At 39.4% G+C, this 59,210-nt stretch overlaps 2 protein-coding genes across 3 annotated transcripts; both read left to right on the forward strand.

The window, feature by feature from the left end:
* Positions 1 to 11,431: 11,431 nt before the first annotated feature.
* On the forward strand, positions 11,432 to 42,414 carry LOC148422320 (tetraspanin-18B-like). Its single transcript, XM_088416234.1, has 9 exons — positions 11,432 to 11,724; positions 33,678 to 33,756; positions 38,634 to 38,732; positions 39,174 to 39,368; positions 40,193 to 40,267; positions 40,374 to 40,472; positions 40,614 to 40,787; positions 41,316 to 41,399; positions 41,630 to 42,414. Exons 2-9 carry the CDS (start codon positions 33,754 to 33,756, stop codon positions 41,681 to 41,683), a joined length of 783 nt encoding a protein of 260 aa, XP_088272360.1. The 5' UTR covers positions 11,432 to 11,724; positions 33,678 to 33,753; the 3' UTR covers positions 41,684 to 42,414.
* Positions 42,415 to 45,428: 3,014 nt separating this feature from the next.
* LOC148422321 (tetraspanin-18-like) lies at positions 45,429 to 54,849 on the forward strand. 2 transcript variants are annotated; one of them, XM_088417535.1, is made up of 11 exons: positions 45,429 to 45,575; positions 45,773 to 45,807; positions 48,018 to 48,143; positions 48,459 to 48,557; positions 49,459 to 49,653; positions 51,200 to 51,274; positions 51,371 to 51,469; positions 51,619 to 51,750; positions 52,500 to 52,583; positions 53,614 to 53,711; positions 53,814 to 54,849. In XM_088417535.1, the coding sequence occupies exons 1-10, from the start codon at positions 45,518 to 45,520 to the stop codon at positions 53,668 to 53,670; spliced, it is 960 nt and encodes a 319-aa protein (XP_088273661.1). In that variant the 5' UTR covers positions 45,429 to 45,517; the 3' UTR covers positions 53,671 to 53,711; positions 53,814 to 54,849. The 2 variants fall into 2 exon arrangements, with proteins under 2 accessions (XP_088273661.1, XP_088273660.1); XM_088417534.1 differs by having other exon boundaries at positions 53,614 to 54,849.
* The last annotated feature ends 4,361 nt before the right edge of the window (positions 54,850 to 59,210 follow it).

Below are 59,210 nucleotides of genomic sequence, written 5' to 3' on the forward strand. Positions count from 1 at the left end.
TATCTATCCTCCCCCTCATAACTATCGGAGCTCCAAAGGCAGTGTCATCATGTCAAAACTCTGACAGATTTTTTTTTTCTCTGCCCCAGAAACTATTTTGTGTTTGTGTTTTTGACAGCAGGGGGATCAAGTGTGTGTGGCTGCTTGTTAAAGTTAAAACATGTTGGACCTCATATATGTTTTTGTGTGTGTGTGGAATGTGTTTGCTTGTTAGTGGTTTTCTCATGTTGAATATTCATTCATTGTATAGAAATCCCCTATCCCCAACTTTGGTTTGTGAGCCCATTATTTCAGACTTTTTTTTATTGTTCTCCTTGTGTTTATTTTGGGTGCACTTTCACTGTTTACCATAAAGGCAGCATTCTATTTTTTTTGACAGTGTAAATTTGAAAGAAGGATGAAAACCAGAAGTACTTCATTGCTTTTGCTCACCTCAATATATATTATCTGTGTTGAGATGCATTTGAACTATTTTGAAAATGTGTTTAAAGACCGTAAAGAAAGTAAGTGCTATTAAAAAAACACGACAAGCGAGTATTCATGAGGATCGTCTTTGACTGAAATAATTCTACCAGTCCACAACTATACAAACTAGGAGTGGGGGGAATATTGCTTGCTTGTATCCTTCTGAAGCAGAAAGGACACTTTATCATCTTGGCTCAGCCTGATCGACCATATTGAATAGAATAAAGTAGAATCCCTTTATTGTCATTGTACAGCTGGTATACGAAAATACATCGCTCGTTTTGAAAAACACTTTTCTCTTTCATGCCAATTTTGCCTAAGTTGCGCTTGTGCGGCGAGGGAGGGTTGAAGTGCTTCCCCGGTCCATTGCTAAATTCTGTCGTCATGGCGACTGAAAGGATGCAGCAGTTGGAGTGCATTTTCTTGGAAAATAAGACCGGGCAGAGTATTATGCATTCACCTCCTTACTATTAATGGATATCAATATTTATAAGCTAGTTGTGCTGCCACTGAAGGAGGTGAAGAAGTGACCCGCAGTGAGTGGAGACATGAGCTGATGAAGTGCTCCGCAACATTTGTCATTATGTAGGTGAACCCTTGTGTAGCGCAGCTGCATTCTTGCAGAATTCACTGCAATGCAAAGTGGCAATTCAGGCTTTAACCAGAATCTTTTCCTGTTAATATACGAGGAACATACTAGAGGTTGTCTTGTTCTGCGTTTCTTTTTTTTTTTTCCTTTTATCGTTCGACTCCACTGGGCTACGAGATCAACTTGAGTGTGATGTTTAAATTCAATTTTTTTTTAATTCTCTTCGTGTCCACATTAGTCTTTGCCACTTTGTTCTTCTCTTTGCGCACTATCTTGACTACGTAACGATTATTTTTGCTAAAAGTGTAAAATAGATGTGCCTTTGTATCCCGAGGGCTTCTTACGCGAGAAGATTAAATCATGAATAAACTCATGGAATCGACAAGGAGTGAAAAGGGAAAAAAAAAACATTTTTTTTTCCTATTTCATTTGCATACTTTCTCCATCTTTCCTTCAGGCTTTTTCTTTTGCGGCTGGTGTGACTCACCTCCCGTGACTGCCTCACAATCCATCCATATCCATAATGGCTCATTTAAATGGCTTGATAATCCGTTAGTACTGTGAATTGACCATTAGATAGATAAAGATTCTCAGGGAGAGAGATGAATTCAATATGGCCTTTATGCCTCATCTTCAGAAATGTAGTTTTCACTTTAACCGAAAAGCAGTTAGAGGGAAAAATTGCCACGCTAAAAGCAAATCATTAGCTGCTTTGAGTAGCTTGTGGTTGTTCTTCGATTATATAGGATGTGACCTTTTTACACTGGCCCCCACATAACCTTCTGAACATTGTGCAGCAGCTTGGTTCTCCCAAGGGGCTTTTCCAGCACAAGAAAAAGCCCACAATCATATTGAGCGGAGGGGGGAAAAGAACAATTACAGTCGGTTCAAACAACATCCGATTCCCCTGACTGTTATATTTTTTAATGTTCACGTTTCAAGTGATATTTCTTCCCAAAGTGAAAATATCAGAAGCGAGCATCGTTGTGTTTGTAAAGAAGATTCTAAACTCATCATACTATGCTAGTGTACCTAATGGAACAACCATCAAGTGTACAATATGTGACAATATATAATAGTGCGCACGATCCAAAACAGTTGAGAATGCTAATGGGAGTTGAAGGATGATTAAAAACTGCACTCATATCATTTTTCACCTTTACTTAATGACTGATGTCTTATGAGTCTTATTCACTCAACAAATTGTGGTTGTAATTTGTTGCACTTTGTACTGCGCTGTGTTTTACATGCCCTGCATGCCAGGAGCAGACAGGCGGCATAGAGTTTTCATTATTAACCAAGGTCCTAAGGCGCTCCGGAGCGTCCTCCTTAGTGCTAATTAGCAATGCACACGCCTATGAGATAAACAATTCCATAAACACGTTGAAGAAGGTGCAGAGATCCAAAATTTCGGAATAAGTCGAAACAACTAAAAGTGACATGGGGTTACTTGTAACGTTACCTGTTGAAGTTCGGTACATCATGTTGCATTGCTGCTCAATATTTGCAATGATACGCTAATTTCAATCATGTGATAAAATATCAGATCTTACAAACAATCTTCATTACATGGATGGCTGGAAAGATGGATGAATGAGGGGATGGATGAATGGATAAATGCTGGCTATATTTTAATGGCAGAGGGTGAATGATGGATGGATGGATGGATGGATGGATGGATGGATAGTTAGTTAGTTAGTTAGTTAGTTAGTCAGTAGGCATGGACCGATAAAAGTAATGACAATATATCATGATTCTGAAAGTCACATTGATTTAAAACAGTCCAAATCTGAGAAAACTGGTATGTTGTTTTTTTTTTTCCCCCCTCTCACGCCATTTTGCTATTAATGACTACACATAGTAGTTGAAGTTGTTGTTTTTTTTCCCTCCCACAACATTGACATTTTATTATTAATTAATACACATAGTCGTTGAATGACTGATTTGAAATAAACTATCACTCGACGGGAGTTCATTTAAAATAATTTTTCAAAATATTGTGAATTTACATTTATTTTTTTTATTATTGTGCATGGTAAATGATTGTTATTGTAACAATTGCCATATTATGTGTTTTGTTTAAAAATAAAGCCTTAATAATCTAGAAAAATGGCTACCCCCCCAAAAAAATTATATAAATATTTTAGAGCTGTATTTTCAACACCTTGATATTTTTGCTCAAGGTTATCTTACCGCCAGATTCTCATATTGTCTCATGCTTAATATGTAGATAGATATTTCACAGTACTTTAGTATTTGAGCAGTATCATGCATCTACAAAAAGTCCCAAGTAGTATTGCCATGGCAATTTTATAATTAAACATTTCTGTGATGTGTTTTCCACAAATTGACTAAAACCCTCTGTCCTTAAGTCATACTTATGCTGTGTCACGGATGACATTTAACGTCAAACACTGTTTCCTTATAACGATGATCATCTGACGAAAAAAAAAAAAGTGGTGGTTGGGAGAAGAAAAAGAATGTTGTCTCTGACACAGCAGTTGAATGAATGAATGAGTGAACAGGGACTAAAAGTGTCCCGGGCTGCATAATGACCATGCCTGAGTTAACCAAATTTGCGTAGTCTAATGCTGCAGTTTTCTAACAGGTGTCAGCCTGGGATTGACGTCCAGCGCCATCTTGTTACTTGAACCAACTTTCTCTGCAAACTCCCGCTTGGATACCCCCACTTCCTTAGCAACAGCATGACACGGTCTCCATATATGCGCGTTTAATGTTGACGGGCACTGCAGGGCGCAGCTGCTCATGCTGCACTGTTATCCTTTTTCTCATTACTGTTAGTGTGTGGTGTGAGATCGGCTGGGCCAAAGGCGAACCACCAGGGACTCCAATCCGCGTGTGCACACTGTGGCCAGTAATGAGAGCATACCCGCTTCTCTGGAGACACCTGTCCAATATCGTGAGAAAAAAAATCACAGTAAACATTGAGAGGAGTTTCATCTGAGAAGCGAGCACAACCAACTAAGCTTTTTTTCCCCAACACGTTTGCACAAGAACACAAGTGCCGTCATCCTCGCGCTGACAAGCCCACAAAGACGGCAATACCTCGAAATCTTAACCCAAGACAAAACACTGCAGGATCATGGTGTTCAGACCGTCACACCTTGACGTATTTGTTGGAAGTTGGCATGCATGAATCCTCCTTCAGAGACGGTGAACCTGTTGACAGTTGAGTGATCAATGTCAGGAAATGTCAGAAATTCTCTGTATGTAAAGAAATTCTCTTTGAATCCACATTATTTGTTTTTGTACTAAATCAAGTGTATTAAGTCATCTTATCACCATGTTTGCCATTTAGAATGCATATTCAATCGTTGCTATCAAAGACATTGCAAGTAGGACTTGGACATGAATCAAATGAATGAATTCAATTGATAAATGACAATTTGAGAAAAAAAAATAATGAAATTGTGAAATTGAGGCTATGCATAATTGGCAATGCTAAACATTCATATGAAATTAAATACCCAAGGTGCCTAGTGTTATTTATACGCATATATTTAACTGTGGAAAGTTTAAAATATCATATTATGGGTCCTTTAAATTATGCTGATTTTATTGCTCATTTCAACATCTGGAAGTGGTCATCGTCAAGGATTACTGAAATTTTTTGGCGCTATCACCCAGGTCTAATTACAAGCGTTTATTATTTCAATACATCTTCAACATCTAATGCAATGCAATATAAAAGCTGCACAAAGTCCATCAGTACTCACACTTTTGATTGACTCTTTGAAAAAAAGTGTCCATTGAACAATGTTTATTATTGGGATAGTATTTTCTATTATTTCGTTTGCATTAATCAGTTTAGTTTTTTTTTTTTTTTTTTTTTTTACTGGGTTTAATTAGATGGTGCAGTTATACCCAATGAAATGTAAACATCATTAGAGCATGAACGATTACAAACACTATGGTGCATGTAAGGTGTATTTATAAGCCTCAGAAATATCCGTTTAAAAAGAAATGCACTGTTCCAGTGGTTAGCTGCATGTCTTAGCAAAAGTTGTATGGAGTTTGCATGATCTCCTCATGCTTGGATGGGGTTCAAAAACATGGATCTGAGGTTCATTGGACACATCTCAATACATTGTCATGTAATATCTCTCCTTTGTATGACAGCGATTACTGTATCATCCACTTTGATTCTCTGCAGTTAAACCCCAAATGATTCTTAGTAAATGACCTAAATGTTTAGTTAGTGGTATTGTTTGTCTGTGTTATTAAAGCTTGCTTCTAGGTCCAAAGTCAGCTTTATGAAGTCTATACACATGTCTTAGTTCGATAAAGGTCTTATTCGCATGCTTTCATAAGTGAGTGACGCATAATCAATGGCTGATGACCTGGGCCTCAGTGTAGGAGGCCTTGATGGTTACTCAGTGGCGCTGCGTGATGGATTGGACTGGGCTATCTTGAGTAGCAGAAGCACTCTTGTGTCATCATGTGCAGACAAGGACAAGGAGGACACGGTGAAGAATGTGATTGTGAAGTGTTCTGCCTGCAATCAGCCTGCACTCATCTGCGGCTCTAAAAGAATACCAGAAATCATCTTTATCACCATTACTTTTACACTTTGTTCACTGAGAGCAATTTTTAGGGATTCCGGGCCTTGCCCGAAAACACCGTAGCCCAGGATTGAAGACAAAGTGCGAGAAGTGAAATGATTTGTCTTTTGCTGAATTTCGCATGGTTTTGGTTCAATATTTATTTTTGTCATGTTAACACATTAGATTTTCATTTCAACCCGTTCTCATTTACACAATCAGGTGCCTACAGCCCTTCGTCTCTTATCCAGTTGTTTTTTGTCGTCTCATTAGTTTGCTTGTACAGTTTTTAGTTCCCCTTTTTCTCTCAATCTGTGTTGGATAACAGTTATCATCTGTCACACTCCTTGATTATGCTTTGTTTCTTAATCTTATCCGTGCGTGTGTGCTTTTTGGAGTCTTAGGAAGGTGATTCAATATTTTTATAAATGAATCGTGGTTAACTTTGTAAAGGCATTTTTTTTTCCTTGCATCTCGATGGCCCAGAGGAGCTCAGAGTGAAGGACAGATGGATCATTCTCTCCTGGTGAATCGGGTTTCTGGAGGTGGCTGGCGATGGAGGAGGGGGAGGAGGAAGCAGTAAGTCCACTGGCCTACTTTCCAATGTGCATTTGCCCGCTCTTCAGTTCATCCTTGTGGGAACACTGGAAATACGGTACATGCGGGGAATCCAGCCACGCTTGGCCTGTCACCCCCAGACAGAAAGGGGGAGGGGCGGGGAAGAGTTCTGGAGACAAAGACAGCGTGAAGGCTAAATGGACTCAACGAAGACTAAATCTTCCTGTGTGCTTTTGACCTTTCTTCTGTCAAAGTGAGGTTCAGCGGGTGTTATTGTTGTTTGTTGCAGAAAGCGACCGGTACGAGAACTATGTGAGCAGATTCACCTTCATGCACATTTCTGCCTCCCACGCTCCACTGCCTTCTCTCAAGCATCTGCCAAAGGCCCAGCTGCAGCAGGTAGACAGCTATCATTAGGAAGAAGATAAAGGAAACCCCTTGCAGGGGCTTTGCATCGTGCACAAATGTACAGAGGGAAAGAGTGGAAACATAAACAAAATATTGAAGCATTATAAATAGTATGACGTGGAGACCAAAAACTTGATTTTTGTTAACTTCATGTTATGTCAAATTTGATCTTCGGCTTGGTGAAGACTCACTTTTATAAACAAAAACACTTAAGTTTGTTGCTAGGCTACACCCAGGTAAGGCACACAAGATAAGCGCGAGAGCTTTTATGATTCAAGTGTTTCCCAAGGGGGAAAAAAACGGATTCATTAGCTGACATCTTAAATTCAGTAACCTCTCCGTGACTACTCGCTGAACGGTCTTGTCAAGGGCGGTGGGGGGATTTGTGTGTCACGGGCCTCATATGGAATGTTTCCGCTGAAATACTGAGGTGCAGAGAAGAATTTTCCATAAAAGGATGAGCGTTGAGTTTCCAGACGTACAGTCCAGTCGCTGAAGTCAAAGCTGGGTTAAATAATGAAGGCGAGGGTTCGTTGACAGGGTTTTCTTTGTTATAATCATTTTACTATCATGTTAAAATAACAGTTAAAGGTGAACATACAGTCGGCAGTCCTTCAATTCGGGACAGCAGTTGAAAGTATAATACTCCCAAAACAAAATGGGAGTCTAATTACACTTTGAAACCAAGGACAGTCCGAGTCTGCCTTTGAGCAGTCCTGCAGATGACACCTGACTATTTAGTCCCCCCCAGAGAAACACGCTCTGATGCCCTGTTGACAGATTGAGGTTGCCAGCACGCGTGTTGGAAATGTAGCTGACATAGTTGACAGCTCCACATTAAAATTGCGGCTATGTCAAAAAATATAGAATCGAGAGCCTGCAGGTTCCTCGCCATGATTCCAATTTCCTGTTCACTATTTTTTCAGACTTTGTGAGAACAGTTTGGGGAGAGACCTGAGCTCAACCTCAACATATTTTTTTATTTTATTATTCCTATCTTTTCATTTGTAATCTAATCAGTGTCTTCAGGATTGATGAGCCTTGTCGAGCCTTTTCTTTTGCCAACATGTCAGGCAAAAGCACACAATTATCAGAGATGTCTGAAGTCCTAAGAAGAAACCAAGGACATTTAAATTAAATTCCTCCTTGTTAACATGCATTTTATATCACATTAACATATTTTCGGTCAAGACACTCCATCCTCACGATGCTGTAGCCGAGGAAATTCCTTAAGATTGCATCCCGTGTGTGTATGTGAATGTGTGAAAGTGTGTCATTGCACAAGGCTCACTTTGTGAAAGCTTGTGAAGCAGTGCCATGGCCTGGTTAATGCGATAGCGCATGGTTAGATGGTATGTGTGTGAAATTGCGGTGCGGGCTGTGTAAATTGAATTTAATGGGTTTGGGCGTATGATAAAGAATGTGCATGTGATCAACGGCACGCATACATAGCTTCCCTATCTGCGTGTATATGTCTGTGTACTGTCCTCACACAAAATGGTGCTCGAACATGTACTGTCGGAGCACAAAATTGCTCCAAAAACGGTTTCCAGTCATTTCTATTTAAATTAACCCGTTAATGTGACAATATGTAAGATTGATAATGTTCCTCATTAAAAATGAATACAGTAAATTGTTATAAGCTAACATCTACTTACAACTATGGCCTCTCCATTGGGTGAAACAGTGGGAATTGCGTCAGCTTTCACATGTAATTTTAGGGAAAATCCATTCTTTTATAAGCGAAGCTTCACGATTCAGTCCTCTCATGAAATGCTGACGATAACACCTGCTGGTTGTCCGACCGTGTCAAAGCACATATTTTCGCCACTTTGACATTTTCTACAGTAAAATTTGGTAACTAACTGATGAAATATTGTTGTTTTACGTGTGGGAGTGTATTTATTCTGCTTGCCTGGCACACGGGCAGTGTGGAGGCGGTACAAGGGTGTTCCACCTCACTGTGACGTTACAGAGAAAGACGCCGGAACAAAAGTCCCTTATTATCTGCTCGGGTGGGGCTGAGAGCACAGAAACGACCAAGAATGTTCAGCAATGGGTCAAAGAAAATGAACTATTTAGGGTGAATGATTAGCATTATAAAAGCTCCAATAATTTGAATTTCCATGATAGTAGCCCTTAACTTAAAAAACAAACAAAAGCTCCGACAGCTTCCCTGCGTGTATCTTCTTTAAGAGGAGGAAGGAGCCGGCCTGAGGATTCACCACAGCCTTTCTTTGCTCTCAGCCCTGTCTGAAAGTACCAGAGAAGCAAAAAAAGAAAATACCTCACAGCTGTTCTTCTTGCAGCCAAACTGTTCATGTGATACTTGCTGCGTGACGCCGCCACCTGACTTTTGGAGTGCTAGCTTTCAACAAACTTTCTCCTCATTTGGCCTTATCACATTTGTTTGTTATTTCATCTTAAAATTAATATTAGACCCACAGAAATCCATAGCCAGCCCGTGCCTGTGCTTCATTGGGAAAGGGATCAGGAATGGGAGGGATTTGTTGTCCGTATCGCGTATGCCTCTGGGAATGCCAGGGTCAGGACCTTTAGAGGAGAAGCCAAAAGGATAAGTCTGTGGAGCGCTTATCTTGCGTTCCATCTGTAGTAGATTTTGTGACACGAGGAGCACAGAGGGAGACCCCTTCAACACACACACACACACACACACACACACACAAACACAAAAAGAGCAGAAACAAAACTTCTCATTTTGTGCCTTGTGAAAGCATGAATAATTAACAGGAGACAAAATATATCTGTCATCATCATCACAAACAGTCTCACCAGAGCTGTAGTTGCCTTTGGAAACAAAATCAACTGATTATAATCGGCACTTGGTGACTGACTGTGCAAACACAAAACTTCTTGTCTCAGCTGTTCAAACCCAATACCAAAATCTCAAATGCAACACGCATACCGACAGTCAGGCCGAATTTAGCCCAGTTCTTTCTTCTGATTGAAGTTAGCAACGGTATATTTGCCCAATTCTAAAAGATTATCCTAATTGATTCTCCTTGGGTGTTCAGCATTGTTGCCAATATCTTGTTACTTTATTGATAATTTGATCTTAAAAGTAACTTGAGTTCACAGATTATTCACAAAAAATGTTACAGTATGATTTACTGCATTAGTTATATCCAACAGATGCTAATAAAATATTGACAACTGTTATATTAAATACAATACTTTTTTTTTTATTAAATATTTGAAATATATTGAGGTTAAGCGAATAAATTAATTTCGAATGTGAAATTGTTAAGTGTGAATATTTAGGGGTCGACTATAGTTTAAGTTGTAACTAGCTGGCTTGCTTTGATTGGGTCTTATACTACACCGTGTGTAGTGGGCTTGGGAGATATGCGGATTTCTGTTCAATTGTTTGTTAAAGACTATTTATATAACAATAAAATTGATATTTTCCTCACATGCTCCTGTGGCGCTTTTCGCCCTCATTAGCATCCGTAGCTTCTGTCCTCCTTTTGCGTACTTCACACTCACGCCAAAAAGTGAGCGAGCTCTCAATGGCTACTGCTACAGAAAGCAAATTGTTTGTTCCTGAAAGACTGAATTTCTATCGCTAGCGGTTTGGAAGTGGTGTGGATTAGCGGCGACTGACGTGGGACAAGACAGCGGAACGTTTGTTTAAAGCCCGTTGCAAACAAAAGGAAGCAGCACAACAAACTTATTTCGGCCACTGAAACGGAGACCTGAGTATGTAAAATGTCAAGTTTTGTCGTGTGGAACAAGATTGTGAACACTTGTTAAAAGCAGCTTACTGCGGAGGAGTCATTCACACAAGGAAGCAAGGATGATGAGATAGGGGCACGATGGAGAGCCATCACTGAAGCAGTCATGTTGCACATTGCTCACGATCAAGCACCCGTGAACAGTAGAAAAGATGGGGCATAATTGTTAAATGGACAGACTGTAAAAAGATTTAAATCTACACTTTATCAATCGTATATATTTTGCTACTATGCTACATTTGTTTATCAAAGTATTTCATGCAAGGACGACATTATACACTTGATTTCTAAGAGGGGGTCATGTATGTTAAATGCTAGCTAAAATAAAAGTAAAAATTTCATTTTTACTTATTTTCTTTAAATTACTTATTTTTACTGATGTTCTTTAAAAACAATATTGTGGGGGGAAAAAAAACCTTGAATTTTTGTAAAACAAAAACAGATTGGCAGAGAAAAGACAAATTGTGTTTTTATGCGGACTCTCCAAAACCCGGGTAATTCTACAATCAGAAATTTAGGGAAAGTCTGATGACAGGTATTTTGTAGGCACAGACATGAGTGATTAGATGGATCAAACCATATTTAGGCGTGGGGGGCCGTATAATGTAAATGGGTCACAGTTAAAAAAAAAATCTAAAATTTTCTCACATTTTGGAGGTGCTTCGATTCACTTTAATGGTGCTTGAGCGCCCTCAAATGTGACCTACACATGCCTATGAGCAGGTTTTTTTTTGTGGATTTGGAATGCTGGGAAAACATAGTATTTCAACAATACTTAACATTGAGCTGATTTTTGTGGGTTAACAAAATCCTAAATGAATTTGTGTTGCAAAATTGGAGAATGCGGCGAAACCCCCACAGAAGCTTGGGCAGACCATCGCATGAGCGCATGAGCTGAGTTTAAAACCCAGAACTTCTCAACTGTGAGTCGGACGTTCTAAATAATATACATCTAATGTGTAGAATTGTTGATCGAGATCTTGTTGTTGTTGCTCCTGAAGAATACTGAAAGGTACGGTGAGGAGCGTCCAGTGGGTGTACTATAAGTCATCCACTCCCCCTGATCTGAGGAAGGTGGCCCTAGGGGCGGGGACTGCATCGAGGAGGTTCGGGTTTGCAGGATGATATTCTCATGCACTCTCAGTTTGCTGTGACTTCGTGCAACACTTTGCGATTGACACTTTGCTGCTGCTGCTTTCTGTCGTTGTGTGCCCCGGATCTCGCAGCGTGGATCCCAACAGTCTGAGCAGTTCGTCGGACGTTTAATCTTGCTGCGTTTTTACTTTATTTAGTCGACATCCCATCGAGCGACTTTTAACAAACAGGAGGCTGTAGCGTGTTTATTTACCCGAGAAAGAAACCCGCAGCACAACGTATCGACTTAAAGGTAAGACATGTGTTTTGTATCGCGATTTTCAACTTGTTCACTTAAAATGTCAAATTCTTCCTTTTCAAAGTGCTTCTTGTTATGCGTATATGAGCGAATTCACTCACAAGGTTGCATGCCTTGTTTACTTTTTTAAATCGCTGCATGCCATACACATACATCTCTTTACCATATGTGGGGAAATTATTAAGCAGCAAAAAAGGGGTGTACTTGGGTTTAGTCCGACGTTGTACTATTAAAAGACTTGACTACAATATTTGTTTCAAGAACACAGTAACATCTGGATGAATGGTGTTGAAACCACGTTTACAATACAATAACATTCAAATCAAGAGCAGTATGGTACGTTCTGCCTTTGAAAAGGAACTGTGAAATTATTCTTTAAACATTATGTCTGATAGGTGCATCAGATGACATCTAATCGACTATTAATTGGGTTTTTTTTATAATGAAATAATTATTTAGATGTTTGTTTATTAAAACTGTGCTATTCCCCCCCCCCCCCCCCCAAAAAAAAAAAAAATCAAAATTTCAAAAAAGCTGTCACCCTTCCCACGGTCGGGCCTGACCAATTCTGTCTGTTGACATCTTCGGGGTCATCACGTGTGATTGTGATGCTCTCTAGCCAAGCTGAAGGGCATTGGCATAAGTGTCACTTTGCATCCATCAGCCAAGTAAGCACACCCCCACCACCCAAAAATCATGAGATGATCTCCACGTCAGTTCGTGAGCCAAACCCTTATGGGTATTATCCAAGTCATTGAAAGCAATATGCGATTTGTTCAGAAAGTTACAGATGCTTAAGTTCTACTGTGCACTTTTACACTGGTGAAATCAAGTACTATTTGGTGCTACTTGTAGTTTCTGGTAGTCCAAGAATCCACGCATGTCGAGCTAATGCTAATTGCTGGTTGGTAGAGCATAATTAGCTTAATTTGGACAATCAATCTCCTTTTCTCCAACTACAAAATAGAGAAAGGTTGTTTTACGAGAATGACTTGTATTCAACAATGCAATGATAAAATGATGATATTGCCAATGCCACTTAGTCCTTAGTGTACTACTGACACAAATTGATTGTTTGTGCATTTGGAGCTAAATGTTTGTTGAAATAGCCACAACAAAGCAGCAAAGTGAGGCCAGAGGGAGCGATCAACACATTGGGGGAACTACAAATCAGTTCAGTTATGTTATGGTTTATGTCGCTTAGACTTGTGTTTACGTTTCTGGAATCGTTACTTTAATGCTTGGAGCTGTGCACGCTGACTGGCCTGCACAACACGATTGCACATTCTGCTAAAAATGTTTCATTAGATTAACTTTCTTTTTGTTGTTGTACGCGGCGCTGAATTTGCACTACACCCACCTGAGATTACTTTTTAATGTTTTGGTTACATAGTATGAGCAAGACAAGATTGTGAAAGTGCAACTAGTCAAGTGCAGGACACAAAAGATGGACAATAATTGAAATGTTGACAAATCGCAGTAAAAATGTTTCTCCTCCAGTAAATTGCAGTAACAGCTGGGAATAAGATCACATTTCACCTGAAGAGATTGGCGCCACGGGAACCATTAACATAAACCAGTGTCCAGGTGTATGTGGGGGTGTGTGTGCGTGCCTGCCTTGTGTATGTGTATATGAATCCAACCATCATAACTTGGCCCAACAGATTGGACCAACTGGTTCTCGTCACACTCAGTTCCCTGATCTGCTTTACTACTCTGGCTTTTTGTCTGCGGTGGCGCCCGTTGCTTTCTCAGTGACAAGGAGAACTGTCAACGTAGAGAAAGAAAGTCATCGACAGTATACAGAGGCATGCTTGTTTCTCGAGAACATTCGCGTTGTCAGGAAGAAAATGCGAAAGAAGCAGCCGTATTGATGCTTCTGGTGCAGCTGCCATCGCAGATGAATAAGCTCCGCCTGAAGCTTTTTTTGCTTGTGAGCTTGATTCACATGAGTTGTGCTGTCCAAATACAAAGAATGGTGATTGTAAAGCTGCATTGTCATTCATATGAAGAATCACAGCCAGCAGCGACATTACATTGGGTGTCCCACTATTGAGTCAAGGACAGAAACTGGGTACAGTGAAACTTCAAAAGAAAATCCATGGGATTCATGCAATTTGCAAATTTATCAGAACAGCTTTTTCACTTCGGATATGATGCCAATATTGCTGTTTAGGGTTGAAAATGCAGAAGTGGCCAAAATGTGTGTTTGGGAGCACACTTACCAGCGGGCGGAACTATTGTTATAAATACTGGAGTCCCACAGGAACTGATTTGATAGGAGAAACACGTGTTAGTTAGAGCGTTGTATTGATCCCGTTTTGAATTTTAATGTCAGTAAAACGCCTGTTTTTGGCCTGGTTATTCACGCTGTCAGAATAGTCTCCTTCATCAGCCTTGTGAGGATGAGCGGTCCAGCTAATGGATGGATGCCGGCATTGAGCTACGCCACGATTTTTTTATTTTTTTTTTTAGTATCTATTGTTGCCACTTATCAAGCAATATTTGTTCCAACTAAAGACTGACAAAAAACACCTAACGTGTGACTGGAGCACTCCTTTTAATAGTGACTTTGATAATGTGTCACTCTCACTCATGTTCCAGAGCACAAGTGTGGAAAGTCACTCGCAGTGAAAACAAACGCAAGTGTGCCTTCGCAACCGTCGATGAAAAGTGTTAATGCAGTTTTCAGCCCGCTGAGATTGTCGGTTCAGTGCATCACCTTCCAAAAAGAACTGAAATTAATCAATCTGCAGCTCCACATGCTTGAATGCCCATGATATGGGTTTTCCTAGCACTTTGCTCACCCCCCTCCTTTTTTTTTTTTAACATTTTGTCTGATTTGCTTGCTAATGAGCTTGCAGACCTGGCAAGTCATCTAATCACTGGCACTGATTTCACATCCATCAGCCTCCCCTCCTGTATGAAATCATCTATTATTCTCTCCTCCTGTTTGTCCCCGTTCCGTGTCTGCACCCTGGCTCGGAGCACGGGTTTCGAGTAGTGCGGTAGCCCGGCCGTCACGCCGGCACAGTGCGCGGACCTAAATGGAGTATCTATTGGCTCAATGAGAAAATTGCTTTTCTCGATTGCTGGAGGACCCTCCATTTAATGTGTGTGAGACTCAGGCCGCAGCCAGTAATGGCTTCAGCATCTTTGTTGTCTGCAGACACGAGTAAATGAAATTTGCTTTGCAGCGGCAGAAATAATTTACTCTCAAAAAGGTGACATTTCCATTGCTGGCTTGACTATGTATACTTGGTATTTAAGCCGTGACAAAGTCTTCTTCCGCCTATTTTCATCATTAAAGTTTTTTACGCCTACGAAATATGACACTTATCTATCACAATAGTGATAGGTGAGTACCAATGAAGGTTTTCATAGTGGCCCGATACACGGCTTATTTCAAGGTATCGAGGACTAATTCAGGCGATACCAGTCACCAAAATAATGAAGGCACATTATATGGCCATTCTGTCATCAGACAGAAAAAGGGTTGAAAGAACTTCTTTCTGAACTGGATCCTTTTTGTCTCAAATTGGTTTTCATCCATTGATATTGGTTCTTATTTTAAATAGCTATAACAAATCAATATAATTTTGTTATAAATGTTAATTTGTATTTATATAATTAGAGAAATTATCGTTTTTTTCTCAGCTTTACTAAGCAGTCCAACTTGATGGTGTCATACTTAACAGTTAGATTAGCCTGTGCTACTTTCCTTTTAAATTGAGTTTGAACAAAAACTAAAACTCAGGGAGTTGTCAGTTTGAGTTCATACATTTGTTCCTTTATTACAGATTTTAAATATTCTAAGTCAGACTGACTGTTTTGCCTTTTTGACTGAAATACATGAAAGGGTTTTCATTGAAATCATCTGTCTTTGGTTTAATTGAAATTATAATGAAATTATTAGTGGTATCGGTTACTTGATGGCAGCTTTGATAAGTACTCAAGATTAATAACTTGTGCTGGTATCAATCTGGGGAAAAAAGTGGCGTGGAACCTCCCTATTTTTTACTGATAACACAGTTGGATAGGTACCAGCAGTTGAAATTGTAGTTGATTTTGTAAACTTTTTTTTAAGCCTTTTTGTTTTTATTAAATGTGTTTTACAGAAATGTTTATTCAATTTTAGTTTTAGCTATTTTGTCTGTTTTCATTTACTAAAATAACCTTAGTCAATAAGTGAGTTCAATAAACTAGTACGTATTCCCTATAATTGAACATATTTGGTCATTTTCGTCACATAAAAATCAATAATATCCAAGGATTCTGATACACTGCTGCATGATTTTCCTTCTGTGTATAAGTGTATGAACCAGGAAGCGTTGGCTGACCTTAGCGTAGGGCAGCTGGCGGACCCCGAGTTGACACAAGAGCAGGAATCGCAGGCTCTCAGCTTCCTCTTTATCACAAGGAAACAGGTCGCCCGTTTGGGCTCGACCCACAAATTCTTTGGGCTTATCTTTCCTGTGCCCTATTTCCTTCAATAATGGCCAAGCTTAGTTGGTAATGAGGTAAAAGGTAGGTTTTGGACAAGCTGGCCCTGGCTGATAGCTGCTTCCACAGCAGGGTTTTAGTGAAGAACGCATTCTACCTCACCTCAGGATGTGGAAACCGCCTCAAACTTGCAGTCCTATTGGCTTATATTTTCACAAACTGCAGTTTTTGAGGGGCTGAAGTCATAAAAAATGGGACTAAAAGTTGTAAGGGATGTTGACTTGATCATCACTGAGCGAGAGTAGAGATGGGTGCTACTCCTTTTTTCTGATGAGCTCAGATGGAGGCTTTGTGCAGCCTCTGAGTCTTGAACTGATACAGCACTAACATGAGATAAGCCATCTGATATCCACAACACAGGATGAAGAACTGATCATTTTTGGTCAAACCAAGGCAGCGTACACTGCTGCCTTATGTTACAAACGCTCGAAGGCTATTTTTCGTGATTGTTGTGATCTTTTGGCACCCGTGAGCCGCCCATCCCCTCACAACCTATTTCACCAAAGAAGCTGGGTAAAATCTAATCAAGCCCCACTGTTGACAATGCACCTATATGAAATAATGATGACATACCATGTTAGTGACACGTGAACTGCCTTTTCTGTGACAGAATTACGACTTTTTGCGCCATATTAAGCGGGATGAAAATAAAATCTAATGTAATGTAATTACATGTAATGTAATGTAATGAACACTGTTAACCCTGAAGCTGAATAGATGAAGAGAGCCTCGCGAATGACCCTACGCCTGCACCATAATTCACAGAAGTCATACTTGGTGAGACCGGTAAATACTGGGATGCATTATGTAGAAAGAATGTTGAATTGTTACTACTGTATTATGAAAAAAAATGTTGAACAATCAAAGCATTTATTTTCTTTTTGTGGCCAATTATCAATAAGCTCTTGTTACAGGCAGCAGCAAATGGGAAATTCCTGTCACACAAAATTATTCCGTTTCCAATTCGGGTAATATGACCTCATCAACAAAAAAACATACACGAGTAGTAATTACAAAACATTCAAACTTTGGCAGATGATGCCTCAGGGGGTGAAACGTAAGCTTAATTGGATCTTCACCGTTGTTTTGGGCCAGAGGCCAATTCACCATTATTGCTCTATTTCATTTGTTGAGAGGTCAAACTTCCTTGTACTTAAAAGTGTTCCAATCTCGAATAATAAAATCCTTAACTTTCTATTGGAATTCTCTATCCAATGATCTTTTAACATTGCCTGAAAGTTTGGAGTCAATACTTTTTCCAAAAGTCGTACTTTCGATGGGATTTTGACATATGTATGTGCCAAAAATTTAAATGCATTTTAATTTTAGATCTCAACAGCAACATTAAGTTGATGTAACCTGGTCAACTTTTAAGGTACCTTCATGTATTATACATTATTTTTAGGGGAACTAAGTGTTGAATTAGAATACATGAATAACTCTGTTTTTATTTTTTGATACACGAGAACTGATTTGCCAGAGTTGCTCACATATTGACATAAAATCAAAGACCCTCATTGATTTGTTATATGAAAGTCCAAATCTGACAAAACCGGTAAGTTTATTTATTTTTTTTTTTCCCTCCCCTGTTGTCGACATTAACGGGAAATTAGCAGCCTGCAGCGGCAGCCTCCTCTCTTATTTGTCGGCTTCAGTACCTCTGTAAGTTAGCTACTGCAGCTAAGTAGCACGGCTAATGTGGCTAACGTGCTACTTTTACGGAGCATTTTATGTGACATTGCTCACGGTAGGACGCGAGCAGTCTAACGAGCTAAAATGTGATTTAAGGAAGCAAACCCTTACACCCACATAGTATTTGAATGATTGATTTGAAATAAACTACTATCACTCGACGGTAGTTAATTTCAAATCAATCATTTTTCAAAATGTACATTTATTTTTCAAATTTTATTGTGGCCTGTAAATGTTTGTTATCGTAACAAATGCTGTATTATATATTTTGTTTAAAAATAAAGCTGTTTTAAAAAATCTAGAAAAATTGCTACCAAAAAGGATTTTACCATTATATCATTTAGAGCTGTATTTTCAACCCCGCCATACCGTGATATTTTTGCCGAAGGTTATCATACTGTCAGATTCTGATATCGTTCCACGCCTAATTAAGAGTATATAGAAACACTCTCCCGGGTCCTTTCAGTTGTTGCACCACCTTCTTTGTCTCCGCTTGTCAGACATTTTTATTGATGATACCGTGAGGCCCGAGTGTGTTTTTGCAGCCTCTCCCCGTGACTCACTGCCCCTGATGCTGTTCTCCTTTACTGACTCGAGCATTTCTCTTGTGAAATGAGAGACTCTCTCCCGGTTTCTGGGCTTTTTCTCATTTTCAGCAGCTTCCAACCCCTTACACTTTTTGCATGAGTTTCCACGACATAACACGGTAAATTAATAAATCGATAAGCAGTATCAGATATTTGTCACCATAAACAAATTAAATGCATGCAATGTGGTTGAAGGCAATGGTAACTCATGAGCCGGTTGAAGGTACTGATGGTGTGGTGATATATGGCCACCGAGCGGTCTGTTTGTTGGTATGAGTGACACAACCTTGTTTGCAATGGTTGCGTTTGCAGCCTGGCTGAATTACAGAGTACCTCGAAGAGATTTATTTTCAGCATGATATGGGTTTTCAACCCAGTCTGCTAATGACACACTGCCTTTCCAGTCTGCGATAACCATGCAAACCTTGAGCTCATGATGTTGCCTGCATGTGTGTGTGTGCGCGTGTGTATATATCTAGTTTATCCAGGTCTATACATAGTGCTGCTTTGAAATACGAGATACGTAATTGAATAAAAATCTCCAGGCTTTTTTTTTTTTTTTTATATATATATATATTCTGGTCTCAACCCTTTAAGTCACATTTGGGTAAATTACATATTATTTAAAAAGTCCGTATGTATCGTTTGTTAGTGACCAATTAAATTATTGACCATTTTATAGGGGCTCTTCTGAAAAGTGATGCTTATGTAGATATGACAACTTTGGCTTTTAATGGATACTATTAGGCGGCTCGTGGAAAAGTAGTCAGCACGTCTACCTCACAGTTCAGTGTCCCAAGTTAAAATCCAGCTTGCTTCAGCCTTCCTGTGTGGCGTTTGCATGTTCTCCCCAAGTCTACGCACTTTCTCATCGAACACTCCGGCTTCCCCCTACACTACAAAAACATGCACGGCAGGGGTATTCGACGCTCTAAAGTTTATTCGGGTGTGATTGGGTGCATGAATGATCATTCGTATCGGTGTGCTCTGCGATTGACTGGCAACCATTCCAGGGTGTCCCCCGCCTGAAGACTGCTGGGGTAGGCACCAGCCAGCCAGCGACCCTTGAAAGAACAAGAGGCTATGGAAAGATAGATACTATTGGGCTTTCTTTGAGCCATATGTGCGGTTACAATTTGATTCTTCAACAAATATTCTGATTATTTATTGATGCGTCTTTTTGTTCCTATTGAAACCCCTATCCCACTGGGGCCGCTACACCCGTCCCAACCCGCATAGTCCTCCTTGTTCATACACTCCTTGTGTAATATATTTAATACTGTTTATTGTAATACATATGAATTAAATGCTTGTTTGTTAAAAATGTAGCAGCAGAATACCTCTAAAGATAACTGCATTTTAAATCACAATATTAAGAAAAAAAATTCTACATTTTTCTGGCCATATGGAGCGAGATGTATACCCATAGTAAGCACATTTTCCCATCCAAGCCCAGGCCTGCTGCATCTTTCCTCTTTAGTAGCCCACGCATAATGTCTATGATGTTACTTCCTGCAGCTCGGGTTAGATTCCAGCAATGTACCAGTGGCTCCCACAGGAAAAGACCTCACCTCAACTATAATGTGGGTCCATTGTCAGCAGCGACGGCATCAAGGGAGACGATCAGGGTTTGATTTTGGCAGCATTCCACAGCATGATCCAATAATAATCTCTGTGGTAATTTTGTGCAGAAGTCGACTAATGAGCTCACTCCTGCAAGGATCACAGGCCTGGAAGCGAGGAACTTGTTCGTTTCTCCCACCTTGTTAAAGAACAAGATATGGAAAAATAGGAACTAATGATGCAAAGATAAACATTGGTGTGTTTACATAGATAGAAACTTGATCGTGGGTTGTATTACTCCAGCGATATCTTTGGTACTTACTCTAAAATTGATCACAAGTCACTGGTCTAACTCAGTTTTTTTTTTTTTTTTTTCTGTAAGAAATGCTGGCTTGATGGGAATGTTCTAGCCCAGGGTTAGGACATTTAAATGCTGCGATGGGCTATGCAAATGGAGAAAGGGCCACAAATTTTACTCTGCGTTACTTGGGGGCCAAATTAGACTGCACACTTTCTAACCAGAAAAAGTTGTCCCTTTTGTCATGTTTTTAGTATTTTTGAACCCATGTCCGGAATATCTCAGTACATATTTTCAAATACGCTCCAACATACGTGTAGGCAAAATGCTAAAAGCAGCTTCTTTTTTTTTTCACGATAACGCCATGAAAATTGATATGCACTTATGCTTACACTGATGTTAAAAAAAATAGAGGACTTAATAGTAAAATTCAACACTACTTGTCAATGACGTTTACTTAACTTTCCAACGTATTGGCATAACGTATAGTTGATAACGTACTACCCTGTGGCACCTTAAAATCTTTACACTCCACACTTATGTAATTTGGAGATCAGTGTTGTCGTGGAAACTGCGGCTAAAATCTTTTATGGCCGATAGTTTCTCTAAATCCTCTATCTCATTGAGAGGCAAAAGTTGGTGAATATCAGCAAGGATAGAAGCTCTTTTGATTCTGTCGGGGTTTGTTCTAGCCAGCCACTGGATGTCGCCAAAGGGTTGCCTGTACTGTTGTGGTTGCAAGGAAATTTTGAACACGTTCTCGTCTTTTTACATTCAAAACCTACGACCAAATTAATCCTTGCAATATTTGACCACTCGACAACTTTGCACACGTGTTTTATATTGTCCTGGCTCGAGTAGCTGCACATTATCGTCTCAGTGTGTACAGAGACACGGAAATAGAAGTCAACCCTATGACTTGCGGCACACATCCAACAACCCCATCGGCCAGACTTTTTTTCTACACATGCGATTTTTTTTTTTTTTTATCCTTGTGAGGTGGACCAGATGAAATATGTTTTATACTAGCCCCGATGTCTTTTGAGATGGAAACCTTTGAAAGCTAGGGCGGCCGAAGGTTTAGCTAGCACAGCAGCATTAGCTTAACCCTTTGTGAACCCCCTAACATGCTCCCTCTCCACTCCACGCTAAATAAATGAATAACCATTTAAACCGCAGCCTTTGCGGTTACAAAATCACACTTTTCAATTTGCGATTATACGGCAAAGGCAATGAATCACTCTGACCCAATTCTAACTTAAAAATGCTCTGTTTCAGAGAACAAGTTAGTGGAAGGTACCTAAATGCAGTCATTCCCATTATAGAGCCGTTAGTGGCCAAGACTGTTCTATTCCGGTTGGCGCCGCTCTTTGCATAAACAAGCAAAGCAGCTCAATGATGAACCCTTTAAGCAGTGGCAGACTGTAAAATATTTTTTTCCGCCACTTTTACAGCCCATCCACAACCACATCATTAGACCAAATGTGCCTTTAATATTTGAAGCCAAAGCTGCTGCTGAACTGTTGCTTCCATTGTATACATTCAAAGCCGCCTGTTATCTTTTCATGATTTAGCGCAGTTCTCTAAAGCTGCCATTGTACCACGTGTGTCTCCCTAAGTGCTCCAGCACAGCCTGTTAGCAGCAGACCAAACAGACATCCTGTAGACATTTAGTTTGTATTCTTCCTCAAAGGGAGAAACAATTATCTGGCAAAGCCCAACCCCCCCACTATTCTCATCACTTTTTCATATTTCTTTATGAAATTTTTAACACAGTGCTGCTTTAAAAGCTCGCCAGTCAAGACAACATTCATGGGTCACTGCGTTAAAACAAGGCCAGTCCTCTGGGCAAGCAGTCGGTCATTGTGTGTGTGTGTGTGTGTGCGTGTGTGTGCACGGCATTTAATAAAGGCAGTGGATCATTTCCACAAGGGATTGTGAAGACTTGATTTTCCTGGAAGACAGAAACAAGAGCATAAGATTGACTGCAAAATGTCTTTCAGATTTATCATAGCAAACACACGTTTCTATTCCTTCCCTCACTGCCATTGAAGCTTAGGCATGCGAATGTGAATTTGCTGCACCGAAAAGCAAGCCAATGTTTAACCATTCTGACGCTCATAAAGTCAGCTCAATGCATTTATCAGTGCAAAGCCAGGTGAAGGCGTCCTGGCTGTGCAATATCGTTTTGCGGTGACGGATTCTCTCAGGTGATCCTCGACGCCTTTCAGTTATTTGTCATTTGTCCCACTTGAGGACGAGGAGGCTGCTGCAAAGTCACCCCCGTTAATTTTCAGCACCTTTGAACTGCTCAGGCTTCGTTCCAAGAGATGAATACAAAAACGAGCCAAGATCACCTTTCATGATAACAGAGCTGGAGGCAGTGGTTCAAGATAGCGAATTTCCATTTTTATCTCCCATGTGGCTGCATCTGAATCAACATCGAGACAGCATAAGCATAATCGCGCCTCCCATCGTAATCGGGGGCAGTTCTCTGCCGATAAAAATCAGATATGAAAAGGGATATTTTTGAAAAGTGAACATTTGCATAGATAGGCCCCGTCATTATGAGTTTAACGCCTACAGATATTTCCTACCACTATTGCGATTTCGATTTCTTTTGTAATTCCCCCTAAAATTAAGCTTCACTATTCACCAGCTACAGTAACATTTAAAAACACAACAGAAAATGTCATCACACCATCAAAACATCAAAAGTTTTCCCTCTAATAATGTTAAGAGACTACAGTAGTTTTGCAAGAGGCAAGACCGACTGCAGTACTTGCTGTCACGTATAAATATGGTTTTATGCCTTATAGTGTATGTAGAAATTCATTTTTAATTTAGATAACATGGCCATATTTGTGCTCAAGACTTCAGTGCTTGAAATGGATACCAAGGGATTTAGCCTTTAGTGAAATTGCCTAAAAAAGTATCATGGTATTAATTGAACCTTTTGGTATTAACAGTAATGGTGGGTAAAAATGTATAAACATCATAATAGGCGTATATCTGAATACATTTAAATGTGAATAGGTAAATATTTAAAAATTGTACTTTATACTTAACTTATAGTTATTCTACAAAATTTATTGAACCTTAAAAAAGTCCCACAGCATAAGGAAATCAATTAAAATAACCAGAATTTTGAGAGTAATAATTGAGTAAATCTCAGACAAGATAGTTCAAATAATGTCACTGTTATCTATTTTACTTTTAATTTAGTTTTGAGCTCTTAGTCCTGGCTGACGTTTTTGCCACTGTTCAGCATACCCGTAATAAACCAAAGAGATAGTGCAAATGTTAGTAAAGCATTAAGTAATGTGTTTTTAAAGTTTTTGTAATTAGCTCAATACACTTGGTTGATGAAGTGTTGTGAAAATACAAGATAGTTAAAACTAGAAAAAAATCAAATGTGTATAACATTAATGGATCCAGATTACTGTTATTATCAAACAAATTATATTCTTGCAGATCACTGGGCAAGCTCTCTTTTGGTCTCACCTCACTAAAAAGAAGCATAAAAGAAACAAACGAGGACATGCTTTGAGCCATTACCAAAAGCGCATTAGCTTATCTCTACAAGCAGTTTGGAATTGGACAACCTTTTTTTTTTCAAACAAGGAACAGATGTTCTCCGTCAAACCATTATTTTAAGAGAGCTTTCGTTACGTTCGCCACATCTAGAGCGCGCCCCCCTCCCCTCGTAGGCTATAGTGCAAGCTTTCAGAAAACCTCTTCAGATGATTCGCTGGCTTTCTGTGCGTACATATTTGTTCTGTTGCCTTTGGCGTCAAACTCAGGTCTGTTGTTCCTCCAAAACGTTTGACAGATTGCAGACAGATGGAGAGTTGTGAAAGTTAAAAATCAAAACCATTTCTTTGTTCCTCCTTCGGCTCCTCCGCGAAGTATTTTATCGGAATCATGATTTTCCAACTCCTGTTTGCCGATAACCCAATTTGCTTGAACGTTTGTTATAAAACTCATTCAAACCCATAGATTTTTTAAATGTCTTTTACAAGTATTCTATAAATAGTTGTCGAGTACAAAAAAAAATCACAAGTGCCACTTTCCACATTTGGATTTCCCACATAATGGAAGTAACATTAGCACTTTTTTTTTCTTTTTTTGGCATACCAGGCACCTGTGAGTGGTTAAATAAGCATAGGAGCAGTAATGCATTTCATCATAAATAACCTGCCTGTGGTCGGTCCCGCGGTCCTGCAGCAGTTGTGAAATGTGCTGTTTATTTACAACTGCTGCGGTCGAGTGCTTTGCTCACAATTTCATTGCTAACCCCAATTAATGCTCAAGTCAGTCTCAGTGGCAGCTACTCAAGCAAGACACGTGTCATCACCCCCCTTAGAGAAAGCGATATCACTATTCGCAATGTGCTATCAGCGTGTTGAGTATATTAAACATCTTCATTTTGATTATGGCGACTGTCAATCAAAAGTAATAATTTTTGTGGAGCTTTGATTTCCCACATTGTCTCTCGGGGTTTCCCTGACCGTCGTGACAAGATTGTCACCGATCCGTCCTGTTTTGTGGTGCAAACTTCGATTGACTTGTTTTTCTTCGGGGACAAGATCCTGGATCGCTTCCAAGCAGCTCAGTTTCCATCTATCCTTTCCGCCGTCTCTCACATAAATCAATGTGATGTAATTGCATGAAGTCCCTTTCCCACAGCTCGGAGCCGGAGGCAAGGGAATCTCGAGGAGAGTGCCTCAGTGTGGCCAGTTAACCTTAAAACCCCTCCGATTCCCGAGACCAAATTCCCACTCAGAAGGGTTTATTTAGACGCCTTAATATCTTTCTTTGCGAACCGTTTCATTTGATGTCGTTTGATGTATTCGTTTCAAGCCAAGGGTCAGTCCGAGTTCTCACAGTTTCTGTTTACATCTGACAAATACACTCTAAAGATCAGCAGATGAGGTCTAATTTCTTTGAGTGCTTTTCGTGTGGTGCCAAGCACGATTTTTCCTGACGTCTCCTCCATCGGCGGCTCTCATTGACGGCCCGAGGCACTGCATTTTCACAAATTTGTGCAATGAAAATTATAGAATTCCCAGCCGCATTTATTTCCATCATTCCTTTCCCCTGAGACCCTCTCGTGCACATGATATCTCGTCTGAGAATATGTAAGGTCTTTGTCCAGGATGCATTTAACTTTGAGAAAGGCCGTGTGGAAAGTATTGTTATCGAATTTTTTTTAGAGGGTAGTGAGCAGCTCATTACTTAGGTTTTAGGGCCGTAAAGCCTGGCACAATCGGGGAGCCATCGGTATTGCGCCATCGGTCTGGGGGTGAATGGTCTATGAATGCAGATGACAATGTTCCCCGCACTCAAGGTGCCGCTAGCTCAACGTCAACGGGACCGGGCGTAAGTTGCGTTGATCACATGTTTGGGATGATGGGACCGTTCAAAATGGCGACCTCCAAGTTGACAAAGGCTAAAGTGATCTCTTGCATTTGCTTGTCGCATTTGTGCTTATCTTTTTCCTGGGGACTCAGGATCATTTAAGGTCGGTGTAACTTTGCCAACGATCAACTAATTTATACTCAAGAAGAGCCTCTGAAATGTACTCACACAGCGCCGCCAAATTTTGCTATGAGGAGCACATGTGCTGTGGGAAATGACTATATGCTGTTGGCTCCCATTCTCCACACATGGAGTGCGATTGATACCTGAGCACTGAAAGGATCAAACCAGTTTGATACTCAGCACTGATGGTGCTGTGCCATCTGCGCTCATAAAAATCTCTAGCACATGAGCCGCCGATGGCGAACTAGAACGCCGTGGGCGACTAAGCGCCAATTGCGCCGCGTGTGTGCCTTCCTTGAAGGGCCACAAATGACTGCTGAAAGAGACTTAACTCAAAATAAAAGTCCTCTCATCAAAAATAAATGGTGATTTATACGGTGCGCCTTATGTATGTTTTTCAAATTTAAGCACAAACAGACCTGTGAAAAATTGTGATATCTGTCAAGGGACAGCGTGGATGTGGGAATTGTGGACTCAAGTGCTGGTAAGTTTAGAGGCAGGGACTTCATGCAATAAGCCATTAAATTAAACAAAAGGAAAAATGGAATCAGGACACAGGAAAAACAGGACAGCAAGACTATAAGGTATAATATATACAGTACTATAATACTATACATATATAATACTATATATTATATAGTACATATAATAATACGATGCATATGACAATTAAACTCTTGAATCTTGAAAAGGCAGGCAGCCAGGTAAATATGAAAATGATCCAACACTGACTCAAAGAAAGCAGGAAATCAAATACAAGGCAAACTAATTAGACAACAAGGAACACCTGGACAAGAGGCAATTTACCACACCATGGTTCTGTGGAGGACACACAACCTCTTTAGGGACAATACTCACCGACAACACAACCGGTTTCAACTGCTGCCACTAGGCAGATGCTGCAGGAGCCTGAGGCAATACGAACGAATCCCTCACACACTGATCTGCCTCATCACCAGTCACTTACCCACATACGCACCTTACAAATCCTGCACAGTGCAGGAATCTGCTAACTACATAATATTTTGCAGTACATGATATTTTGTATATATGCATATAGTTTCCTCCATTGTGAATTGGATACAATCAAAATAAAGACACTAACACAAAGTGGTGGTTACGTGAATGCAGCATGCATGCTACGGCGTCAGAGAGAGACCATACTTTGGAAGCATGCGCTCACTGAGCGAGAGAGTTAGCAAATACAAATAAAATTTGCCATTGGTTTCAGTGCATAATAGCGCGGAACCTACAAAACTTGGGCAAATATGTCAACACTGGTTAGTTAGCCCAGGCTTCCGCAGACAGAAAGAAAATGAAACTATAACGCTTACCAGTCAAGTAGAATGCAGGACTGTGATCTAGGAGGATTAACAGCAGGCATCAACGCCAAGATGAATTCTTGTTGTAATGCAATGTCTTTGCCCCCCCCCCCCCCCCCCCCCCCCCCCCACCACCACCACCACCATTTTCCATTGGCAAACCAACCATCTATTTCCCTTTTTTCCATTTTTATTCATGATTGACATACAAACCGAGAACTCACACAAGACACAAACGGACGTCCAAAATGTGATTTAAATTACGTTGGTCAATGTTTTCCTCCTTCACTTACCGTAGCTAAAATAAACATGACTGTCCCCATCTGGTTGGCGCTCCCCATGAAATATAAATAGACACATTTCTTTATACCTGATTGAAATTTGAAGTGGGTTTTAAAAAATTGTAACAGTCTAAATATTACATATTATCACTTTAAGAACAACTTTCTCTGCAGTTTGTCACATTTTGATACTTGCTATCACCATTGACATGACAAACTAGCTGACATAAGTGTTCTGGTTCATTTTGCTTTTTAAGGTGGTGGCAGTTGGTGGTGCCCCCCCGCATTGAGGAAATGATCTAGATGTGAAGCTTTTGGCTTTGGTAACCCAGTGGGACACCTGCTCTATGCTTCTGTGCAGTCCCCCAAACTGCCAAAGCACAATGCACAAGCAATGTTTCTCTGTACACTAGAGATTCATCTTTCCAGTACTATCGCCTGCATGTACTAGCAACTTTTCTGCTTCGCACATTATATTTATGATCACATCAAAATATACTATACGGTGCTGCACGTATTGAAATTTCCAGGCTTTTGACCAAAAAATGTTGAAATGTGTGAATAACTGGCTTGAACTCAGCTGTTATTGGCTACTGCTGCAGATTCCTGTGGCTCACAGGATAGAACATTTTGATGCTACATTGGGGCTTTTTTTTTAATTCAACTGGGATCTTATCACAATTTTTTAACATTGGTTTTAAAAATCCATCTGTACAGCATCTGTACTAAAACTAAAGAAGATAGATTACTTCAACATCAAATTAACATTACTTTGACATTTTAAAAACGTAAAAAAGAAGATGAAGATGGGAAAATATTTAAACCATTTTTACACATTACAAAAAAATGTAGAAGAAGATTTTTTAACACATTTATAACATGCTTCCATTGCTGGATAAGTGTCACACGGATGGAATGATGTGACTGAATTTTATAAGAAAATGTTATATTTTTATGTTTGAGGCAGACTGCTGCATCTTTTGGTGGAGCAGGAAACAATCCACTCTGTCAGTTGTCATGCACATTGAGTACATATGCTCGCAGATAAAAAAAAAATGCTATCATTGGAAAAAAAAAAAAATCCAAAATCATTTAATTCCAACAAGAATGCACAAGCGACTTGCACGTTGTTTCATTGACATAAGTGATTAGCAGTGTTGAGTCGAATGGCCATATAGGAGTAAAATATTTTACAATTGTACAAGAAAACATGACCATACGTGAGATGGCAAAAATTCTTAGATTTGATTGAATATTTTGGTGGTTGGATGCATTATATCTTACCGAGAGCTCAGTGTTCTGCTTTCTTCCTGTAGCTATACGACAGGAGTCAGTATGAGAAAGAAACAATTATTACAAGTCTCATCTGAAAGCTGGACACAACTGCCGTGTTATTTTCTCTACCCTGGCAGTGGAAAACATCCTGAGGGAAGATTGTCTGCTAACGTCATTATGCAGTCAACCTGGATGTGCGTTGCCTGAATCTTGAGCTTTCCAGGGCTTTAAGATGTAATGCTGATGGAAAGAGTTGTTGTGTGGCTGCACTTTAGCTGGCAGAGCTGCGAGCGGGGGAAGTCCGTGAACAAACTGTTGGGAGTTCACACCCCCCACCCCCTCTGGGTATGCAAGAATGAACTCCTACCTTGGTTCGCAAGGCTGCACCGCTGCTATCCTTGCAGTGTTTTTGTAACCCTCACTAAAAAGCCTTGCTCTTAATTGTGTCCCATGGGCCCAAAGCTTGCAGTATTCACAACCTTTCCTGTCCCTCTGGCTGATCCTACCCTCTTCTTCAGCCTTAAACTCATCCTCCCCAATTCGACAGGCCTTTTTTATTTAATTACTCACCTTCGGTGCATAGTTTTCGATCCCTCCTCAGCCGGCTGACTACTCTCATACAAAAGGCTAACCTTAGGGGATTGCCAAGTTTGGTGAAAGTTGCTGGTGGTTAGCTAAGTTATAAAAGGGTTCTTTGGAAGGCACTGAACATGCTGACTGCTAAAGTGAGAAGTCTGTCTTTCTTACTTTCTTTCTGCTCTCAGTCCTCTCCTCAAGTTTTTTTTTAAAGGGATAGTGTGTAAGATTTAGACCATGTTTCATTATGGACAGCAGGAGGTGCTGCATTTACCATTTTCCGTGGCTATAACAAACCCACCATGTAATATAATTTAATGATAACTAGACCTATGATTATATTTAAAACATACTCCTGGTCATTAAAAACACATTCATTTGCAAGTTTTTGAAATGTTCAATCATTTAATTTATTCCTTTTTCATGAAAACCGGTCTTACACACTGTCCCTTTCAAGGCAAATTACTGTAAATAGTACTCTTAAAAAATTGGACCGTTGATTTAATGACCTGATTTCGCTTGTTGGAGGTAATTTTATTTGTGACTTACAGTAATATGTGTAAGAGTGTTTACAAAAAAAGAGCTTAAAATCTCTAGCTCCAATTAAACTGGTCCTTTGTGTGACAATTACAACAGCATCCTGATGCAGAAATAAACAAAATAAAATTGTTTTCATTCACTTAACCTTGATCTATAATTGTTTCTATCACTTGGCGGTTTATCTTTATCCCCGGTAGTTGACTCCCTCCAGGGAAGGGCGATGATTCTGCATCATCATTGGTCTCATTAAACTAAGTGTTCTGAAGCTATATGGCTGCTGGCGTGTGCCCTCTGTATTCCTCTAATGAGAGCATGTGATATATCTTTTGAATAGTTTTTACAGGCCTCTAATTTAAAAACTAGACAAGTGTGTGACGAACACACTTCAAATTGATTTGATTTCACAGTCATTCCGGCTCTCTGACTGAAACTATGACTACTATGTGTCCCACGATAAAAATGAGTGTGACACCCTTGATCTGGAAGAATTGCCACTTGTACTTTGTATTTTCACTTAAATGCCATAAAGTAGAGGTTTATTATATTACAAGTAAGTATAGCTTTCTTTTGGAAAGACCTGTCAACACAAGAGATGAATTCAGTGCCATGGACGCAAATTCTCATCTATTTAAACGGTAATGACAATAACAAATAATAAAATTCTGGTCAAATACGTTTTGGTTTTTTTTGGAGGGTAGCTACCATCCTTGACGAATGCTCACCTAATATAAGCCAATTGAGCCCTTAACTGTGACCATTGAATGGCAGTGTTTCCACCCTTACAACACAGATATCACCTGCATGCATTTCAAAGTAAGGAATGGAAATCAATCGTTCATGGACCCATATTTACATAGACTGAGCACACAATATTCTTTCGGCCTTGAAAGATGAGTGAAAATGGTGTATATACTGTCCCTCTAGAGGTTTCTTTTCCTGATAACGCTTGGCACTAAAAGAGTAAATGGGAAAATAAACTTCCTTTTTGCATCCTCTACATTTTGTCCGCTTCCTGTTCACAGAGGAAGTTGCGGCTCCAGCTCCTTTGCTGTTCTCTGACCTCTGACATTATCGTCAAGGTTGACCGCCAGATAGACAGGATGCTGTGTCTAACAAAGACAAAAAGCAAAGCACTGATGACTTTTTATTTGTCTTTGTTATACCCGTCCCATTTGCATAATGTAGGCATAGTACTGTATTTAGTATTTAATTGAATAAAGGCGAGGTATGAATTCATTATCATTTAAATACATCCATCCATCCAACCATTTTCTATAACGGCTTTACTCACTAGGGTCGCTGGCTTGCCGGCGCCTACCTCAGCTGTCTATAGACAAGAGGCAGAGGCCACCCTGAACTGATTGCCAGCCAACTGCAAGGCACATAGGGACAATCCACGCACCCAATCACACCGGAGTGCCCAGAGAGAACCCACCGGGCCCGGGGACAACACGCAAACTCCACAGTGGAAGGCGGAAGCCAGCTGGGATTGAATTTGGGTCCCTTAACCGTGAGGCGGACGTGCTAACCACTGCTCCACAGATCCGCCCCCTTTCAAATGCATGTTCCCTATATAGTATTTTAAAAGTTAGTTCAGTTACATTAACCCTTTAAGCGCCAAAGTAGCACTTGGAAAATGTGAACACACCTCACAATGTCAAGTATGCGTCATGCATGTGTATGGGACTTTGATCATGAAATCGCGACGATTTTTGCTGGGATACAAATTATACGGTACGACTACATATCCCAGCAGATTCCGATGCGTAACGTGTCGCTGTTCTATACATAAACCAGTTGTTGATGATGCAATAGGCATGCCAGCGCTTGAAATAACACCAGAGTGAAATCAATTAGCGACCGCCTTGATGATTAAATTCCTCCCAGTGCTTGTGATGTGAGTCGGCGCCTTAGTGAGACGGAGTCGTTGAAAAGAAAAGCCATTTGGAGAGGAAGCCTTTCCGTGCTGCGCTTTGCGGGACCCTTCTCGGTTTAGCCTTTATCGTCTTCCTCGAGGGGCTCGTCCTATTGTTGTGCTTTTCCAGCCGCCCTCGCCGATCTTTCTCCTTGCCCCCATAACTGATTCAATGAGGCGCTGCCATCCGATTGGTGCTCCACTTTCCCGTGAAAAAGGTTTCCATGGGAACCAACAAATAATGCAGAACCTCTCCAGTGTTGCTCCCCTCTAGCTAATAGCCCTCTAAACAGGCGCAGGGGAGAGACGAGCACTACAACAGGCTTCAGGGTGCCATTTGGCCATCCTCGTGTTTGCTGTTAGAAAATGCACATCATGAGCATTATTTACCTACCTTCTGCTTTTCTTATATTCTTCCAGTGGGAAGAGATTACTGGACTACGTTGGCTTGCTAGAATTGGGCCAGATGCAACTTAATGACCATTCGCATAACCAAACAAGAACAGATAGAGCTGTCATAAAACATGAAGATTGATCCCGCGCAAGCAATGTTTTTTTCTGGTTGTAATTTCTTGTAATGATTGTTCGTATAACCAAGGGACTCCTCATAGTCATGTTTTGTTGTGTTTGCGCTCAGTTCAATATTTTGGGAGATAGAAATCTATGCTGTCTATATCAGTGGTTCTCTCAGTGTTTTTTTTTCTGTGATGTAACCCCTGTGAAATATGGTTTCAACCAAGTACCCCTTAACCAGTGCAAAGATTTTTTTGGGTTAAAAAAAAACATGCCATCAATCTCCGATTCAATTATTATTCTGTGTTCCCGCGCTACTTGCGGAACGTGACGCATCGGTGTGACTCCAGTGTCTCCGCAGCTTTGATATATTTTTTTCTCCATGTAATCAGAGCTATGTACTTTGCTGCCACGATCGGTTAGGCTCAGCATCCCAGTGAATGGAATGTCTGCTAGCATTATAGTACGTCGGCGAGATGCTGTGACAGAAGCAATGTGCCGGAAAGCTCCTGAGATATTCTCCATCCAAAATGTGTGCAGGAATGAGTGCGCGCTATCCGATTTTTGGCATCTCATCTGACAACATCTCCATGCAGCTAGTGGAAGCTTTGACTAAATAGTTGTCGGCGCTTTGAAAGCGACGTCTGGCACGGACTGTTTTTACTTGACGAGATTCAAATACCAGCAGGAAAATAGGCTATCATCACTAGATCATTATTTCCTTCTGGGAGAATCTCGTGGCGACACGCTTTTTAGAAATAGGGAAAAGTTTAAAGCATTTAGTCTCATTAGGGACGCTCGGTCGAAGATGTGGCGTACAGTGACAGTTAAAGTGAGCGGTGTGTGAACAAAGTACGGCAGTCTACTTGTGGTGAATAATGCATGAGCTCAGACGCTCATCAAGGTCACACTAGAAGCTGCTTGTCCCAGGTCCTCTAATGACTGTAATTATCCAAGTAAGAAAACCTTATGGCACGATATGAAACTTCCACCTGCACATTGGATTAGTGCAATTAAAGGGTCTTTTCTTGCATTATTGTATGTCTTATTGTCACTTTGCCTTCCGGCCCAGGGGTGAATTTTTTTCAGAGATAAAATAGCAATGAAGTCCCACATTAGCTCTCTGCTGGGAGCGAGTTCCTTCATGTATTATACATGCGTTCTCGGTCATTTGAAGTGTCCTAGAATTTTTTTCCATGTTTTCTCAAGCATTCTGGATGTGTTTCAAATGAATTAAGCAGTCTGCAAATGTGTCGCTTTGCTTCCCACTCTTGTCTCTTTTTGTTCATCTCGTTATCGTGGTGCTGACCTCCGCTTCTTTCATTGTGCTTCCAACAGTCCATGAAAACAGGAGCGGCGGCCAACCACGAGCGAAGACGCCACCTGAACAAAGACAAGGCATCAAGAGACAAACATGGTACGCTATGGAGCTTTTGTTGCATATCCAATGAGCATTTAATTCTTAGCAAACATATCGTGAGAAATCGAAATCTAAGTTACCTGAAGGTCTGTTATAGTTCTGCATTGATAATGCTTTGTTCATACGCAACAGTTAAAACAAGTCTTACTAAAAAACAGCATTTTGCTTAGCTTAATTTACCAAATCAGTAGTCCTTTTCATCTTTTTTCAGTGATGTACCTTTTACTGTACAGTATCATAAAATAGGAAAATATTATTGATTCTTGTTTTGAAGCAAAAGCAGTTAAAGCGGTACGCAAAGATAATCAGTCTGCTTTCGTGGAGGACTGAATGTTAACTTTCAAGAGGCTGAAATTCTGAAGTTTGGACCTAATGCGCTTTTTACAAAGTTCAAAATTGGACATTACTGAATAATGTTGTGTCTATTTTTTTGTATAAGTTACACCAAGAGAAATAGCACGCAGGCAAAAAGCCACTTACTGTATATCATCGGAAGGAGGGGAGCATTGCTGGCGAGAAGCAAGGCTGGCTTTATTTTATTTTGTTCATTATTTATTATGAAGATTTTTTTTTTTTGCCACTACAGCAAACCTACGCTGATCTTGTTGGTTTCTGATTCGCATTTACGTTTGGAACATTAGTATTCCAAGTATGTTTTTCACGCGTATGCACCTGTGAATCTAAGTGACAACAAAAAATGAAGAATCTGATTTTGTCTGAGAGGCAGACATATATACAGTAAATCAGGAGATGATAGGACAGTTCAAAGTTGTAATCAGTTCTTGCGTATAACCATGATCATGAAGGTAAACAACCAGACAAAAGTTTGTGCAAGTGACAAGTGAATCATTGTCTGATTTTCCAACAGAGGTTGCGAACTTGTGGACCTTTTTTGAGGAAGAAAAGGGCAACTGAGGCAAAATCATCCATAAAAGGCATCCACAGTCATTTTATATGATGTTACTTGAACTTTTACCACCTGATGAAACAGTTTAGAATAATTTGGCAGCCTTTGATTATACAGCACTGTGTCTGTATACTGTCAAATCAATAATGATAGTGGGGCCTCTCTAATATACACTACAGCAGTGGTTCTCAACCTTTTTTCAGTGGAGTACCCCCAATAAATGTTTTCAGCCAAGTACCCCTTAACTAGTGCAAATTATTTTTTAGTTAAAAAAAAAAGAGAGGGACTTAAAACATGCATGTAAAAATGTGTTACGGCAATTGCATTGTCATCCATGTATAATTTAGTGTGTTTTATATTGAAGTTGGCTTTTGCAACACACTGCTGCAACATGTGATGTTGTTGCATCGTCTTTGGTTCGTGTTAGTGCGCCGCGTGCACACTAATTAAAACATGTACTGATGCCGTGCGACTGGATGAAATTTTCACCGCGTACACTGTAGAGTTAAACGCAACTGCGGGTGAATCGCTCACAGTGTCGGGGCTTGTTGAGGCTATAGTTTGTTCACTGAACATAAATGACTTGCCGTTTTCCTTTTCTTTCTTGACCTTTAGGTGTGAGCGTGAAGTTTCAAATGTATTGAGGTTTTAAAAGCGCCTTTAGTCCTTCTGCATGGTGGTGGACAAGCTGTCGAAACACGTTTGACTCGCTTCACTTTTGTTTTCCAACAGGAGCTAGTGCTAAGTGGCGATGCCAAATACTGCACTGCAAACAAAGGCCACACTCACACCGTATCTGGGTTGCCGTGGAGACCAGCTTTTTTAATGGATGACTGGATAGTTTCTCAACTGCCCTAAAAATAACCCCAGATGGAATTCACAAAATTGTATTAGAGTCCAAGACATTGGTCACATGATGTTGTCTGCAGTTTGCCGCTTTTTGGCTTGAGTGACATTAGGACATCTGCAACACGACCAGTATCTTGATTGTTCTTTCGTGTTCAGGCTCAAAGTCTTTTTTACTTCTGTTCCATTTGTGCTATTTAAGTTGAGTTTTTCCAGCAAGTGATGGCATTTGAAAATGTCACGGTAATTTTGACGCATCGACTGGGGAGCCTCTCAAAATTTTGAGCTGTACGTGTTTATCAGTGGATGTTTTAACCTGAAACTTGTCAGTCGGAGGAGGGATTCTCTGTTAACAGTTGAAATTAAAGGGTGAAGGAAAAAGTTAAAGTAGCAAAAAGGAAAATATTTATGTAAATGTTGAATATGAACTCCAAGTATTTGTTCAATTGCTTTTCATCAGCTTTTTTCATTTGCAGGATGTTTTTTTTTTTTTAGCCAATAAGACATCTTTGTCTTATTTCAATCACATGAAAAATAGATAGAATAATTCCTAAGATTTACCAAATTTTAGTAGAGAATGTGCTTATGACTCTTATTGGCCAATAGATTAAAAAAAAAAGGGGGGCGGGGGGGGGGGTCATCAAAATGTCGGATATCAGTGGCAATAATAGGCCCGACTGATAATTGGCCCATTCCTACAAGATACCTCTTTTCGTGCCATGGGCGAGAATTTTCATCTTTTAAAATAGTCATAAAAATAATAAAAATCTCATCAAATCATTTATTTTTAGGGAGGATTGTCGACACCCTTGACTAGTGCTTATCTAATATTTTGCCAATTGAGCACTGTAGCGATGACTGTGACCATTGGATGGCAGCGTTGCCATACTTACAACACAGACATTACATATTTGTAATTCTAAGTAAGGAATGGAAATCAATTTTTCATACGATACCCCCCTTGTTTACATAGACATACTGTAGCACATAATATTCTGCCAGCCTTGAAAGACGAGTGAAAATGCGAAATAAACTGGCACACTAGAAGTTTCCTTTTTTGATAATCCTTGGCATTTAAACAGTTACTTTATTTTACACCAATTTGAATGTATTTTTGGGCTGGATCACATAAGATCATTCCTCAAAACAGATTTGTTGGCACGAAAACCTTAACTTTCTGGAACATAACACTCAATTTTCCAAATTTATGTTGCTTGAAGTGACCATTTCAATCAGGCTCACCATTGACCTGACACGTGAAGTTTTTCCAAATAGTAGTTCATTGCTTCCAATAGTGTTTAAAGGGACAGTGTGTAAGATTTAGACCGTTTTTCAGTATGGACAGGAGGAGGTGCTGCAGATGCTGCATTCACCATTGTCCGTAGTTATAACAAACATGGCCGCCTCCGGAGACGTGCCCTGCGCCCCCCCCATGTAATATAATTTAATGATAACTAAACCTATGATTATTTTTAAAACAGTCATTAACATCAGTATTAACAATCATTGGTCATTAAGAGCACGTTCATTTGCAAGTTGAAATTTACAATCATTTGATTTATTCCTTTTTAATGAAAACACGCTCTAAAGCTTACACACTGTCCCTTTAAGAAGTCCCAATGAAGGCCAATCAAGAAAAGCACACTAGTTCATACTTTGATGTCTGAAATTAGGCCACATCCACTTGTGCTTTTTTTTTGAAAACCATAATTTAACTTTAAATGTTACAATCTTTAAAGTGTTCCAGAGTGGATGTTCTGCTGTGCAGTATATTTAGAACACTGGATGTGTTTTCCTGACCTACTCCCACTGACTATATGTCATAACAGGAGGATAGTGGGCGGCCATGAAGAACTTGCAGAAAAACAAAAATAAAGGCAGACGCCAAAGTGCAGACAAATGCTCTCCTTGTTGTCATGACGCATCACATCATTCGTCAGTTATTTTCAATTGAGTTATAAGTAATTTATCTGGAAAGCCCCGACAGCGGCGCGTCCTCGCAAGAGGCCGTGGGAAATGCCCAAAGTGAGCCCAGGCAGGCCGCATGGCACAAGCGTTCATGTGTTCATTGTGTCCTTGTAGCACATGCCTTCGCAGGAGCTCCAGGGGATCGCCGCCTCATTGAGCATGTGCCTTGCTATCGACCCCACGCGTTGTTTCTACCCTTCATCAAGCAAATCATGAGTCAAGCTTCAAACTTTTGTGAAAAAAAAAGCCAGAATGACACAAGTTGCATCTGTTTTAGCTGGAGCCTATTCCAGCTGACTTTGGCACCAGTGTGACATTTTTGTGTAGGATTTGAGAACAAGCCCCTTCTCTTGTCTTTATCCCCCTCTAACAATAAATACAGTCACACTTTAAAGACTGACAGTGGAAAGCGGGAAAGATAAAAGAAGCCCCTTCTTGACACTTTTTGTGTGAGTGTAATGTATGCAAATCTCAATTTGCCCCCCGTGTGCCCTCATTACGCTTTTCAGCAGGGCTTAGGACGGAGAAGGGTTAATTAAAACCCATCTCATGCAATTGGTGTGGCTCAGAGAAACGCCAGGAAAGTGATCAATACCTGAGCATATCATTATGATTTAGAGGAGGTGTTCAACTGCAGCTCTAAATCAATTTCCTTGGAGTAAGGAGTAAGCCCTCAAGCTGCTCTCATACACAGCACAGCCGTAAATTTAAATTGAGCTAAATATTGCAACTTACTGATAGGTTGCAGCCATTGTTGGCTTTTTCAGTCAAAAATCCATTTGAACTGGGCTGGCAGTGAAGGAAAAGCACATATGGGAGATAGATGTCTTACATGCAAACATGTATAACGTGAAAGTTATTGTCTAAATGTCACAGGCTGACGCCTTTGAGTGACACAAGTCACTGTTGTGAATACATCAAAGAAATTATTATTGAATTTAAACCCAGTAGAACTCTGGGGTCTGCAGACTTGAGTCAAAAAGTGGAGCCCAGAATTAGCCAACACTGTTTTTATACATTTTTGATCAATTTTAAGATCTCTGCATCACTTTTCACTGCCTGCTTAGAGTTCACAAGAGAGCGCAGATAACTGTGCCCGGGAGATTTTGGTTGTTATTGTATTGCTAAAGAGCCATGTTTGTTTGATTGACAGGGACATGGAGAGGCTTCAGCACGAGGGACAACAGTCATGACCAGTGACTGTCTAACATGCATCAAGTACCTCATGTTAGTCTTCAACACCTTCCTCGTCGTAAGTATTCCTCATCTCTCTTCACGCGGCCATCACTGATGTTGAGTCCAAGCTAGTGAATTAAGCCTTTTTCAAGCAATGTGATTTAACATCTCTCTGTAACGGCAACTACCATCTCCTTGTGTTTTCTGTCAGCAACTAAAAAGAGCCATTTTCAAGGTCTCCACATCTGAGCGCAAAGGCGTAGTACCGATTTCATCACCTATGTTTTGTAAATCGGCACTGCATTTAAATATGTCCGGAAGTCCGATTAGTTATTTATCCGGGATACAGCTTGATTGCGCCCAGATGAGAAAACAGAGGATAATCGACATCCTCTATTGCAGGGGTCATCAACTATTGTTTGCAATAGTGTGTAGTTTCTCCAATGTTTCCATGAGTTCTTAATATGACAATTTTGTGGTCTTTTCAACTGCCCCCTCCCCGCATCTCTTTTTTTAGATGGCAGGGTGTTTCCTCCTTGGTGTGGGATTGTTGGTGTTGTTTGGCACAGCGGTATTGAGTGAAATGTTGATGCAACACCCCGTGCTCTCCAAAACCGTCTTTGCTGTGCTGGGCATTGGATCCTTGCTCTTTCTTCTGGGCTTTGTGGGTTGCTGCGGAGCCCTCCGTGAAAATAGGTGTCTGCTCTTCTTCGTAAGTATATGACATTGGTATGACAGACGTTTTCACATTTTAAGATTTGAAGATGTCTCGCTTACAATCAATGCCAGATCAGCAAAACGCTGTTTCGGCAGCCTGCAGGACAAACGCCGCATTTTGCAATGACTAGTGCTTCGACCCTGAATTCTGACGACAAATAAAAATTTGATCAAAGGGGCAAAAGGGATGCGCCTATGTGACACTTCATCTACATCGGGGGTTGCAAACGTGTGGCCTAAGGCCCGAACGGTGTAATCCTGCCCTGTAATATGATTTTGTGATTACGCATCCAATCACACCTAAAGACAATTTTTTTGTCTTTACACCTGCCATGCATGTTTTTGGAGTGGGAAGAGAACCCACGCGGGCTTGAGGAGAACATGCAAACTTCATACAGGAAGGCCGAAAGCCAGCTGGAATTACTCGGGCCGCTTAACTGTGAGGCAGAGGTGCTAACTACTCACCGAGCCTGCGTAGAATCGACGTAGACAAAATCTAATGTGCAGTGAATTTAAAGGCGTTTCTAAACTTATGACTAGTGCTGTACTGATATTAGAGAGTAAGACAACAGTTCCGTTTCTTATTCTGGGACAATGCGACAACTGTCCATTTTTAATGGAATCTGAAATCCTGAAATTGAACCCACAGATGTGACTGAAGGTCATCTGAACTGATATACCCCTATACTGTATCCCTGATTATTTTTCAGTTAAGAGGTTTGGTGTTTGGCCATGGATAATTGATGTTGAATGAATGTATGGTGGAAAAAAGATTTTTTTCAGCTCCACTCACCACCATGTTTTCTCATCTTGTTGTAGTTCTTCATGCTCATCTTTGTGGTCTTCATAGCAGAGCTGGCTGCTGGGGTTTGGGCCTACACACAGCGTCAAAAGGTAAGCAACTCTCTATCTGGCCCTATGATTTCAGATTTTTTTTTTTTTTAATGGTGATACTTTATTATCTTTGCCTAATCCCGTACGTGTTCTCTGCCCACTTTAGTTTTTTGTCGAAGATTTACAGAAAGAGATGCGGGAAAAGTATCAGGGCTATGCCCCCGATGATAAATACACAACAATATGGAATAAATGGATGGTCCAAGTAAGTCCGGAGCACGTGTGTACGGCGTCCAAATCCGTACCTAGCAACTAGTCACTACGGTTCATACAGTGGTTCATAGATCACAAGCAAGAGCAACACAGAATTTAATGCTTGCGTTGTACTTTTCTTGTTTCGTTCCAGCATGAGTGCTGTGGCATAAATGGCTTTGAGGATTTTGAGGGCAGTCTGTTTCGTAGAAAATACAATCACTCAGTTCCAGCAGCCTGCTGCCTGCAGCGCAGCAAGACGGGGAATTTGGAGCACGGCGATAGGGATAAATGTCTTAATGGCTCACAAGCTCACATTAACGCACAGGTAACGTTCTGATTTCTTTCCTTGGCCAGATCAGTTCTGTTCCAGACTTCGATTTCGCAATAACATCACTGTGAATGCTGTCACGCAAGGTTCGTGATTGTTCAAGTGAGCGATGGAAAACGAGTCTAAGACATTGCAAAAGTAATTCCTTTACAAACGTAATATGAATGATCTGCAATTGAGAGGTAATACAACCAATCAAGTGTAAATTAAGCTTGCGGCATCATAGTAATCAATACATGGAATCCAAAATCAAATTATGGTATTAATAACAATAATAATTGATCAAATTGAGTGACACTTTTGTATTAACCACAAAGTGTTATGAGTTCAGAGTTAGGGGTGAAGCTTTTCTATCGATGTGTGATGATTTGAGAAATCATCACTGTAGGCCCTGGATTCCATCTCATCTGGTCATGCGTGTAGCTGCTCTTCATTTGAGATAACAATCGGTCATTGTCAATTGCATCCTCCAAGTAAAAGACTTATTGATCCTTTCCTGTGCTGTGCTTCATTGTGTGTCCGCAGGGTTGTTATAAGGCAGGCTTCAAGACTTATGAAGTCTACCTCTATTTAGCGGGAGCGTTGTTCATTCTGGTGCTGACCTTTGAGGTATGGAGATATTTTAGTTTGTCTTTTACTATGTGTTGCGTTTTCTTGAAAAAGTTAAAAAATAAATAAATAAATAAATGGCCGGCGCCTTTTCTTCAGTCTTTTGTGGGGAAGGATCGCCATCTAGTGGTGGCCGAACAACGAGTCGTTGTTGTGTTAACTTGAGTCGTAGGTTTGAGTATTAAATGATCCACTTTTCCATGGTAAAGTGCATCTGTTCTTTTCCTCAGCTTCTTGCCATGTCCGTGGCTATGTGCCTCTTCAGGGGACTCCAATCCATGTAGCCTGCCTGGACCTTTTGTTTTCCAAGGAAAAATAGGGAATACGAAGGCGAAAGTCAACGCTTTGAAATGGTCATTTTCTCTTTAGAACTGTTTGGTTGGTTAAAAAATAAAACCATTCTTAAAATGGTTGTACTTCACAGCTGGACTTTTGAGGTACTGGGTAGCAAAGTAATACACGTACTGACACACACGAGAGAAAGTTGATGTAAAAAGATTTTGTGTGTTCAGTGGAAAGTGTCATTTGTGGACCAGGTCTTGCACAGACCGGGTGTCAGCTGTCAAGTTGACGTGAGAAGCAGACGAACCCGAAGCAAAAGACACTGCACTGACTTTTGGATGAAGAATACTGTATTTATATTAAGTAAATCTGGCTTAGTTGTTAAACATGTGTCTGATGTACACTTTGGTCGTTACCTTTTATTACTGTACATAACAACAATCCTTTCACCTGTCCTTTTCACAGCCACATTTCTATTATGCTGTATTATACTGTACTATTAAGCGCTCTGTAGGAGAGTGGGTGTACATACCGGATGCATTTTTCAAATGTGTATGAACTATCTTGTGAGCATGTGAGCTTAAAGCTTTCTGAGTCTCGCTTACTTGAACAATGTCAATGTGTTTGAAATTTCTGTTCATAGGGCTACTCTTTTACTGTTGTGTCATTTTAGGTGTTGAAATGTTTTGTGGATGCATTGAATCTTTAATAAATGGCATTTGGAAAAAAAAAACGGGCTCATTTTTCTCATGATAGGAGGTTCCATTAAATGACAGTATGTCTCGCTTACCACCACAAGAGCCCATCTTCATTCAAATTCTGGGGGTGTTTACTTGCTGCGCCTGATTAAGGAAAATGGGCTTTTAATTGAGAGTAGTTTTGGCGTGACATGCGTGGGCTTCCTTGGACATCAGGTCAGGTTAGAGTGGCAAACAATAAAATGCAAAAACACATTTTATTTTTCCCACGTGTGAAATTGGAAGAGATCATTTATAGGGTTGTTCCATAAACAATCTCAATATGACCTCAGTAATGATGATTGTAATGCAGCATCGTGCTCAAGACGAAGTCGCCCGGTTGTCGCTAGTCAAAAGGGGGACGGTGACGACATACTAGTTTTGCCTTGAAGCTAGTTGAAGCCGCTATCATGGCTGATGGAGTGCTGTAATGGCAAACCGTGGTTTTCGTAGTTCAGCATCAAGAGGATGCTGTAACAACAATGCCAAATGCCTTATACCCATCCAGGGAGAAATGTAGGTCATGGGTTTGCCCTCATTATTGAGTTCTGGCTTCTGCTTGTTATGTGAAACCGGTTTGGGATCGTTTCTCATGGCGGTGCCTATAGATCAGGGGTGTCAAACTCATTTGAGCTTGCGGGCCGCATAGAGGAAAATCTATTCCCAAGTAGGTCGGACCAAACAAATCACGGTATATATTATTATAATGTTAAAACGACGAGGTTTTTTTTAATACTGTCCAAAATAGTACTAGCACATTAATCATAAAACATTGACTATACTATTAATCATAAAACATTTCACATTTTTTATTTATTGAAAAATGCATAAATGCATCCGGAGATCTCAGTTGGGTCGCCATGATTCTGTGTGCTTCAGTCAAGATTTCCAGTTATTTTCTAGAGCCCTAGTCCTTTGGAGGTTTTATTCACTTGGTCTCTGGCCAAGGGAAGAAGAACATAGTCACCTACACCTATGGATAAAAAATTGCCTCCCATGCATATGGTGGGAAGCACATAGCAGGCCACAAAGGAAATGAGGGCCTACAAGATTTGAAGCTTCACACTCAAAAATGTAATGCTGGGTGCTTACATTTTTTTTCTTACGCCACCAAAATATGCACTCTATACTACTTATCCACTCTGGGGTTGTGGGTCAGAAAAAAAAAAAAGTTTGAAGCAATGCCTAAAGGCTTCAGGGTCAATGTGGTATTTTGTTCCAGATCTCTTCAAAAAGATTGGTGGTTTAGAGTTTTTGTTGAAATGTGACTATAACATTACAAGATTACCTTTTAAACTCTCACAATTTCATCAACAAGCTCTTTAAGCTTGGACATTATGTTACTCTCCTCACAGGCATATAATATCCAACAATGTAAATAGAAAAATTAATTTCTCAAAAAATCTATTCAGAATTAAAATGAATGATGAAAGTATAATTACATTTTTAAATACAAAGGCATAGGCATTTGCAATGTTGTCTTTATTTTGTGTCGTAATTTTCACAAAAGCACTTTTTTAAAAATTTCGCTCCATGTTTTAAAGTGTTCAAAACTGATATTGAGGTGGTGCGGTGGTCCAGTAGTTAGCACGTCCGCCTCACAGTTATGGGACCCAAGTTTGAATCCAGCTGGCTCTGGCCTTCCTGTGTTCAATTTGCATGTTCTTCCTGAGCACGCGTGGGTTCTCCCCAGGCACCCCGACTTCCTCGCACACTCCAAAACACATGCATGGCAAGTGTTTTCGACATATTAAATTGTCTTAAGATGTGATTGGGTGCTCGAATGGTTGTTTCTCTCTGTGTGACCTGCAATTGGCTGGATATCAGTTTAGGGTTTCTCCCGCCGACTGCCTCAAGTCCGTAGGATGTCTGATTCCTTGTATATATTTATGTGTTGTTCTATGTTTTGTTGTGTTATTGGTCTATCTTTTGTTATATTGAAACAGAAATGTTATTGTGAAATGTAGAATGATTATCAATTAAAAATTGTTTTGAGTCCCCTTTTTTTTTTTTTACACAGAATTATGTCTTTAAAAAAAACTACTTTTAACGTTGATGGGGCCAAATGTGTCAATAATATGGTTCCAACTAAGCCTACTACTCTCGAATTTATGAAGGATCACTTAAAGGGACAGCGTGTAAGATTTAGACCGGTTTTCATTACCGCCAGTAGGTGGTGCTGCAGGTGCCGCATTTACCATTGTCCGTAGCTGGGGGGGGGGGGGGGGGGGGGGGGGGGCGCCCCAAGGAAATGGCTTTGTTTGTCACGTGAAATGTAATTGCAATAAAATAAGATTTTTTGTTGTTGTTGTTTCAGGCACGCATGTTTTTTTGTTTGTTTGTTAAATGCTCAATGTAACCCGTATAAACGCTGTAAGAAATCATTAACAGTTGTTGGAAGATTTATATAGTTTTTGTTTCTTTTGTTAATGTTCAAAATAATACAGGTTTAGGTATAATCATACATGTTTTATAGCTATTCATCTTATTTATTAGCTGCTAGCCCCTGGGGGGCTTGGCAAAAATAATTGAGGAGCACTAGATTAATTAATTTGATTAATTTATTTAAGCTATGCATTTTGTGGTGCACATAGCAGTTACATAGGGGTTCGCGTATTGAACGGGTTAATTGATTGTAGCCCAAAAGTTTTGAGGTCCGGCTATTCTTACTTTTCAATTTGCTCAATTCTGGATGGATTCCAACCATGAGCGTCTCGACTGTGAGGCAAACTCGGAAACAACATTTTCCGCCGCGCTGCTCCTTCTTTCTTCCAAATAACTCAAGCAGGTATTATCTTGGTTCAAGTCTCTCACTAACGCCTAAATTGTTGCTCCATCGGAGGACGAACAACAGAATACTTTTTAACTGCTGCATGCACTTAAATGCACATTGCCGCGCAATTCCTGCAAATGTTCAAGTGACATTCATGTACTGTAATGACAAAAACCAGCAAATCGACTAACAGTCAAACTGGTGTTCTGATGACGTAATCGATACGTTCGCGTCCACCCCAGGAAACGCACGCACGTGTTGACTGTGTTTTCTTCCATCAGCCAACCTAGCAAAGCGTACGCTGACTGTGAACGTCAAACGGATGAATGGAAGATGTTTTCACGCACATTGAACGTTTTTTTCAGTGCACTCACTCCGACAAAGGTGAGCACATAAGCTGACGTCTTGTCAAACGTCGTCACGTCCTCCGGCCTTTATCACCGGTAGCAAGTACATGTGTGGAGCTGACCTCATCTGTTGCCGCACGCAAATACTTTGTGTAAAAAGTCTTTTGTAGTCCCAAGGGTTGAAAATCGCTTTTGTAAGGCAGTTTTGTAAGTCAATTACTTTGTGTTTTGCAGAATACGACGTTTGCAGACCGAAGCTGGATAACTCCGTAAGTATGACAAATATAACAATTCGAAACAAAACAATTACAAAAAACGTTAGCATTAATGCAGAAGTGACGTGTACAAAAATGTTATCATTTATGCAGTAGTGACGTGATTTGTTTAAGTTTGTTTTGCGAAACGTGAGCGCCTGCCCAGGGTTGAAAGAGGTTTATAGTAAATGAAGTTACCCAAATTCCCCCTAGTGGAACGCAATCCGTTTTCTCCTGAATTTGTTATTGCACTGTTACAGCCTTCTATGGAGTTAGTCCTGTGTGAATGTCCATTTTTTAAAAATAATTATTTTAAAGGGGATGTAAAAAAAAAAAAAACCTGCACTTTACAGAATGTTTTATGCAGCCCCACAAGTCTTAAATATGGCATTCCGATGCTTTTGTGTTGTTGTGTTGCTTTTGTGGGAGGGGGGGGGGGGGGGGGGGGGGGGGGGGGAATCCACCAGTTTTTGACAATCTCCATTGGCTGCCATTTTGCCAGGAGCTGACATGACAGTTCCTCAGGTAGTGCCCAATCATGGCTCACCTTCTGAGTTCAGTGTTCATGTGATGTTTGCAGGCTAAGAGACGTGAATGAGAACTACGAACCCTGAGCAACTGCAATGTTTTTTAATTGACAGGTGGCAAAATGGCTGCCACACGACATTAATCGGAATCCCATGTTTTGACTAGTGGAGGTGCATACTAGTGGAGCTGCATAGTGTAGAACTTTTTTTTTAAAGGGACAGTGTGTGTGATTTTGACTTTTTCATTAACAATACATTAAATTATTGTAAATTTCAAAAACTTGCAAATGAACGTGTTCTTAATGACCACCAGTATTTCTAAGTATATTCATAAGTCTAGTTAAAAAATTATATTACATGTGTGGTGGCACTTTTCCAGAGGCGGCCATGTTTGTTAATAGCTACGGAAAATGTGAAAGGTAGCACCTGCAGCACATCCTGCTGGCCGTAATGAAAAAAACGTCTAAATCTAACACAGTATCCCTTTAAATTACATTCTGCACAGAAAACTATTTACTGTTTGTTTAAAAGCATTATTATTAAAAAAAATAAAAAACACACACATTATGGATACTTATTCCAAATCTGACCCTATTTTTTTTTCTTTTCTGTATGCTCCAGTTACCTTGGAAAATGTATATTTTTGTGCAATGCAAAACCTTTTGTTTATATTCCTTCCAATATCTTTTTGTGCCGACTAAACAAAAATTGCAATCGGCGGAGTGGTATTTGGTTCATGCCCCACCATCAAAAGAAAAGCCCTTTTGCGCTTAGAGACAGTAAAATGTGTAGCATTCACCTAAAGCAGGGGTGGGCAATTCCGGCCCTCGAGGCCCGGTGTCTTGAATGTTTTCCAGTTTTCTCAAACAAACCTGATTCAAATGATGAGGATTATTTTCAATCTCCAGCAGAACTTGTTGATGAGCTAATGGTTTAAATCAGGTGTGTTAGGGAGAGAAAACTGGAAAACGTGCAGGACACTGGCCCTCGGGGGCCAGAATTGGTCCTAAAAGAACTTCAAAATATGCTTTGCAAGCATGCTTCATAAACAATGATATTTTGCGCTTCCAACAAGGAAAGCAGATATCACAGATATAACAAGATCAGCTTTCATCTTGGACCTTCTACTGGAAGAAGCCAGGTTGAAATCTTTTTTTATTAGTCTACGAGAATATTTTGGGGCAGTAAAACCTCAGTTAGAAAAAGCCTGCAATCTGACCCAAGTGACACAACAGTGGCAACCACACTGCAAAGCATAGGTAGCCTAGCCTCCATGTAGACCTCAACACTTCACCGGCAGCTTGTCCAAGTTCATCAGTTGGATCCGAAATAGCACAAGAAATCATTTGTACGTGTCCTGTTTTGCACTTGTAGACAATGCAGACACAGCAGACCAATAATCGGGACAATGTGATGTGCTGTAGGCTACTGCATTGCTGCTAATGTGTGAAAATTAATTTGCTAATAAACTCATGGTATTGCCGATATGGCATTGTTTGCACTGCTGATTGTTTTTGTTTTTTTTGTATTGCCATTGCTTTGAGGAATTTATGAAGTGTGAGGTTTCTTTTCATTGTTACAAGGAATTTATTAAGTGTGACATTTGCAACGTCAATGAAGTATGACTTTATTACTACCATGAATAAGCATAAGAAAATCTTTCCCAATGAAAATATGCCTTTGTTACCTTCACATTAGGAGAGTGGCTGTTCCTTTCAACAGAAGATGCGCACTCGCATAGAGCCTGCCTCTTATGGAAGTCGGCCAGGGTCTCACCACACAGAACACTGCACGCCCGTGCGGCACTGCATTCACGTAACAAATGTAAGTAAATCGCAAATGTAACTATTATCAGAAAAGGAAAACAACAACCAATCTTTAAGTGTGACGAGGCATCCATCTCGTTCCTTATTGATAATTGGCCTCACAACATTGCTCTGCATTTGCGTTGTGTTGCTTAGGAAAAGGATTTATTCATAAGCATGGTTTGCTCTTGAACAGGCATGTGGTTTTTAGAATATTTTCTCAGCAGCATCATTTTCAGACAAGTCTCCTCGGACTGCACAAAATCCACACAGTTTACCGTGCCTGGGAGGTTTGTATGGGATTCCTCAAACGGCATGTTTGTTTGTTTGGCAGGAGGTAGGGCCCGTGCGACGGCGAACGAAAACAATAATGACGGGTGACTGTCTATCATTCGTCAAGTACCTCATGTTAATCTTCAATACCTTCTTTGTCGTAAGTATTTCTCATCGTGCTTTTCATGTGGTCTTAAGTAATGTTGGTATCAGTAAAGTGACTTGAGATGCTGATGATGATTGTTACTGTATCAGCATGTCTATTCATTCGCCCCTTTTTTTAAATAAGCAGTATATAAACAATGCTTCAAGGCTTGATACTTACAAATAATATTAATAATAAACTACTAAAGTAAATAATAACTAAGCAACGCTACTTCACGGTTTTTCACTTATCGCGGGCGGGTTTCAGTCCCCAATCACCATGAAAACTGAGGGATTACTGTATAGTGAGTGGGCTGCATGATTATGGCCAAAAAAATAATCACAATTATTTTGGTCAGTATTGAAATCACGATTATTCGTCGTGTTTAGTCAAACATGTTTGACTGCCTTTTTTTTTTAAAGCAATATATAAACATGACTTACAAATAATAACTAAAATAAAGTAAACACAGTAAACAATTAGCCATCAACATGGAATTGAAATTAGATATTAAGAGGTCTAAAAACGGTGAAACGCCAACGAACAAGTTGTTGCGTGCAAGTGGTATACTCCGTTTTTGGGTTTTCGTGATGTAGTAAATGTGACGGTTGAGATCGCCATACCCACCCACTTCCCATTCTTGCCGGCCGCAGGCACGTTGGCACGGCTTGTAAAAGAATGATGAAAAGGGTTTAAACACCAAATATTTAGGTGCCTCAAGGGTTCATGTCCCAAGAATTCCTATGCTCCTCAAAATAAGTTATTTGCTCCTAAAATGAAGTCGCTGGTAAAGCAAACTTGCTCCCCAAAGAGTCATTTTGAACCTTGTGTCTGATCTTTCAAAATTGTGTAAAGAAAATGACTATTGTGCATTTTGCTTCCATGAGTTTCTAATGCAATGATATCCCATTGACAGGTGGTAGGCCTATTACTCCTTGGTGTGGGATTATTAGTGGTACTGGGCACAAGAATAATAGGAAAATTTATAGAAACACAATCCTTGCTCTTGGTACTACTCTACTTTATGCTGGCTGTTGGATCCGTGCTCTTCCTTCTGGGCTTTGTGGGCTGCTGTGGAGCCTTCCAAGAAAATAGATGTACGCTTCTCATTGTAAGTACTTTTCATACTACTGACCTGTTGCTGTCTTTTGGGGCTGGAAAATTTGCACAATAATCTCATATTGTTTGTTGATTTTTCCAAATTGATCCTCAGTAACTGAACATGCACATATACATCGATATTCTCCCCCAGTCCTTCTGCAAATACATTCAATCATACTCTATTGGCAAAGACGTTTGAATAAGTTTGCCAGTGATAAAAAAAAAAAAAAAAAAAGTATATTCATACATCAATATTGTTCGCTTTTGTTCTCGATTTTCTGCTAAGGACGTTTTACTTGGCATTGCTTGTTGACTATGTTCCATCGATTCTTGTATTTTTCTGACAAATAGATCACAATTTTTTCATAGTTTGGCTTGGCCTCTATCCATCGCGTTGATTCTGCTGCCCAAGTGTCATTCTGAGAGCAGGTTTCTTTCAAAATACTCTTAGGACACATTGCGCGCCCTCTGACACTAGGAAAGCGTTTAAATTCAAAACTAAAATCCTGTTCGCATCATGGCCAAAGGTATCCTGGGCATTTGTATTGTAGGTCAATCAGCCAAAGGGCTAACACATAGGTCTAAAACTCCAGTTCTCGAGTCGCAATTCTGCACGTTTTCGATGCTGCTCTCTTAAATACGCCTGATTCAAAGGATTAGTATAATTTGAGCACGTATAGCAAATAGGGCAAAACAGAGAGTTTTTCCATCACTTTGCAATATCACTGGCTACGTGTAGTCTATGTCTCAGCTTGTTGGTCGAGCTATGCACGTGCAACAAGGAGTTGTTGCTCTTGCTTCCGTACCATGTAGAACAACAGCGGTGGCTAAGTTTTACGCAAAAGTGTCTGTTTTTGCAGCTGAACAAGTTTGAGTATTAACAGGCTGTTAGACTTCCTCAGACTCCACTTAAGGACTGAGAGTGGGAGTGTTACTGCAGGACATCGGGTAGACGCTGCTGTAAAATAAGTAACGTTTAGGAGAAAACAAGTACTGAAAGATAAAGCATGAAGGGAAAACTGAAATATGAAATGCACATGGAAAAAGAATTAAACCAAACATATGCACATGCAGTCTGTTCAGAGAAAAAGGATCTCCCCTCAGTTAAAGTAAGATTATAACTAGCTCCCTTTAATTTGCAGAAGGAACATGTTCATGAAATTACAGAGAAATTGCACAGTTCCTAAAAGCATGAAAAATATCTTTAGAAGATCGTGCACAAAAACTGTGATTTGTCTTTTCTCTATCTCTGAAGGCCATTTCTTGACTGGTTGGCGAATCATTAGCCATCATTCAACTAAATTGAAAAAAATGCATCGCAGGAAAAGTGCAGTTGAATTCTTTTGAAACAGTACTGTCCGTTGCCTTATTCCAACAAAAGCTTTTTATCACTCCTTTACCTGATGACATTCCAACAAAGATGAAGGAAAAGTGGTATAAATATTTCGGAGGTTTGAGATTCCCAAGACGCTTGAGCTGTTTACACCTGATCAAATTTCTGATTTTGACTGCAATCTTCACGTCACTGTTTGTCTCATTCTTTTATCTTGTTGCAGTTTTTTTTACTTGTCGGCACACTCTTCATAACAGAGATCGGTGTTGGAATTTATGCCTTCACAAAGTGGGGAACGGTAAGTTCCAGTATATGTTGACGGTTAGCTTTTTTTATAATGGTGACATAATATGTCTTTGCCTCATTCTACACATGTTCTGCCTTTATTTTTTAGTTATCCTCGGAAAGCGTAAAAGAGTCTTTCCTCAGCAAATATGATGCAGCGTCTTTGGATGATAAGTACAAGATCTTGTGGAATAATATTATGCGTCAAGTAAGTACAGAGCACATGTGAAAAGATGCTAGCACAACTTACAAAAAAAAAGAAAAGCAGTCAGTCAGATTCTATAAATTGCAAGACACATCACATGTCAGACCAAATCACCACTAAATACTTCTGTCACTCTGCCTGTATCATTTCAGTTCCAGTGCTGTGGCATTAACGGCGAAAAGGATTATCCTGACGAGAAGGAAATGCCAAGCATCTGCTGCGAGAGAAACCCACCCAAAGATGACGCAAAATGCAATTCAAAAACACAGCAAGCATGGCTAACTGTAAGACCTGCTGAATGTTTTTACTCAAAGTGAAACTTTTTTGAATCCCAGCCAGGCCTCTTTCTCATGTGAATATGCAAGTATTGAAATGGCCTTGTTAATTTCTTTGTTTTTGTTGTATACCGAAGACATTTGGGTTTCAGACCAAAAGATGAGTATGAGACAAAAACTGGAATGGATATTATTACGTGTTAAATAGCTCATTATAAAACATGTTTATTTGGACACTACTCACTTTTTAGGTTACCAAAAGTATTGGAACATACTTTGAGTTAACTTAAAATGTCACTTAACAATTGTGGCATAACACTTGGACTGACTGCATCAAGCCTGAAACACATTCACTTCACCAGCTGTTGTTTTCTTCATTTGAAATCGTTTTTAAGCCTTTTTCTTTTTGTCTAGATGTTTCTTCTCATTCTCAAGTGTTTCTTGTCAAAAGTGTTTCTTTTGACAGATGTCCATTTTGGGAATTTTTCTACAAAAACAACCTCCTTAAGGTCTCCTTTCCCAACAGAGAAAAGATTGTAATTGTAATTGCAGTGTAAGAAAATAAGACTTGTGGACGATGCGCCTCATTGCTAAGTTTTTTTTCATCCGACAAGCCAGCCACCGAATGATCCATATATATATATATATATATATATATATATATATAGTATATATAATATATACATATATAGTATATACACACACACACACACATGTATATGTGTAATTTTTGCTGCACTTTTGTTGTGTGTCCACAGGGTTGTTACGAACAACTCTACCTTGAATACAGAGTTTACGTCTATATAGCAGGTGCATTGGCCGTTCTGGTGATAGTCGTTGAGGTAAGGAAATACTGTAGATCTCCTCTACATCAAAATCATATTTGCAGCCAGAAATTTTTCACAGCAAGGGATTTTTTTTACCATAACAAATCTATGTCTCGGCCGTAAACTTAGAGAACATGGTGTGCACTCTGCAATCTGAAGTTAAAAGAAAAACCATCCAACATTGAAAAAAAAAAAAGAACAAAGAAAGAAATTGCCAAATCTACAATGAGTTGTCATACGTCAGTTTCTTGCATAATGTCTTTCACTTTGCTTCTTTCATCTTTTTTTATTACTTATATCTTGTCATCCTGCCGGAATTTCTTTACGAGCGTTCAACATGTCAGATGAGGTATTGCTTTTGGACGTTCACTGGTAAAAACACCTTTGATTTGTCTGAAAATGAATACTGTAAACACCTGGCGAGCACTACGTTGGGGAGAGATAAGAAGTCTGTTGAGATCGTTTGAATCCACTATGATTCTCTACCTCTGTTATCGTGTTGTTAGTATGCTTATGAGTCCATTTACCGCCACCTAGAGTATGGGAGAATATCATCTGACTGCGTGGGAAAGCCGCTCCGAGTATACAGTGCTGCAAAACGCGTGCCAGCGCATCAAGTATAAACCATAGACTTTTCCCGCAGGCTTGTTTTTGCTGTAGTGAATTTCAGTGCAACGCAAATGCAGAAAAAAATTATTATGCAACGGGGTGATTTTTCTTTGTTTGGGGAAGTAAGAAAGAGGGAAAGGCTTCAATGCACTGATGTTGTTTTTTTTCACACTGGGGGATTTTTTTTTGCACATGCAGGTTTTGTTGTAGAGGAGTTTTGCTATATTTTGATTCTTTCACTGATTAATTTTTCCAAACTGGCATGTCCACTCATCATTCTTTTGTGTGGTGGTGGCTGTACATGAGCACAAATTTCATCAATTGACGCACTTGTTAAGTGTTGGGCTGCCAATATTGATTTTGATTAGTACATATTGACCCATACATATTGACCCAAATGTTAAAATGCATTGTTTTTTTGTTTGTTTTCCTTCAGCTTTGTGTCATGTCCGTTTCTATGGCCCTCTTCAGAGGACTCAGAGAGACAAACTGAGTAGTCTGGACTATTGTTCCTCTCGTTCCAAGAAAAAATAGGTGAAGAAAGAAGAAAATCAACACTCGTAAATATAATGAACTTGTTTCAATTGTTTTTTATTTTTATAAAAACCCATTGTTAAAAATGGTTATATTCCACAGCTGGACTTTTGGGGGACTGGGTTACAAAGTACCAGACATTGGGGCATACAACTGAGAATGTGAGGTACTGGAAACAGCTGGTATATAAAGATCGTGTGTCCAGCGGAAAGTGTCATTTTTGAAACATCAACTAGATGTGAGAATCGGATGAACCCTTATATATATATATATAATCTCCCTGAAATTATTTATACTAATTTTGGTTCCAAATCCTTATCTTGATAATGCTCGGTCGGCCTTTACAGACCCTTTAGGTACCTCATATGACACCTTTAATAGCTTTGACATTTTGCTGAATTTTTCTTCAGTAGTATGCTATGATCATGAGGGTCAAAGGTTTCACTGTAGATATCCTTTAGATAATTATTTTGGCACAGGAGTTGCCCCCTTTCTTAAAACGCCACTGAAAATGATTCTCGGAATGTATTGAGTGTATAATCTGTCTGGAATTTTTAAGACTATAGGAATGGGAATATTGCTCTAAAATTGGTGAATTGATGTTTTCATTCGCTTAAAGATAGGAAGAACTTTTACTGTTTATAACAATTTGAAAAGACAGGTTACAAATATACGTGAATGCATGTAAATATGTGTAAATATGTTATACACCTCTTTTTTTGCTGGTTTTTGAGGGAGAAGTTTATATCTTTTATCTCATTATCATTTGCACAACTGTATCTTGATTTAATATTTATTTTCTGGCTCAGGGATTCCTGTTGCTAAGCTGTTAAGGGTGTCTCTCAATGTACACTTAGGCTGCTATCCTTTCCTTTTTACTGTATGTACCATATTTGTGGCATCCTTCCAAATGCTCTTCACAGCCACATATCCATTATGCTGTATTTTACAGTATGTTCTGTAGGTGTCAACCTACTGGATGCAGTTTTCAAATGTCTGTTTTCTGTTATCTTATTGCTCTTTATGGAAAACAACGCAACAGTTTTTGTTTGTCGATACTCAACGTGATAACAATATTTATATGGTTACTTTTGTGATTGTAGTCCTTGAAATGCTTAATAAATGATTTTCAAAAGAACCTGTTGTGTGTCCCTATAGCCTATATTACATGTGTGTCTATAAACAAATGCGTACTTGCCTTGTAAGCTCAATGAGGTGATATGTCTTCGCTAAATTTAACTGAATATGTCACATTTGTTGGCAAAAAATGATTTACAAGTGCCACTCATTCTAACAACTCAGTCATGCAAATGTCGAAATCGAGCAACAACAAACAAGCAACAGGAATAACACAGCATACTCGAGGTACGTAAAGAAAAAAAGGCGCATTCCGTCAACAAATTAAAATTGTCACAAGAAGTCCTTGTTTTCACAGCTTGAGTTTGTGCAATGCTTGAACATGTCCAGGCTTTCAAATATGATTTGAAGACAACAAAACTTGGTTTCTGCTTGACAACCTTGCTGACATGTATATGGAAACAAGTAAGAACATAAGCTTTTTGGGCAGGAATGACATTAAAAAAAAAAAAAAAATCTAAAACATTCGGATGTCCAATATTCTATCCCAAGAATAAGTTCAGGTCACACCAAAAAGTCTTACTGAATGTACAATCCCAATAGATGAGGCAGCGTTTCCTCTACTTGGTGACAGAAGGAACAAAGAGGGTCAATATTCAGCCCATATTTAACAATCCTTGAATTGACTGGATAACACTGTGCAAAATTTTGAGGGACACTTCTCTGACCTTATTGGGAACAAAAAAAAGTTCTATGGAGTAACCAAGTCTTTTTCCAATCTATCAGTATAAGGATTGTACCATACAAATACAGATGTCGGTTTACTAATTGAATTCTGGCTGAGTTTTAACGCAAAAGGTCCCTTTTGAAGCACCATCAATGACAGCGTGAGTTTTAACACTGGGGGGCAGCATCTCTCCACTAGCATCGTTTAAAATCCAGTGTCGTGCCGAAAACAAAATTGACTACTGGGAGAATAATCCAGCTCCACTTCAGTGCCTACTCTCAAGAAATGTATGTACAGTTTCATTCAATAAATGGGTCATTTAGTTTATTATTATTTAAAATCAATAAATGAATGTACGGATTTTCATTCATTAAATGGGTCATTTAGTTTATTATTTGAAAAAAAAAATCAATATTTTCATTGGATTTAATTACCAAATATGATTAGTTCATGAAACGCCGTCATTGGCGCAGTGTAAGTGTCAAAATTAGTAGGCGGTGCCAAAATATGTAGGTCAAATCTTGTCCAATCCAATTCTTGGCGTGAACTGGTTGGAAACATGGCGGCTACGACGACGGAGGCCTGGGTGAGTTTTCAAGCGAGTTAGACCGAGATACTTTAGATCTTGCTGTGTGTGTGTGTGTGTGTGTGTGTGTGTGTGTGTGTGTGTGTGTGTGTGTGTTTGTGTGTGTGTGTGTGTGTGTGTGTTTGTGTGTGTTTGTGTTTGTGTGTGTGTGAGTGTGTGAAAGTAGGGCCTGCATAAACCGATTTTATACAACTTAAAGTGGAAGAATGAATTGGAGTTTAGTTATTTCCGCACTTTCCGATCACGACAGTGATCGATGAAGTACTGCACATTGGTTGGTTGATTTGTTTTGATTTAAAGAGGAGGGTAACCAATCACAAGAAAGAGTAAGGAACAACTATTGCACCAATAACGCTTCTATTCCTGTCATTGTTGTAATTATACCCCCATCAATAGGCATTTACATACAGTGTAATGGTATGATTTTATTCATAAATCAATTTTAGAAAATGGATAATAATGGATGGAAAATATGATCTCAATTCACTTGCCACGATAACTGATGTTTTCAAACAATTGTCCCCAATTGTTTGAAATGTTGCTTGTAATGGAAAAGCGAAAAGAAGCCATCACTTGACATTGTCTTTCTGATACAGACCTCTTTACAATTGTTTTGTATCAGAAGTTCCGCCTGGCTTGTCTCATTCGAGTTCAATTCATAAACATATTCTGTGTTGTAACTGTAGGCCAACTTGACAGTTTAGGATTGCACCAACGAAGCTAATTAATACTGTAAACCCCAAAGGTTTGCAATCAGTGGAACCCAGATGTTGAAGCAAACATGTCGAAGAAGCTTTTAGCTGTTATGCTGCACACAAATGGAATAAAATTGTTTGCCTGGTACCAAATACTTTAGAAGCCTGGCTTCCCACAGCAGAATTTCCAGAAGTCCTTGAGCTATTCAAAGCTATTTTTTTTTTTGTTTTTGTTAAAGCCCTTATAATGTTACCCCCCAAGGACCTATGTTAACTTGTGTACCTCTTTGCTCCAGAGAAGCCTTGTCGCACCACATCTCTCTTTCCTCATAAAAATTCCAAGCAGAAGAGTGAGTGGGGGGGGGGGGGGGGGGGGGGGGGGGGGCAGTTTGTTTTAGCCCCCTGTTTGGAGAGGAAACTTTCATTGCTTGCTGATTTATGCCTGAATTAACTCCCACTAGAACTCGAACAAGTCCCGTATCCTGAACAGATTTAACATTAAACGTACCTCTTTCCCTTGCACAACTTTTATTCTGTGTGTGACTAGACTATCCCCAAATTTTTAGAATCTAACGAGAAAAGAATAGTGCTAAGCATGTGCAACAACAAACAGGGAACAAATTGTGTTTGGATAACACCGCATTTTGTATTTGCTTAATGTCAAAAATTAAAAGTTCAACAATTTGCATCTGGAATTTATGAGGTAGCGGGTAAAAAAAAAAAATGCTGGACTGACAATCTGGTATACAATCTTATTATTCAATTCTTAAGATCCATCAACCAGGTTATACAATCTTGGCGTCTTTTGGCCTGGATGTGAGGCTTTTGAATTTTCCGCCTCTATTCTCATTGAGGTTTTTTTTTTTTTTTTTTTTTTTTTGCAATCAATCGAAAAGGGATTTGAAATTGCTTGCAAATTGAAAACTGTTATGCTGCAAGTTCAGAAACGGGTACAAGTTTAGAAGTTGCGTTAGCAATTTCTGACTGGCCGTCCGTCACACCACTTCATCATTCCAAGCTAACCGCTGAGAATTCTTTCCCACTATGCCCATTTGACTAATGAAAACGCGTTTAACATTGTTCAGAGGAAGACCTAAGAACCGCAAGAGAAAATGGATCTGCAAAGTCAGAAGTTGTGTACGAAACCTCAAAACCTGCAACCAAAATTTGAAAGCTTGACACCCAACAAAAATTTGCAAAAAAAAAAAAAATTTGAGCACTTTTTTTTATGTATTGGAATTTCTGTTTTTGTTTGCTTTTTTTATTGGTTCGGAATCGCTTTTGTTTGTGAATAATTTATGCCAAAATGACAAGGCTGATTAAAATTTTTTTTAAATTATTTTTACCATAGCAGTCCATAACATAACTACTGTGTTTTCCGGACTATAAGGTGCATTAAGTTCCGCAATATAAGCATAAGCATCAAAAACTGGGAAAAAAAATTTGTCATGAATGCACTGGACTATATAACATTAGATATTTATGCAGAAAGATGGGATATATATGTATATATATATATATATATATATATATATATATATATATATATATATATATATATATATATATATATATATATATATATATATATATATATAAAATTTATAAAAAATTTATAAAAATTTTTTTAATGTTTAGCACTAACATTTACATTTATGGATGGATGGATGAACATCAACATAATACTGAAGTGTTAAATAACAGTTGAAACTGATATATATATATATATATATATATATATATATATATATATATATATATATATATATATATATATATATATATATATATATATATATATATATATATATATATATATATATATATATATGAAACGTTTACGTCATAAATTTGCATAGAAGATCAATTTACACAATAATACAAACAATTTAGATATATTTTTTTTCATATTTTTAATCATTTATTGTTAAAATTCTTTTTGAGCACAGCCATCACAGTTCCATGTCATAGTTTTTGATTAGATTGACACCTTGAAAAGATGCACACATCATTTGCTTTATCGGCATATTGTCTCCTTGTGGCTAGCAAAAATTAAAAAAAAGCCACACTGGACTATTAAATCATATATATATATGTATATATATATATATATATATATATATATATATATATATATATATATATATAAATTAATTCTCAAATCATGAGAATAAAAGTTGCGACTTAATAGTCGGAAAAATACGGTAACTACAAACCATTTATGAAAATGAATGAAATATTCAACTCCAGTAGTTTTGCTGAGGTCTTTTTAAAGAATGAATGGTGGCCTTTTGACACTTGGCTAAATCCCTTCTCAATTGTCCCAGGCCATCCAGAGCCATGCTTCCACAGGGTAGCTATCGTGACGCACAATGTGGTGCCTATGAGTCGGTGTAAAACAGGAAGTGAGCATG

The sequence above is a fragment of the Hippichthys cyanospilos genome, chromosome 6 (assembly GCF_059441005.1).
Source record: "Hippichthys cyanospilos isolate Australia breed blue-spotted pipefish chromosome 6, RoL_Hcya_1.0, whole genome shotgun sequence".
Lineage (NCBI taxonomy): Eukaryota > Metazoa > Chordata > Actinopteri > Syngnathiformes > Syngnathidae > Hippichthys > Hippichthys cyanospilos.

What these genes read in the sequence shown, in the direction of transcription:
- LOC148422320 (XM_088416234.1), top strand. An exon ending in TCTTCAACACCTTCCTCGTC is followed by an intron (nt 38,733 to 39,173) that starts GTAAGTATTCCT and finishes CTCTTTTTTTAG; the next exon opens with ATGGCAGGGTGTTTCCTCCT. An exon ending in TTCTGGTGCTGACCTTTGAG is followed by an intron (nt 41,400 to 41,629) that starts GTATGGAGATAT and finishes TCTTTTCCTCAG; the next exon opens with CTTCTTGCCATGTCCGTGGC.
- LOC148422321 (XM_088417534.1), top strand. Translation starts at nt 45,518, where the DNA reads ATGGAAGATGTTTTCACGCACATTGAACGTTTTTTTCAGTGCACTCAC. An exon ending in TCTTCAATACCTTCTTTGTC is followed by an intron (nt 48,558 to 49,458) that starts GTAAGTATTTCT and finishes TCCCATTGACAG; the next exon opens with GTGGTAGGCCTATTACTCCT. An exon ending in TTCTGGTGATAGTCGTTGAG is followed by an intron (nt 52,584 to 53,613) that starts GTAAGGAAATAC and finishes GTTTTCCTTCAG; the next exon opens with CTTTGTGTCATGTCCGTTTC.